We start from the raw sequence: 55,604 nt of genomic DNA, 5'->3' as shown, positions 1-55,604 counted from the left end.
TGGAGACACACACTTGAAATTACATACAGAGGGTACAATCAGGTTGGTACATAACGGTCAGGTTATAATGAGTCTTGACTGTAGAGTGGGCGCATGGTCTCAATAAATTCTTTTATTGATTTTTGGTAAGGAGGGTTGGGGGGGAGGACTCAGGGAGGGGTAGATAGATGGGAACGACAAGAGATGGGGGAAGTGGGGGGGGGAGGGGGGGAGGGGAAGGGGGAGGGAAATCCCTCTCTTTCTCTCCATCTCACAAGCGTTTTTATTTATTTTTTTTGCTTGATCAATCGACGAGGCTTAACTGAGTCCTGGTCGGGCGGTTGGGTTCAGGAACCTGTCCAGGGTTCCCAGGTATTATAGAATTGTGGCATTTTCTGTTTTAACATGGCCCGTCAATTTTTCTATGGTCATAACTGTGTTCACTCTGTTGACCACGGTCCTTCTTGAGGGCGCTTTTAGTTGCTTCCAGGCCGCTGCCACCGAGCATCTCGCCGCCGTAAGTATGGCGGAGGTCAGCCTGGCCTCAGGGCTGGGAGATCATCTATTGGTTTACCCAGCACGTACGTCAGAGGGTCCAGGGGAACCTCCAGGCCCAGTGTGTCATCCAGCAGTTTTTGAACTCTGATCCAGAACCGCTGTATCTCCGGCATGTCCACCAAATATGGGGCATGTCACCCTTTTGTCCACATCCTCTCCAGCACTCGTCAGTTGCGCCGGGGAAGATCTGGCTCAGTCTACTCGGGGTCAGGTACCAGTGGAATAATATTTTGTATATGTTTTCTTTTGTAATCGAGCAGATTGAGGTTTTAGGGGCTGCGTCCCAGATGTCCTCCCAATCTTCGAGGTCTAGCGGTATACCGAGATCTGTGCACCATTTACGCATACTGCACCGACACACTTTATTCGAGCAAATACCCGGTATGTACCTGGCAGATACCTGGAATGCGCCACTCCTAACCTCTGACAAGCCCCGTTGCATTTGCCTTCCCAGCCTGGGTTCATGCCTGGCTGATGGGCGGCTGATCTGTTAAATGATAATGATTAGGATTTAATAGGCTGCAATGCTTCGCGTGTCTACCAGATGGCATAAATTCATGAATTGTAATGCAGTTTATATATATATACTGTGCAGTATTGCAGCCAGCGGGAATAAAATGCTTCAATCCCTGCTTGGAAAATAACTCAATGTACTCGGGCAGAAAACAGTCACAACCTCAATACACCCGGGTATACCCGAATTCGTGGGGACTAGCCAAGCTCGAATAAAGTGTGTCGCCAGTGTATAAGCATGAGTGGGTGGAGGGAGGGAGTTTTCTAGTATGCTATAGATTGCCATAATGAGGCCTTTCTGGTACTCTCCTCTTCGGCAGAGGGACTCAAATTTGGTCAAGGGGGCAAATTTTGGGGCCGGGGTTAGAGCTCCAAGGAAATGCCTTGTTTATAAGAATGTAAATATGGGGAGGTGGGGGGCTGATAATTTGTTTTTGAGCTCCTGGAAGGACAGAGCTTCGTCATCTCTAGCAGATCCGCAACCATGCTAATATTTAGGTCCTTAAATTGACCGATTTGAGCTTGGGAGCATCCAGGAGGGAATGCTGGGTTCCCAAGTATGGGGATAAGTTGGAGGGGGGCGAAGTTAGGCCATATTTCCCTCTATTTTTAGACCAGATGGACCACGTGCATTTCATTGCCCCCAATCCGAGCTTCTGAGGGGGTTTTTCCTTATGGTCTGGGGACCAAAGCAGTACTGGGAGGGGGGCAGGAGCTATATGGTTGGGTCTCTATTTCTAGCCAGCAGGCGGAGTCCGGGGGGTTATTCCACACTACCGTCTGTCTGAGCTGGGCTGCGTGGTAGTATTTAATCACGTCGGGTACCCCTAACCCTCCTCTCGTCTTTGCCGCCATGAGCACTGAGCGCGGGACTCTGGGCCTACGCTGCTGCCATATAAAGTGAATTATTTGTGTCTGTATATTCCTGAGGTCGGTTAGTGGGATGTGGACTGGGAGCGTTTGAAAGTAATACAACAGTCGGGGGAGGATATTCATTTTAGCGGAGACGATTCTGCCAAACCAGGAAATCTGGTATGTATTCCAAGCTTCAAGATCTTTCTTGATCTGGCTAAAAAGGGGGGGATAGTTAGTTTTATATAGCAAGGAGTACATTCTAGTAATTTTGATCCCTAGGTATTTTATGTGGGAGGAATTCCATCTATATTTGTAGTTATTTTGGAAGAAGTTTCCATGTGGGTTCGGGGAGGGATATATTTAGTGCTTCTGAATTGTCCATATTTATTTTGTAATCTGAAGCCAGACTAAACTGATCAAGCAGCTTATGTAGGTTGGGTAGGGAGATATGAGGGGCAGCTAAGGTCAGGATGACATCGTCCGCGAAAAGGGATATTTTATAGACTTTGTCAGCTATAGTTATACCTAATATATCTGGATTCGCTCTGACTTGAGCCGCCAGCGGCTCTATTGAGAGAGCAAATAGTAGTGGGGATAGTGGGCAACCCCTGCCTAGTTCCGTTGCGTATATGGATAGGGCTAGCTTGTCCTCCCTGCAGTTTCAGGTATGCAGTAGGGGTTCTGATATAGTGCCCTAACCCCTTCTAGGAATGGTCCTGAGAAGCCGAAGTTGATCATAGTTTGATCAAGGAAGGACCATTTGATACGGTCAAATGCCTTCTCGGCATCTAGGCTCAGGATCATGGCCTGGAGTTTGTTGAGATGCACGTGGTCTATGATATCAATAATTTTACGGGTGTTGTCAGAGGCCTGTCTTCCTGACACAGATCCCACTTGGTCTATATGAATTAGTCGGGGGAGAATAGGGTTTAGCCTGTTGCGAGGATCTTGCTATAGAGTTTTAGGTCTGTGTTAAGCAGGGAGATTGGTCTGTAGCTACCGCAATGAAGCGGGCCCCTTCCTTCCTTGTGGATGATAGCTAAATTAGCAGCAGAGATTGTGCCTGGGATTGGGGCTCCTTCTAGAAAGGAGTTTGAACATATCTAGGAGATATGGGGAGAGAGACGATTTAAATTTTTATAATATGCGTTTGAAAAGCTGTCAGGACCAGGAGTTTGGGCTATCTTAAGGGTGCTTATGGCTTGTGCCAGTTCTTCCTGGGTGATTGTAGCATTTAGGGCAGGGGTGGGGAACCTCCGGCCCGCGGGCCGTATAAGGCCCCCGAAGTCATTTGGTCCGGCCCCCCGGGAAGCCTGCAAGAATGGTTTAAAAAAAAAAAAAAAAATATATTTTTTTAAAACTCCCCCTCTCCTGATTGGCTGCCCGTGCTGTCACTCTGCCAAGATTTTTTTTGGCCCGCCTCTTCCTACAGCACCGCCCCCCTCCCTTCTCTCCTCCAGTAATGCCGGGCTCCTTAGGCTCCGCCCCCCTGTCCCTCCCTTTAGGCTCCGCGGGCCTGTCACTCTCGGCTGCACTGGCCATGCTGCTCCAGCTGCCCATCCCCGGGCCCCAGGTAACCCACATACCCCCTCCCAGGCACCTTACCCACCCCAAGGGGGGAGAGGCCTTAATATTGTGTCTGTTTGCAGAGGTGGGCTTATTGTGTGTGTGTGTGTGTGTGTCAATGTCACTGTGTGTGTGTGTCAATGTCACTGTGTGTGTGTGTCAATGTCACTGTGTGTGTGTGTGTGTCAATGTCACTGTGTGTGTGTGTGTGTGTTTACAGAGGTGGGCTTATTGTGTGTGTGTGTGTGTGTGTATCTGTCACTGTGTGTGTGTGTCAAATGTCACTGTGTGTGTGTGTGTGTGTGTGTCACTCTCACTGTGTGTGTGTCACTCTCACTGTGTGTGTGTGTGTGTGTGTGTGTGTCACTCTCACTGTGTGTTTGTGTGTCACTCTCACTGTCTGTGTGTGTGTGTGTGTGTGTCACTCTCACTGTGTGTGTGTCACTCTCACTGTGTGTGTGTGTCACTCTCACTGTCTGTGTGTGGCAGCAGCCACCTGAGGTGATGAAGGACCTGAGTATCACCAGGGCGACTCGGGGTAAACAGCGCTCCGGGGGGAGAGGGTATAAGAGGAGTAGGGGATGGGGGGGGGAGGGTATAAGAGGAGTGGGGGGATGGGGGGGAAGGATGTATAAGAGGCTTGGGGGATAGAAGAACGAGTCTGCGGTGGGAGAGACACCTCACTACCGCCTCTCCTCCTCCTCCCCACACCGGGCAGCAGTTGTGGAGGGTACCTGCTCCAATCCCGCCCTGCTCCGCCCCTTCCCCCCCCCCCGTGCACTTACACGGCCCCCCTCCCCACACCGGGTAGCAGTTGCGGAGGGTACCTGCTCCGCCCCCTCCTCCCCACACCGGGTAGCAGTTGCGGAGGAGGGCACCTGCTCCGATCCCCCCTGCTCAGACTCCCCCCCCCCCCTTGCGCACTTACACGGTCCTCCTTCTCCCCACACGAGCAGCAGTTGCGGAGGGCACCTACTCCGATTCCCCCCCCCCCCAATCAGATTTCCCTCCCCCTGTGTGTGTCAGAGAGAGTGTGTGTGTACGTGAGCGAGTGTGTGTGTGCCTGAGCGAGTGTGTGTCTGAGGGGGAGAGTGGGAGAGTGTGTGTCTGAGGGGGGAGAGTGGGAGAGTGTGTGTCTGAGGGGGAGAGTGGGAGAGTGTGTGTCTGAGGGGGAGAGTGGGAGAGTGTGTGTCTGAGGGGGAGAGTGGGAGAGTGTGTGTCTGAGGGGGGAGAGTGGGAGAGTGTGTGTCTGAGGGGGAGAGTGGGAGAGTGTGTGTCTGAGGGGGAGAGTGGGAGAGTGTGTGTCTGAGGGGGAGAGTGGGGAGAGTGTGTGTCTGAGGGGGAGAGTGGGAGAGTGTGTGTCTGAGGGGGAGAGTGGGAGAGTGTGTGTCTGAGGGGGAGAGTGGGAGAGTGTGTGTCTGAGGGGGAGAGTGGGAGAGTGTGTGTCTGAGGGGGAGAGTGGGAGAGTGTGTGTCTGAGGGGGAGAGTGGGTCTGAGGGGGAGAGTGGGTCTGAGAGAGAGAGAGTGGGGCTGAGGGTGGGTCTGAGAGAGAGAGAGTGGGGCTGAGGGTGGGTCTGAGAGAGAGAGAGTGGGGCTGAGGGTGGGTCTGAGAGAGAGAGAGTGGGGCTGAGGGTGGGTCTGAGAGAGAGAGAGTGGGGCTGAGGGTGGGTCTGAGAGAGAGAGAGTGGGGCTGAGGGTGGGTCTGAGAGAGAGAGAGTGGGGCTGAGGGTGGGGCTGAGAGAGAGAGTGGGTCTGAGGGTCTGAGAGAGAGAGAGTGGGGCTGAGGGTCTGAGAGAGAGAGAGTGGGGCTGAGGGTCTGAGAGAGAGAGAGTGGGGCTGAGGGTCTGAGAGAGAGAGGAGAGTGGGGCTGAGGGTCTGAGAGAGAGAGAGAGTGGGGCTGAGGGGTCTGAGAGAGAGAGAGTGGGTCTGAGGGTCTGAGAGAGAGAGTGGGTCTGAGAGAGAGAGTGGGTCTGAGAGAGAGAGTGGGTCTGAGAGTCTGATTTCCCTACCCCCTGCCCGATTTCTGTGTGTGTGTGTGCGTGCGTGTGCATTTGCGTGTGCACAGACACCAACCCACAGTCAGTCATAGTCACCCACCATCCAAGAGTCAGTCAGTCACCCAAAGAGAAGCAGTTCCAGCCATCACATTAGTGGTGAGTTCATTAATGTTTCACCAAATACAGCAGGCTAATTTTTAAGTTGATAATTTTGGATGGCCCTCGAATGATTTTATAAATATCAAAATGGCCCTTGGCAGAAAAAAGGTTCCCCACCCCTGGTTTAGGGCATTGAGTTCCTCGTCGGAGAGGGAGGGGAGTTTGCAATTTGCTAAGAATCGAGTGCCAATTCCGCCTCTGCAGGGGCTTGGTTGGGGGTGGGGGGGGGGTGGAGGTTATAGAGCTCCATGTAATAGTTTGCAAATTCTTGGGCAATTTCGTTGTCGAGGTACGTGGTGCGACCCTCTTTGTTACGGATTCTCGTGATTTGGGCTCTTGCTTTTATGCCTCTTAGTTTTGATGCTAATAATTTGTCGGCCTTATTACCTTTATCGTAAAACATAAGGCCTGGGTCCCGTGTTATTCCCATGACGGGGTAGAGCTAGTTTTTGGTTGGTGAGGGGGCCAGCACGTGTGTTGTTTGGACCAAAGCTCCTGTTACCGTGGAGAGCCAGAGAGGGGTGGGGTGGGAAAGGGATGGAGAGGACCGGGTGGGGGGCTGACACAAAAGGGAAAGAGGAGGAGGGCTAACAGGGAGCCCAGTTGTGTGTTCTCTTGGCACCTGTGTGTCAAGGGGGTCGGGGATTAAGTCCCCTGGAGGTCCGTCCGGAGCACCAATCGCAGGGCACTACCAGGATGGGAGGTCTGACACCCTCCTGAATAGTTGTGGTGGGTAGGGGGGGGGGGGGGGTTATAGCCCGTTTTTATTCTGCCATACGGCCAGCGAATTTTATTGGGCCGTATTTTTATACAAGTATTGGTGAAATCTACATAAACTTCTACAAATTGCGACCGTTAAGTCCCTCTGGGGAGGGGGGGATGGGGGGGAGGGGGGAGATAGCTCTTCTTATTTAGCTATGCGGTTTATAACTGAGTGGCCTTCCTTCCAACATGAGGAAAACTAAGGCAACTATCCAATCCTATATATTGTGGACATGAGGGCGATCCGGGGGGGGAGGTGGGTGCTCACTGGGAGCTTGTACTCGCATCTATGGGGGAGGGAAGGGGGGGAGCATTTGATTCTTGCTTTTTGAACTGCATTTTGACATATGAGACTTTACAGTTAGAACTTGAGTCAGCAACATTGAGTGGGGACCCTGATGTCACTCTGAAGGGGGGCGGGTTTGATTAACAACTTATTGAACAACAACTTGGCATGCGAGATTTTACATTAGAACTTGAATCAATAACCTTGCATGTTGACCTTGGTGTTACTCTGGGGGGGGAGAGGGGGGGAGGAGGGGAAGTGGGGGGGGTTGAGGGGAGGGGGAGAGGGGGGGGTAGGGGGGGTGGAAGAGGGGGGAGGAGGAGAGAGGCGGAAACTTTACAGTTAGAGCTAGAGTCAACAGCATTGAGTGGAGATCCTGATGACACTCTGGAGGGGGGGGAAGAGGGGGGGAGGGAGGGGGGGGAGGAGGGGGGGGTTGGGGTTTCCCTGGGAGCATGTACTCAAGACTCTGGGGGGGGGGGTGTGGGGCTTGATTCACAACTTTCTGAACAACGATGTTGACCCTGGTGACACTCTGGGGGGTGTGTGGAGGGGAGAGGGAGGGGGAGAGGGGATTGGGGGGGGCACGTAGGGGGGGGAGGGAGGGGGAGTGGGGGTGGAGAGGGGGGGGGGGCTGGTGGTGATGTATCATTGTGTTAAGCGACCTTTCTTCAGACAAACTTTCAATAGGCTGCAGTTTTGTACACATATTTCAGGCATGATTGATTTCATTCAGATTCTACCCTTGTAGGGGAAACCTGGGGGAGGAGTGGGGTGGGGGTGGGGGTGGGGGGTGGGGGGGGGGGGTGAGGGGGATGGGGGGGGGTATGTGCAGCTGGTAGGGGGGGGAGGGGGGAGGTTGAGCAGGTAGGGGGGGTGGGGGTGGGAGGGGGGGCTGGGAGGTGCTGCGTGGGTTTGTAGTCTCTCACATCGCTCAACATTTTTATATACATAACATCATTGAATATTTCTGCATATATCGTTTCAGTACAATTGCCATCATCAGTGTCTTACAGTGATCAGTCGAATCGGCAGGTGGGGAGGAAGGGGGGGGGAGTCGTTTGTGTATTTGCATCCCTGTGGGAGGGGGGAGGTCTGGAGGGGCGAGATGATGGGGGGGCTCCAAGGGGCCCCCACATGTTCTCTTATCCTGGCGGGGGTCTGCCGAGGGGGGGAGTGAAACCCCGCTTGGAGAGGTCCGTGGGCATTTGCTACACATTGCCATCAGGTGGGGGGGGGGGGGGTTGTGTAGGGAGAGGGAAGGTGTACTGAGCATACGACCTGATTGTCTGGTTTTGCTGTGGGGGAAGCGTTCATGGTTTGTGCAGAAGAGGCCAGGAATGTTCCAGGAGAAGGGCTTGGGGTGCCTGACGTTCCGCTGTTGGGGAGCCCCGGGCGGGAGGAGGGAGGGGGGGCAGGGCTTCTTCAGTTCGGGGGCGGGCTGTCTCGGCGTGGGGGCTCTTCCTCGGGTATGGGGCTTTAAGGATCTCTTTTTCCGCTTGGGACCGGACTGCGTCTGGGCACGCGGATCGCAGGGGCATCTCCCGTTGTCTGGAGTGGAGCGGCTCTGCGGAGGGATCGCGTAGTTCTCGGCGCCATCTTGTGCCCGGTCCTCAGGAGAGATTCTGCAGCTGCGATGGTTGGAAGTCATTCTGGGTCTCGGTGTTGTCCGGAGCAGAAGAGGAAGTTGGGAAAGGTAAGGAGAGGGGGGGTAGGTGAGAGAGGGGGGGGGGGAGAGAGGGGGGGAGGAAAAAAGGGGGGGGGGAGAGGTGAGAGAGGGGGGGAGGCGAGTGGGAGGGGAGGGGGAGGTGAGAGAGAGGGGGGGGGAGGAGGGGGGTAGATGGGGAAGGGGAAAGGAAGGGGGGAGAGATTGGAGGGGGAAGGGTGGGAGGGGGGGGGAGGAAGGGTGTGATGAGGATATGATACGATGTGAGGGGGGGAAGGGGGGGGGGAATGGCAGGGGGGATAAGAGGGGGGAGGTGGGGGGGGCAGAGGGAGAAGCAGGGTGGTGGATTCTTAGACGTCTGAGTCAGTGAAGTGACAGTTCAGGGGAGTTGAGAATTCAGGCATTGCAGCTGTTCTTGCAGGTCCTTGGAGCCGACTCATTGGATCCGCTGGTTGGCGAGCCTTTCGGATGCCCGGGGAGTCTCGGGAGGGCCAGGCCTTGTTCCGCGGGGGGGCCCTCTCTTCTCCTCGTGGGGGGCAACGCCGATGGCTTTAAGGAAGTCATCTGTGTCCGCAGGTTCCGAAATGGTATAGAACCGTCCATTTCTCGGGACGTTTAGTTTAAAAGGGAATCCCCATCGGTAGGTGATCCCTTGGTCTCGGAGAAGGGTGGTGAGGGGTTTCATATCCATGCGTTTTAGGACCGTGGACCGGGACAGATCACTGTATACTTGGACCGCATGGTCGGCCATTTTAATATTTCCCGCGGGTCCTCGCCGCTGTCGCCAACTTCTCTTTGGTTGAGTATACGTGGTACCGGACGATCACGTCTCGGGGGCGTTTAAGATCGGGGGATTTCGGGCCCAAGGCTCTGTGAGCTCTGTCGAGCTGAAGTTTATGTTCAGTTAGGGTAGGGACCAGGCTCAGAAAGAGGCTCTTGAGATAGGTCTGGAGGGAGTCTGGTGTGACTGACTCTGGGATCCCTCTGAAGCGCAGGTTCTGCCACCTATCTCTATTTTCCTGGTCTTCGATTGAGCTTTTGAGAGCAGCGATCTCGTGTCCCATACGAGCCATATCGTCTTCCATGTTGGAGTGGACATCTGACATGGTGGTGATTTGGGCCTCCACTGCGTCCGTCCTCACGGCTAAGGTGCTCACGTCCATGCCCCGTATATCTCTCAGGACCTTCTCCAGGTCTTCCATAAACCCTCTCCTCATTCGTAGAAAGGAGGTCCTCGACGAACTCTTTGCTGAATTCTGAGGGTGCTGGGGGGGTTTGGCTCCGGGTTGCGGCCTCCGCGGCATGTTCCTGCTCCTCTGCGCCATCTTGGGAGTCTGAGGACGGCTCCAGCGGGCGCGGGTTAGGCTGGAGGAATTTGGATATGGGGTTCTGAACCTTCTTTGAGGCTTCCCCGCCATGCCTGGGGTGTTGGGGGGGTGGGGGTGGGGGTGGTGGAGGTCTTTTGGGGGGGTCTCTGCAGAGTTTAATGCGCGATTCTAAATCTCTTCGTGGGGAGGGTGTCGGGAGCTCTTCTCCTAACCTGCCATTAGCGGTGACGTCACCGGAAGTCTCTCTTTGTTGCATTATTATATTCATCAGTTTTTATTATACACTGTAGATTTTGCGGAGGTGTTTTATCCTACGAATTAGTTTTATATGCTAGCTCTCCAGATATTCGTTTTAACAATTCATTCAATCTTTGAAATAAATAAATCCCTTTTGGTTAGTTTTAACCAAATTGTTTAGCTTTTCTCCTGTAAGAAATGTTGCCCCTTGGTTTTCAACCGTGCCATATTTTGCCCATCCCAGACTTGATCCCCAACCAGTGAGCTCAAAATGCGTGTTCAGAGTGATTTAATTATTTAATTACCCACAAGAGATCCTTTCACAAGTCGGAAAAATATGCAGAACATGGCAGGACACACAATATCCAGCAGGCATTTTCAGTGCAAAATATTCTGCCTTAAATGGCAGTAACACTTTATCATACATAAGTACAGTGCAGCAATGCAGCAACCTATGCATCAAGGCATCAATTCGCAGTGCATTGCTACAGTATAAGCATCATGCCATACTGACATGACAAACATAAACAAACTCGAATAGGTATTTACACTTACGGATGCAGCCACCAGTATTAGAACACTTACCTAGGAAATTCGGGGAGATTCTGGGGCAGTCTCACAGTAAATGCCTCAACATTTCTGGCAGATTCTTAATGGCCCGTTGGATTAACTGAACTGAATGTGACTGCAGGGACCCCCGCTGAGTTAATCCGATGGGCCATTAAGAATCTCACAGAAATGTTGCTCCAATGTTGCGGCACTTACTGTGAGACTGCCCCAGAATCTACCAGGCAAGAGTTCTAATACTGGTGGCTGCATCTGTATGTACTTAGGAATGCCATTGATTATATATCCCAAATCGAAAGCAATATAACCACTGGTGATGCTTAGAAATCACACACGTCCCCGTTTAAACAGATCTGTAGAACCAGTATTAAGATGACTTCTTTAGCAAGTGCGCGATTTTGGAGAATTTTAGTCTCCGTGCAATATCTGCTGAGCTCTCTCCATCCTGTAAAAGAAGAAGAGAAGGGAATTGGACTTGATGCGCACGGTACATTGATGCACACGGTACATTGATGCACACGGTACATTGATGCACACGTACATGATGCACACGGTACATTGATGCACACCGGTACATTGATGCACACGGTACAGTACATTGATGCACACGGTACATTGATGCACACGGTACATTGATGCACACGGTACAGTACATTGATGCACACGGTACATTGATGCACACGGTACAGTACATTGATGCACACGGTACATTGATGCTTCTTATATGTATGCTGTTTGCTATTCGTGAATCCGTTACGACAGACAATGAAAGTCACAGGATGTAAAGTCGTTTGTTCATATTTGGAATAGGAGAGGTGGAAATGTGTACGTGCTTAAGAAATCCGGACCTATATGTACTGTATATAATGTATGAGAGGGCGTGTTCATATAAAAATAATTCATATTTGTATATCTCCTAGAATCGCTAAATTCAATAGTGCATTAACCATTTCACGTGGTACGTCAAAGGCCTTGGCACACCAGAGCCTGGTGCTAACGGATCAGGTAGTGGACGTATCACGTGGTTGGCCCGATCAAAACAGAAGTTGAGTCCTCTGCAGTTCCATTTAAGTCAGCCAAAAGGAGGGGGGGAGGGGGGGAGGGGGGGAGGGGGGGAGGGGGGGAAGGAGGGAGGGGGGGAGGGGCGTTTACGGCCATAGGATCAATTCACATGGCTGCAAATGCAGGAGTCTGGAGGCGTAAACGTTCTGTAGTTTGTCCGTCCAGTAAATACAAATGATAAATTCTCTCTCTGTCTTATAGTCTAATTTATGCTACTGGTCTTTGGTTTGCTTCAGAGGCCTCTATTCAATAAGCCGATACCCAGTTCGAATGATGAGATGAAGATATTTTCCAGGGGAAGCAGCTACACAGAATATTGAATAAGTGTCCGAGTTTACTGCCATTTCAGAGGTATTCTCAGCGGCTCGCAAGAGGATTGGTCAGAGCCAAGTATACCTTTTTATCTACTGCGTACACCAGGGTTATTTATTGTACAAATAATCTGCATTTCATGCTCACCTTATTCTTTATATGGGGATCAGCATGAGCTTCAAGAAGAATAGGTACTATGGCTTGATTTTTCATCCTACAGGCATAATGAAGAGCAGTGTTTCCTTTCTAGAAAAAAAAGAAATCAGTAAATGGCTATACTTTAAACCATCTGTTTCTATTAACATTTGTTATAAGTAAAACATTTTTTGAACTTTTTTCTTCACTGATAACATTTAAAAACAGGAACAAATGGCTGAAGCAGCATGTGAGCCCAAGTCACGGCTAGATTGGCTCAGAGTATATTATTTGTGTGGCAGATCGTTACCACCAAATGTTGGCACTTGTGCAACCCACGATGGGCTCTGTTCACAATGTTTGCATTGGAAGCTAAATGTGTGACGAATGTATCAACAAAAAGTTTTGTACTGAAGTAACGTCGGCGTAGCCGCAAACTGAAATAAAAGCTTTGACAATCACTACAATCCACCCAGTTCTATTATTTCTGATTCATTGGTGAGGTGTGTCAAAGTGACACACAGTACTAAGCACTTCTAAGTGCGCAGTATTTTAAACTGACTTAGTAGGGTTTATGCCAATGGCAAGCTTAGATATTTGATGCAATTTCTACAGATTTATTGAAGCATCAATCAAAACTACTTTAGTAAATATTTCAATATGTGCATCCTCACCATCACTAATGCTCTTTGTGCCAATATATAGGACTAAAAACATTACTGAGGTGCACCGCGAACGACAAAGTCCTCGCCACTTTGGGGCTTATTCTGTAAGCTGCGATAGCATCAATCCGCTGCTATCTTACAGGGAGCCCCATTGATGCCAATGAGGCTTTCCGTGTGTAGAGCAGCTTACTGAACAAGTCCCTTAGACTCTTCCACCTGCAGGGACAAACTAAATAAGAAAATACAATGAGCATATTCAACACCACAATGCAGAGCTGTACATGGTACTTCCATGTAACAAGACCAGATACATACTGTAGTTCTTGTTGCAAGAAAACAGGGATACTTTATGACTGACCCACTAAAATAAATCAAATAATAAAGGTTATAAAGAGCAGGGTTGCATAAGATAAGATACCGAGAGGTGAATGGTGCAAAAGCACTTTCCAGATTTAATGGTTTCCTAGTTATGAGGGTAGAAAGAAACCTCTTACAAGTTCCCCCAAGGAATGGATTGTGTTGCTTCAGGGACATTCTGTTCAATTACTAGATCAACATCCCATTTGATGCACTTAATGCACAATGAAATTGAAATATACACGGTTGCTAAATGTGCTCCTGTCGGCATATGAGATCACCAGTCAATCACTATTAGCCAGATGATCTTGTTATGAGCGGGGAGGAAAATGCTTGAGGTTAAGACCTTTCCATGGATTATACAGTAACTGAAGCAATAAAAAATATGTTGATAGGATCAATGGGTGGACTCAACGAAAGAGGAAATAAAGACAGCATCTTGGATGAGAAATTAAGTCTAATGCTGGACATTAGGCAGAAAGAAGACAATTAACTCTTTCAGTGCCAAAAAAGGCCCATGACACATTGTAGGGGTTAAAAATGCAATCCTAACTTTTTTCTCTCTGTAAAAATATGAGAATATGCAACTGCAAGCAAATACCTTGGGGGCAATACAGCATTAACATGGCTGGTAATTGTTTCATATATTTGTGAATGATTAAGTTATGTTGTTACATTGTTTCAATCCCCAGCTGGGACTTTCATCAATAACATCTACAGTATTTGGCCTTGTGCCTACATTTTTTGGAAACTATTTGGTAAAATACTGTAGAGGTTACGTGTGCTATCAGCAACAAGACTCGGATGAATGAAAACCTTACTGTACAAATTTACTGATCTGATTTTATTCCAGATTTAAGAATTGTCTCTATACAGATGCGCCGACGAGTATTCTAAAACTTGCCTTGGAAAATCTGGGGCAACCACCAACAAGACCCAGGTACATGCTGAGTACATGCTGGGTACATGCTGCAAACATTTCAGTGACATTTCTGCAGACGGACTAATGGCCCATCGGATTATCACAGCACGGGTCCCTGGCAGTCCCATTCAGTTTGAATGGGACTGCCAGGGACCCCCGCTGTTAATCCGATGGGCCATTAGTCCGTCTTCAGAAATGTCACTGAAATGTTGCAGCATGTACCCAGCATGTACCCAGCATGTACCTGGGTCTTGTTGGTGATTGCCCCAGATTTGTTTTAGAATACTCGTCGGCACTGCAGTATGGTGCAGTTAACCCCAAAAATGACCCCTTAAAAACTGCGGTCGATTGGATGCCCCTCAAAGCAGATTACCAACCTTACCTGTACAGAACCAATAATATGACAATTATTTTAATTACTGATGGCCTGCAATGACAAATATATCATTGTCCTCTTGTTGACCTTTTAGAATCCATTCCTAATTAATTTTTATAACTTCATTTGAAGTTACAGAACAGGCAGATAGCATCATCCACAATAAACCGCTCGGATATCTGACCTAATGTCATCAAACATAAATTGTCATAGACAATTGGTTTACAAAACTGTTCGGTGTTATCTAAGAGTTTTTTTAATGAGGTTGCTATACTGCACATACACGTTAATATTTTGACAACTTTAACCACAAGCTACATCTTATGTGTATAGATATGTGGGTGGGGAGCCGTTTGTCAATTGGGTAATGAACATCCTATTACAGTGGTGGCCGTCTTTAACCTCCTGCGGCCGTTTCCCCGCGATTTTTAAAATCGCGGGCAGACGCGGCATGTTTTCGGCCATTTTGGGCACCGCGGGCGCTTTCATTATTTAGCGCCATTAGTGCTGTCTGGTGAGTGCGGCTGACGCGCGGCGGCGGCAAAGTCCGTGACAAACGGAGAACATCCCCGAATTTTTTCGGGTACTGTATGTAGGAGGATAAAAGGGGCTGCGGCTGTATCTAAAGTTTTAGACTAGCCATTTTACTGGCTATGCATTTTTTTTAACCCAGGATGTACTAAAAAAAAGCTGTGCAATACGGCAGGCATAATCTTATAGGGGCCCATGTTGGAATGGGCAAGGAGCAAAAAGTGACACACTGAGTGCTCACTTGCATGTCATTACCCAGAATCCCTGGCTGCAGTGGAAGCACTGTATGCTAGGAGATAATGGGGAAAAGCAGGGTTGCAGACCTGTCTGAGACATGTGAATGCGCTCACTGGAGGTGTTCCTATTTGCTGTAGACTACCTAGTGAATTTCTAAAGTAAAAATTGGTAAACAATATAATATAAATCAAATAAAACTTACATAATCTGGAGCGTTGACATCGGTGCCTGCGTGTAGTAACACTTTTATCAATCTTTCATTTTGCTTGCTCTTGGAAATCTGTGTATAAAAAGTAAATTTTAATTACCCACAAGCTCTACTATAGTAGAACATGTTCCAGAGGTTTCAACAAAACATTAGTAGCAAAACAGAACGTCACCAATGCCTTTCACAAAGTAGGTGCTACCAAGTACAATACTGTAAGGCTGCGATTATACAGATGCACTGCAATGTGCGCATGTGTGACGTCGCAGAGCAACATGTGCACACACACATTCTTCTGCGCGCGCGACTGCAGGGGAGGCAACGCTGAAATCTGTTCTTTGATTGGACGGCTGCGTCAGGTGACGCGGCCGTCGCAACCAGAAAACAAATTTGGAAAATGCTTCAACTGTCTCCCGCATTGCAGCAGCAAGCGGCGCGACAGTCGCGGTAGGTATAGGCGTTTTTGCGGGGATGCATACTATTTTTTTGGCGCTCCGGGCGACGCCGCGCGCGCCTTTTAGTATAATCATGGCCTAATGGCGGAAAGCCCCAGGTGATAGATGAAGGTCGATATGTACAATATAAATTAGGTTGTTTTTTTTTGTGCGCGGATATACTGAAGATTTAGGGCCCTAGTCTTAGGAAACGTACATGCAAAGTATGTATGTGTATCTTTATTTTATAAATAAATATTTTACTCTGAAAGTCTTAAACATTTTTTTTTATTTCACCTTTCACTAGGTTAACAAACATGGTATCCTACAATTTCTCGGCAGCAAAGCCAATTATTAATGGACACATTAGTGCTTTAAAAGCATATGGGATTCCCTGGTAACATATACTGTATCTGCAAATAGTAGCCAAAGTGACTAATGTGCACTACTGCACTAAGGCCCAGATACACTACGATTTGTTAAATCGTGGCAAATAACGTTGACTTACATAAAATGTTAACGTATATCCACAATTCTAATTATATGCAACAATAACGGCAGTTGTTTAACTCATTAGCATAGGCTTAGTTTAGTCACCTAGAAAGGAAATGTGTAGGTGCTTAAATACAACTTTATATGATCAAAGGGGGTCTTGGAAATCAAATGTTGTCATTGTCAATCCTTTCACAAGGAAAGCAAAGTGAGAGCTGAGTATTGTAATTTGTGGGGAGAATACAATGACCTAATCCTCTCACTGCACTTCATATTATACATTTGGGGAAGCGGTATTAACTATTAGCATTTTCACCACACAGTAAATAATATTTTATATATACAGTATATATATCTGAAAGGCTGTGAAATGCAGCAAGCATAAGCTTATAGGGGACCATGTTATATGGGTTTGAAGCAAAAGGTGACACTGTGTGCTCATTTGCATGTCATTTCCCAGAATCCCTTGCTGCAGTGGAAGCACTGTGTGCTGGGTGATAATGGTGAAAGGCGGGGTTGCAGACCTGTCTAAGACATGCAAATGAGCATACAGTAATATTTCCATTATATATATATCAGAATGACCTAGGCGTAGAATAGGAGACAAAAAGAAGACACAAACATAGGATAGTATGTCTGACCAGTTTTCAAAGATTTGGATCTGTGATTGGGAGTACAGGCACAGACTGTCTTTCATCACCGTTTATTCAGACTATTATGACTTGAGAGTATCATGGCAATTTATGATGATACAATCTTAGTCCCTGTTATTTTGTATTGTTTTTTATTGCAGCTGAATAACATACATAGTTTTCTCCAATGATCTGTTCTCTCTAAGATAGACATTTGCCTTTCCTCCACTATACCAATGTATGGGTTTCCTCACTTTCCCGGTTACATGTGTTGTCCGCAGGTGTTGTTTCCTTTTTTCCCTTCACAGATTGGGTTGCCCGTGGTGTATATCAGTTTTACAGGGTGCGCACGAGCGGATGGATTGCTATGAAAACCGCGGACGCATTTCTCAGTCCGCTGTAATACAACAGCTGAGGCGTTTCCCGAGTGTTTACCTACCTAACGGCCGATCCAAGATGGCCGTTGGCCGCTGATTGGAGACAACAGGAGGGACACCATGCGGACATTATTGATTTTTTTAAATTGGATTTGGTGATTTGTGCACTAGGGTATTTGTTATAAAGTCACTCATGGCGTAGGCTTCACTGCACAGCCCCCTGAAGAAGATTCCCCCACGGAATCGAAACGTCGGTCTTTTGTATCTAATCAATACACTTTTTGATAACTACTTCATGCCCTTCTGCTGGACGGTAATGTACTGTGTGTGATATATATATATATATATATATATATATACTGTATATATATATATATATATATATATATATATATATATATATATATATATATATATATACACATATACTTCTTAGTTAAGTTATGGTGAGTAAAAAAAAGTGACAAAACCCCTCCACAGTAAAGCATATAGCAAATGGAAATATAACTGTATGCTCATTTGCATGTCTTAGGCAGGTCTGCAGCCCCGCCTTTCACCATTATCACACAGCACTTCCACTGCAGCAAGGGATTCTGGGAAATGACATGCAAATGAGCACACAGTGGCACTGTGTGCTCATTTGCATGTCATTTCCCAGAATCCCTTGCTGCAGTGGAAGTGCTGTGTGCTGGGTGATAATGGTGAAAGGCGGGGTTGCAGACCTACCTAAGACATGCAAATGAGCATACAGTTATATTTCCATTTGAGAGAGAGATATATATATATATATATATATATATATTACACCGTTGTGTGAAAAAGAAAGTACACCCTCTTTGAATTCTATGGTTTTACATATCAGGACATAATAACAATCATCTTTTCCTTAGCAGGTCTTAAAATTAGGTAAATACAACCTCAGGTGAACAACAACACAAGACATATTACACCGTGTCATGATTTATTTAACAAAAATAAAGCCCAAATGGAGAAGCTATGTGTGAAAAACTAAGTACACCCTTACTGCTTCCATAGGAATTAAGATGCTAAGTAGCAGACAGGTGCTGCTAATCAAATGCCCTTGATTAATTGATCATCAGCAAGTGTGACCACCTCTATAAAATCCGAAGCTTTAGCAGTTTGCTGGTCTGGAGCATTCAGGTGTGTGTTACCACAATGCCAAGGAGGAAAGACATCAGCAATGATCTTAGAGAAGCAATTGTTGCTGCCCATCAATCTGGGAAGGGTTATAAGGCCATTTCTAAACAATTTAAAGTCCATCATTCTACAGTGAGAAAGATTATTCAAAAGTGGAAAACATTCAAGACCGTTGCCAATCTTCCCAGGAGTGGACGTCCCAGAAAATTCACCCCAAGGTCAGACCGTGCAATGCTCAGAGAAATTGCAAAAAAAACCCAAAAGTTACATCTCAGACTCTACAGGCCTCATTCAGCATGTTAAATGTTAAAGTTCATGACAGTGCAATTAGAAAAAGACTGAACAAGTATGGTTTGTTTGGAAGGGTTGCTGATTTGGGCTGATTTGGGCTTGTTTTGCAGCCACAGGACCTGGGAACCTTGCAGTCATTGAGTCGACCATGAACTCCTCTGTATACCAAAGTATTCTAGAGTCAAATGTGAGGCCATCTGTCCGACCGCTAAAGTTTGGCCGAAATTGGGTCATGCAACAGGACAATGATCCCAAGCACACCAGCAAATCTACAACAGAATGGCTGAAAAAGAAAAGAATCAAGGTGTTGCAATGGCTCAGTCAAAGTCCCGACTTCACCCCGATTGAAATGCTGTGGCGGAACCTTAAAGCTGCAGTTCAAGCAATATCCTGCATGAGTGTTTTTTTTAATAAATCAGTTCTGTAGTAAGAAAAAATACTTAGCATTTTCTGTTTAAAAAACAACAACTTTGAAAGACCAATTTTCTTGTATTCTATTTTAACAAGCATGCTTGTTCCTATAGCAACCATTTACAGTACATTCCCCATATTTAAAGATGTCGCCAAACTTCGCCGATCAATAGACGGAGAATGAATTGACCGGCAGCTATGCAGTTCTTTAGGTAATTAGAGATTGCCCACATGAAACTATTGAAGTAAAAAAAAAAAAAAAACGGGAGCTTGAACTGCAGCCTTAAGAGAGCTGTGCATAAACAAATGCCCACAAACCTCACTGAACTGAAGCAACGTTGTAAAAGAGTGGGCCAAAATTCCTCCACAAGAATGTGAGAGACTGATAGTCATACAGAAAACGATGACTTCAAGTTATTGCTGCAAAAAGGTGGTTCTACAAGCTATTGAATCATAAGGTATACTTAGCTTTTCACACATGGCTTCTCCATTTTGGCTCTATTGTTGTTAAATAAATCATGACACGGTGTAATATGTCATGTGTTGTTGTTCACCTGAGGTTGTATTTACCTAATTTTAAGATCTGCTAAGGAACAGATGATTGTTATTATGTCCAGATATGTAAAACCATAGAATTCAAAGAGGGTGTACTTTCTTGTACACACAACTGTACATATACACACAAATTTATACACACACATCATCGTGTGCGGACATGGTGAGAGGAGTTCTTTGTTCTTCAGCAGTTCAGCCAGATGATTTTCTCACTGCCGGTATCCGATTTCAAATGGAGGAAAACAAGTGAGGCATTGTGAGACGCTGCGGGGCGACGCTGTATGAAGCCATTATCTGATGATCAGGTGCACACTATTCATCTCGGACTCCTCCACCTCTGTTGATGACTCCCCTTAGAGATTTCTCTCCCATGTGTGTGTTTATATAGAATCTTGCAAGTGCATTTCATTGGGACTGCTTGCTTTATTAAATGTACCCTATTTTTATAGTTACATGCTATGGAGCCTGCGCTTCTTTTTGTTTTTTTGTTTCTTGGTCTATTAGTGGGTGGCTACACCACGTTTTAGAAGCTGCAAAGTGCTCGCAGGATCTGTTTGTTGGAACTTTCACCTCTCTGGAGAATTTATCAAGTGGAATCATTTGGATTTTATCCTTTTGGATCTATGACACTTTTTTCACAGTATCAATTTTTGGGTTATATTTAATCATTTTATAATAGAACTATCTTTAGTATAACATATTAATTGATTAAGTATCTATCACTTTTTCGCATAGTTATATCACTGTATCTCTAACTTTAGCGCTACTTTTTGTGTGTGATATATATATATGTCAGATTACACCATTTGTATTACTTCAAAATATCTTAAACAATGTCTATTTAAAAAATAAAAAAGCAGACCAAAATGTAATCTAAGAATAATTAATGCAGCTTGTAATGATAATAATTGCAACACTTATAGAATCCATTTAATGTTCTGAATACAATAATCTGCTTTATTTAACCATTTTCATGCCTGAGGAGCAGAACACTATCTCCCCTAGAAAATCGAGCATTGTCTTCAGGACGTAGCTGCCATGTGATGGGACATCTGGAGTGCCAGACCACATGCTGCATTAGCTACATTTATAGGGTACCCAAATACCCAAAGGGTTAAGGGAAATAACCCTGTTCAGTAGTTGTAACCTATAAACATATTTTTCAAGATGTTATTTCAAAATAGGAAGGTGATTATATATAGCAAATGGAAATATTACTGTGTGCTCATTTACATGTCTTAGACAGGTCTGCAACCCCGCCTTTCACCATTATCACCAAGCACACAGTGCTTCCACTGCAGCAAGGGATTCTGGGAAATGACATGCAAATGAGCACACAGTGCCACCTTTTGCTTCCAAACCATATAACATGGTCCCCTATAAGCTTATGCTTGCTGCATTTCACAGCTTTTGAGCACAGCCTGGGTTAAAATGCATAGCCAGTAAACCCACCCACAGACAGCTGTTTCGACCTTAATGGGTCTCATCAGTGTGAGGTTGGTTATACTGCCTTTGCAAAATGAAGCATGGTATAGGTTTCACCATACTTAGTTAAGTTGTGGTGCGTGAAAAAAGTGACAAAAACCCTCCACAGTAAAGTATGTATATATATATATATATATATATATATATATATATATATATATAATCAAAAAATAAATAGATGATACCGTTCTGTGGCTAACGAAATGCTTTTATTTGTGCGAGCTTTCGAGATACACTGATCTCTTCTTCCGGCGATGTTACAATGAATGAAGCAAGGATAACTTAAAAACAGTGTCTCTTGGAATGTTATCTGTGCTTGTCCTTCCCCCGTGTGGATGTGTTTTATGGCTAGAGGTGTCAAAGGGTAACTGAAAGCAAGTGAAGAAAGAGTGTGTATGTGTATCAGTGTGAATAAAAATGAATGGAGAGCCCACAGTATAAACAGTGCTCTACACAAGGTGTGTGTGGAGTGAGAGGGATATAAATGGTGTGGGTGGGTGTGGAAATGTGAGAGTTTGTAGCACAACTAAAAGTGTGTGTGGATACTATGTGCTCCCTATTGGTGTATATGGATGGAAAAATAAGGAGTATTAGTATGTGTGAGAGACAGCTGTGTGTGCATACATATAGCACGGTATGTACAGACATGGCCTTTAGCGCTCATGGGAAGAGAGTTCGCTAGTGTCAGTAATGACTCATAAAATTTCGATCTCTGTTTAGGCCACTGCTTAGTGTCCCGAACAGTTGCATAAATTTGTATTCATGCAACCGTCTCTCTTTCGGGGTTTTAAGATTACCTTTGAGTATGGCAACCCTCAGATCGTTCATCTTATGGCCAGAGTCAGAGAAATGTTCGCCAACAGGACTGTCTCTTGTTCCGCGTGTGATGCTGTGGCGATGCAGGTTCATTCTCTTGTTTAGCCCCTGTCCTGTCTCACCTATGTAGTAGCAGCCCCCTGGGCATTTCATGCACATGATGAGGTACACGACATTGCTGGAGGAACAGGTGAACCCTCCTCTACTACATAGGTGAGACAGGACAGGGGCTAAACAAGAGAATGAACCTGCATCGCCACAGCATCACACGCGGAACAAGAGACAGTCCTGTTGGCGAACATTTCTCTGACTCTGGCCATAAGATGAACGATCTGAGGGTTGCCATACTCAAAGGTAATCTTAAAACCCCGAAAGAGAGACGGTTGCATGAATACAAATTTATGCAACTGTTCGGGACACTAAGCAGTGGCCTAAACAGAGATCGAAATTTTATGAGTCATTACTGACACTAGCGAACTCTCTTCCCATGAGCGCTAAAGGCCATGTCTGTACATACCGTGCTATATGTATGCACACACAGCTGTCTCTCACACATACTAATACTCCTTATTTTTCCATCCATATACACCAATAGGGAGCACATAGTATCCACACACACTTTTAGTTGTGCTTCAAACTCTCACATTTCCACACCCACCCACACCATTTATATCCCTCTCACTCCACACACACCTTGTGTAGAGCACTGTTTATACTGTGGGCTCTCCATTCATTTTTATTCACACTGATACACATACACACTCTTTCTTCACTTGCTTTCAGTTACCCTTTGACACCTCTAGCCATAAAACACATCCACACGGGGGAAGGACAAGCACAGATAACATTCCAAGAGACACTGTTTTTAAGTTATCCTTGCTTCATTCATTGTAACATCGCCGGAAGAAGAGATCAGTGTATCTCGAAAGCTCGCACAAATAAAAGCATTTCGTTAGCCACAGAACGGTATCATCTATTTATTTTTTGATTATTGAAGCTCGGCTAACACGGTACTGATACCTCTACATATATATATATATATATACATACATACTTTACTGTGGAGGGTTATACATATATATATACTATTACTCTGTCCTACACCTTGAAGGGGAATGTGGTGTACTTTAATAGTAATAACGCACATTGCATGTACCAACATTGTCCTCTATCAGTTTGTTGTTCTGCACGTACCATGATAAGGTACCCGATCAGCATAACCGGCATCAAGATTATAATTAGCAGGTAGTCGAGAAATGTAAACCTTCTCCTCACAGCATAGTGCAAACACGTCCTTTCTTTCTGCAAACGAAGGAAGGAGAAAAGGCTTTCAATGCACACACTCAATATCACGTCACCTTCATTTATCATTTAATGTACTCTGTGCCGTTTACGAGTTTTTTTTATATGCTATCACAGCCAGAAGGGATTAAAGTCAGACCTCTGTGTAAGGCTGCGTCCAGGGTTGCAGCAGCCGTACGGAGGCGCGCTGAGGCTGAGGGAAAGTGGGTGCTTTCCCTGGCCTTGGTTAGCGCGCCGTCCGTGGGCGTGTCGGGGGCTGGGCCAGTGAAGTCACGGAGCTGGTTCACCCTCATTGGGCGAACCGCTCACGTGACTGGCCCTGCGCTCCCATGAGCGCGAAATCTAAAATTTGGATAAGACCTACGCTTCCACTCTCATTGCGGCTGCAGGGGCTCACTGGTAAGCACCAGCGAGCCTCAGCGCCTAAGCGCTGACCATGCCCGAAGCCTAATGCTGTGCATTCTGCATGGATAACTGGTGATACTGGCTTACCACCAAAGTTTCACACAAAGATACATTTTACTTCATCTATCATTGAAAAGGTCGGGGAACACGTGCAATAGACTTACATGGTTAAGGGTAGAAAGGTCGGAGTTACTTCACAATTGATTGGCAACATTGTTCAAGTTCTTTTCTTCGATATAACGTTTTCACTGTATTTTCGTTGAAGTTGAGAATTTTGCCAACACGTCAGTATAAAGGTAGTATAAATATAAATAGGTATATAAAGGTAGTATATAAAGTGCCCCGTGACCTTGCACATTGATTTTTGATGCTTGCCAAATTTCTCTATATGTTCAGTGAAAAAAAGGCACATTTTGGCTGGTTCAGGGAAAATTGTGCACATCTCTGGTAAGGAGTCAAATAGATGACCTGTTATGTAAAGATGATTATTGACAATCAGGGCTGCCAACAGAAATCGTGGGGCCCAGGACAAATGAAAGGAGCAGGCGACCCCCCATCCCATAGCGCACCTAACACGGCGCGCAACTTTTACTTAACTGTTTTCTTGTTATTGTTAATATGGAAATAACCATTACAATGCAATCTGTTAATTTTAATATTTTCAACAAAAGACAAAGATACCCAATGCTACATCCAATGTGACAAAAGGCCTGGGGAGGGGTGTGTGGGGGTGTAAAATATTGGCCTGGGGAATGGGTTAAATATGGGCATGGCGGCTTCATATACACACATATATGCAGTGCTTGACAAATCAGCCAAAAATCTACTCGCCACCTAGTCCTGCCCCAATTTTAAAAAATGGAATAAATTACTAATAAGAATTGTGTGTGTGTGACTGACTGGGTGACTGGGTGAGTGTGTGACTGTGTGGGTGGGTGTGTGACTTGTGTGACTGGGAGGGTGGGTGTGTGACTATGGTTTCCCCAATACATTTAAAAAAAACACAACTCAATACTATACAAAATACACCCACCCCCCCAATACATATAAAATTCAGACTTACCTTGGGGATGGTGTCAGGAGGGGGGCCAGTGGATGTGCAAAGAGGCTAGTGAATGCAGAGGGGGGCTCGTGGATTTGGAGGGGGGCTAGTGGATGCGGAGAGAACCGCACCTGCTGCATGCTGCATTGGACCCACCCCCCTGATCGAGGAGGGAAGTGCCCGAGGAGAACGGGAAGCCAGAGGGGGATGCGCTGGATCCAGCTTCCACCTGGCAACTTTGCCTGCCCCCCCCACGTGATTACCTCCGCCCCCCCACGTGATTACCTCCGCCCCCCCATGCGTCTACCTCCCGCCCCCCGCATGTCTACCTCCCGCCCCCTGCACGTGCCTACCTCCCGCCCCCTGCACGTGCCTACCTCCCGCCCCCCCTGCGCTCCTACCTCCAGCCCCCCCTGCGCTCCTACCTCCCGCCCTGGGAAGCAGCCACGGGGACCGGCAGAGGCCAGTTTTGCCCCCCAAGACTACCTCCCGCCCTGGGCAGCAGCGATGTGGATTGGGGGCACCAAGACGCCTGACTGAACCCCACTGGGGGCCCGGCCAGAGGTCTGGGGAAATTTGTAGCGCCGGCCGGGCCCCAACCAGCCAGCGGGCCCAGGACACCAGCCCCGGCAGACCCCTCCTGTTGGTGGCCCTGTTGTCATTAGACAGAATCTAGAACAGTTTTGACATCAGTACAGTGTTTTTCCAGAGGGTTAAACTTCATAGTAGGAATCTTGTGTTCCAGGGGTATCTCCAGCGGCGGAATTCAATATCTGCCGCCCCTAGACACTTGCCTGTGTCGGCCGCCTCCTTTCTGCCATCCTCCAGCTCCTTTGGAATCCCAGCGACAAATGACGCCGTGGACGTCACAGGGCGGCCCGCTGCCATGGAAACGCGATGCCATGATGACAAATGGTTGCCATGGCAATAAGACGCCATGTGATGCCACGTTCGTGACGTCCACTGTGTCATTTGAAGCTGGGATTCCAAAGGAGCAGGAGGGCGGCAGAAAGGAGGCGACAGACACAGGCAAGTGCATTCCAATAAAGTCCCAAAGGCCCGAAAGTGCGGCAAAAGCATATTTGCAAAAGCAAATTTTGTCACGCTAAGCCCGGGCCTAATGGGAAATCTGACACTGGGCAAATACAGAAGAATGTACAATGCATCTGATCCCAGGCGCACTATTAGAGGGGGTTAGGGCCATTCCTTACAATGCATCTGATCTTAGACGCGCTATTAGAGGGGGTTGGGGTTCCTTACAATGCATCTGATCTCAGACGCACTATTAGAGAGGGTTGGGGTTCCTTACAATGCATCTGATCTCAGACGTGCTAATAGAGAGGGTTGGGGTTCCTTACAATGCATCTGATCTCAAACGCACTATTATAGAGGGTTGGGGTTCCTTACAATGCATCTGATCTCAGACGTGCTAATAGAGAGTGTTGGGGTTCCTTACAATGCATCTGATCTCAGACGTGCTAATAGAGAGGGTTGGGGTTCCTTAAAATGCATCGTATCTCAGACGCGTATTAAAAAGGGGGTTGGGGTTCCTTACAATGCATCGTATCTCAGACACGCTATTAGAGAGGGTTGGGGTTCCTTACAATGCATCTGATCTCAGACGCGCTATTAGAGAGGGTTATGGTTCTGCAGAATTTCACAATATTACCATAGGGTTCCTGAACCAAAAAAAGGATACAAAGCACTGCATCAGTACCATGAAGAAATGTGTGCTATTTCTTAATTAACTGTACAAGTATGCATTTATTTACAAAGAGAAAAAAAATGTTTTTTCTTACAGTATTTTTGAGGTTTACATCAGTTTTCATGGCCAGTAGATAATTGATGATTCGAATGTGGCCTCTTCTGCAGGCACAGATCAGAGGAGTGTCCCTACCACAGCTGTCCTGTATATTCAAGTTGCTGTTATCTTGTTTCACAAGGAGCTGGACTTCCTCAAGGTCATTTTCGTATGCAGCCTGGCAAATTGGCTAATGAAAAGAAAAACATATCAACTTAGCTTATAACAACTTCCTACTATAAGACATCAACATATATTTAATAATAACGCTTAATGTACTGTATAGCGTTTGTATCCAGATACGGAGTTACAGATTCTCTATTGACAACTACAATTAGTCCTTATTTTATTATACCCTGGATGCAGATGTGCAAGTCATTTGCTGTGAAGCTGGAATCAGGCCTATTTTCATGTTTTCTCTGCATAATTTAGTGTGTATGTATATATATATATATATATATATATATATATATATATATATATATATATATATATATATATTTATATATATATATACACACATATATATATATATATATATATATATATATATATATATATATATATATACACACATATATATATATATATATATATATATATATATATATATATATATATATATATATATAGCAACTGTAAATATTACTGTATGTTCATTTACATGTCTTAGACAGGTCTGCAACCCTGTCTTTCCCCATTGTCACCCAGCATACAGCGCTTCCACTGCAGCAAGGGATTCTGGGAAATGACATGCAAATGAGCACTCAGTGCCACCTTTTGTCTCAAGCTCGTATTACACAAGCCAATCCTCAAGCCAATGCATGCTGTTTTAAACACAGCTTTTAGACAGAGGCTGGGATGATATATATATATATATATATGTGTGTGTGCGTGAGTATATATCATTTTTTTTAAATAGGCAGAAAAACCTCTAACTTCAAATTTTGACAGAAATTGCCAAAGATCAAGAGGTGTGTGCGCGTTTCACTAAACATCAATAAACATCAATAAGTGGAGGGGAAAAAAATGACATTTCTAATAGTTTTTATTGTATAGTGCTGACAGTGTATGCAACGCTGTACATAGAATCTTTTTGTAGGCATGCGATAAAGTGATTTGGTCGCAAGGAGCTGACACTATGTTGCACATGTGTTTGTCTCTCGCGGTAGTATAATTATTTGTCACGCCTTGCTGCCTTCCTCCTTCTCCTCCGGAACCGCAGCAACGTCACCGATGTGACATCACACAGCGTCTCGTTGCCATGGCAACATGACGTCGCAGCTTCAAATGAAGTCACGACGTTGCGTTACCATGGCAATGCGCCGCCGTGCGATGACACGTTGGTGACGTCCGTGACCGTCATTTGACGCAGCGGTTCAGAAGGAGAAGAAGGGCGGTAAGGATTTACAGGCCTGTAGGGCCCCATTGACCGTCCTCCTGGTATTGGTGAGTGTTCCTAATAGTTCACCATTAGGTTTATGAACTGGACAGCAGATCCACCTCTCTATCCCTCTCATGATGCCTCCCAAATTATCTCCAATATGTTTCTGGGGATAGCTTGGAGCAGCTATAAAATGATGGGCCCTAAGAAACATTAGATTTCAACTTCACCAACCCTCAAACACCTCATATCCAGTGAAGGGTTATTTTGTGTTCATTGAAGGAAGCTTATTTGTTTTAAAAATGCTAAGCTTATTTAAACCAGTAATCCGGCCCAAGATTGAAATTCATTTTTATTTTACAGTATTCCAACCAAGGGTCATCATGAGCAAAACCCCAATATTTTCAACCTCTGGGGACCCTATGGTTCCACGGACACGTACAGTTGTAGATGCTGGTGCTTTTCCCTGGTATTCAAACATAGGGGCCACAGTTGTCCAGTAGGAAGCTACAATGTCATCCGATGCGACTTCCTATTGACATGCAGTTGGCAGCCATTTTGTTTCCCAAGGGACATAGAGGAGAACACCTGCACCTAAATCTGTGAGTATCTCCAGAACCCTGAGGGGTGGGTGGGGTGGGGGTGGGTGGGGCTTGGGGGTGGAACGACGACAAATAGCTGAAAACAGAGTGTTTCAGCTCCAGAGGACTCCCTCTGGTTCAAATAGTATAAAAAATGTACTTCTGGGATTGCTGCCTTAAATATACAACAAACAGGGGTAGAATACAAACTGTATTTGTACCATAAAAAATAACTGGAGATTTTGCAAGCAATAATAACCACTTTGTATATACTGGATTGGGTTTTTTTTTCTAGTTCAAAACTACTGTAGTTAAACTACAGAAAAAGGGGTAGAAAGGGAAACCGAATCCATTTACATTCTCCCACCATCAGATATACTGTACATGTATTGCAGGAGTTAATTAAGGTTAATTAAAACTAATCCTTAATCTACTTGTAATGCCATCACAATCGATATGTCCTTGTGTAAAGATATTTAGGGTGTGCAGTGCTGATAATGAGCGACTCCTGTGTGAGTCACTGTAAACCTTTACATTGTCCTAAAGGTGCAATCGCACCCAAAGTCAACTTTGAGCTAGGTCATTTGTCAATATCTCCCTGCAGCAATACTGGTGCAATAGTATGTATCCAGGAAGTATATTGCCAATGAAATCAGTGGGATTTTTTCTTGATAAATACAGTATGGTGCAGTATTTTGGCCCAGATGCAGAGTTGCGTGTTTAGTACACTGTCACGCTGTGCAGCCCGCTGACCAGGCCAGTCCCCTGTACTGAGGTGGGATGTTGAGTATACACACCGACAGCAGAGGGAGCGGGTCCGGGATGTGGTTGTAGCGTGGCCAGGCCTGGATTAAGATTAGAATAGTCGTTGTACTTGCCGAGTTCAGGAGTATAGAGAGTTCCGTAGTCAAATCCGTTTCCGTGTCCAAGGGTCTGAGAGGTAAGAATCGTGATGGGTAAGCCGAAGTCGGGAGCCAGAGAGGTAAATCAGACAAACCGGTTCAAATCTGTAGGGGTAAAAACAAAAAGGAGCACGACACAGTTTCCAGGCTACACTGGAAGCAAGGAGATATGCAGAGCAAGGTAGTGAAGGCAAAGCAGGATATTTAAAGCGACAGTGACCAATCCGGACGAGGGGCATGGCGGAGGCGTGTCGAGGAGCTGCTCGTGAGTGGGTGCGAGACCAGGAAGTAGTAGAGCACAGCTGAGAGTCTGTAACACCAGTGCCAGAATCCAAGATGGTGGCGGCAGAGTTCAAGGTATGCACTGGGCGGCGGCTTGGGTAGTGATGGGGGGCAGGGGCAGCAGCCGCTGCAGTACTGGTAGTGGGTAAGGAGCGGTCACGCCGCAAGGGACGTGGTCCCCGATCCCTTACAGTACCCCCCCCTTCAGGATCGACCTCAGGACGATCCATCCAAGGCTTCGGTGGAAATTTCTTGTGGAAGCGGTCCAAGAGAACTGGAGCATGGATGTCCTCCTTGGGTACCCAAGAGCGTTCCTCTGGCCATAACCCTTCCAGTGAACAAGGAATTGTATCTTTCCTCTGGATACACGAGAATCCATGATTGTCTGGATTTCAAATTCAGGGTGTCCTTGGACCGTGACTGGTTTGGTTTTATGGGTCTTAGCAAGGAACCGTTTGCTCTAGACGAATGGCTTGAGCAAGGAAACGTGGAATATGTTTGGAATCCTCATGGAAGACGGAAGTTGCAGACGAAATGCCACAGGATTGATTTGTCCTGGATCAGAAAAGGCCCTAATTATCGGGGTGCCAATTTCGGAGACTTCAACTTGATGTTCTTGGATGACAGCCAAACTCGGTCCCCTGGCTTGTAATTAGGGGCCTGTTGAAATCAGTCTGTTGATCTGTTGATCTGCCTGAGACTTGAATTTCTGAGTGGCGCTAAGAAGCGCGGACTGGATCTTGATCCATGACTCCTGAAGAGTAGTTACCCGTTCATCAGCCACCGGCACTCCTATCGGAATGTTTGAGATTGGCAGTCAACTTGGGTGGAAACCATAATTCACGAAGAACGGGGTTTCGTGCGTGTATTCATTACGAAGTGAATTGGTTGCAAATTCTGCCCAAGGTAGCAGGTCAACCCAATTATCCTGGGAATCGGAAATAAAACACCGTAGGTATTGTTCCAGCGTTTGATTTAGTCTCTCAGTTTGCCCATTAGTCTGGGGGTGATAGCCTGACGAGAAGGATAGTGCCATGCGAAGCCTCTTGGAGAAAGCACGCCAAAATTTCAATATAAATTGCATGCCTCGGTCCGAGACTATGGATGTAGGTATCCCATGGATGCGAAACACCTCCTTGGTGAAGATATCAGCTAGGATGGGCGAGGAGGGAAGTCCTTTGAGTGGAACAAAGTGGGCCTGTTTTGAAAAACGGTCAACGATGACCAAATTGGTATTCATCCCTCTGGAAGGGGGTAGATCCACAATGAAATCCATTGAAATATGTGACCATAGACATTCAGGTACTGGCAAGGGCATGAGCAAGCCAGAGGGTCTTTGATGAAGAGTCTTGTTTTGTGCGCTTACTGGACAAGCACTAGTAAATTCATGAACCATGTTTGCCATATTAGGCCACCAAAAAGTTCGTTTGAAGCCGGGATGGCCGGCTGAACCGACAGAGTGGCCCCATTCTAGTATCTTTTGATGAAACCTGGGTGCGGCATAAAGAGTTACTTCCGGTACCTCTAGACCACTCGGAATTTGTGTTTGAGCTTCAACGATCTTTTCGAGAATGTCAAATGAGTTGGCGGAAATTATAAACTTAGAGGGTACGATAGTTTCAGGGGTTTCTTCGGATCTTTCCTCAGGAGAAAATTGTCGGGACAAGGCATCAGCTTTTGTGTTCTTAGAACCGGGAATATAAGACAGAATATAATTAAATCTTGAGAAAAATAGTGCCCAACGGGCTTGACGAGACCCCAGACGACGTGCATTTTTGATATAAAGAAGATTTTTATGATCGGTCAATATAGAAATAGGTTCGCTGGAGCCTTCCAGGAGATGTCACCATTCCTGTAAGGCCATCTTGATAGCAAAGAGCTCTCTATTGCCAACATCATAGTTCTTTTCAGCTTATCTTGAGGGAAGAATCTCTGGGACAGGATGGCGCCTGCACCACAATCAGACGCATCAACTTCTAAAGTAAAAGGAAGACTAACATCGGGATGTCGCAGAATGGGTGCTGAGATGAAAGCTTGTTTCAGGGTTTCGAAGGACGAGACGGCCTGCGGAGGCCATACCACCGGATCCTGAATCAAGAAAAGTGGCGGTGGTTACGAGAAAATTGGGACCTTCAAGTGAGACTGGAAGCATAATTCTCTTAGGCAGTTCCTCTTCAGAGATAGGGTGAGAAGATGTTGACCCCAATATGAGTCCCACTTGCCGTACCGTATGCTCAGGAGATCCACAGTAGTAGCAAAGGCCCTCATTCCGGCGACGAGTCCTTTCGGCAGTCCGGTCAGGGGCTCTATCGGCAGTCCTGTCGGTATTACGGAACTCTTGACTGGCAATCTGCATGGGTTCCACAGTGTCTAGAACAGGGCGAATAGCTGGGAAGGACCTGGGAAGAATAGGGTCAGAAGAGAAAATTCTGGGACGCTGGCGTTCATGACGGCGCTGTTGAAGGCGCTGATCCACTCGTATACATTGTGCGATCAATTCCTCCAATCCCTGGGGCCTGGGCTGGACTGCAAGTTCATCCTTGACAGAATCGGCCAAACGTTGCCAAAACACAGCAATAAGAGCTTCTTGGTTCCAATGCGTCTCTGCCGCGACAGTCCGGCATTCCAATGCGTATTTGGCTATGGACCTACGACCTTGAGACAATTGAACAAGAGAAGCAGCGGCAGTATCTCTGCGGGCGGGAATATCGAATACCTGCTGGAATTCTAGGCGGAAGAGCTGGTAATCCTGGGTGATTTCCGCACGCAACTCCCAGATGGGAGAGGCCCATGCCAAGGCGTCCCCTGTTAAAAGAGAGTAAACATAGGCTACCTTGGTGCGTCCGGTGAGAAACAGGCTGGGAGAAATCTCAAACTGTATTTCACATTGGTTCAAAAACCCACGACAGGCTAGAGGGTCACCCGCATATGCTTTAGGCGTAGGAATCCTGAGTTCTGATGGCCGTGGCCACCCTGCGTGGCTGGGGCCGGTGGCGGAATAGGCTGTAGTGAAAGCTGGGAAAGCTGTTGTACCAGGCTTGTGATCTGAGTTCCCAAAGTATCAATGCAAAGCGCAAGTCCCCTGATTATTTGGCCCACCTCAGTCAGGTCTGTTTCTGTTGGGCTCTGCATAATGTCACGCTGTGCAGCCTGCAGACCAGGCCAGTCCCCTGTTCTGAGGTGGGATGTTGAGTATACACACCGACAGCAGAGGGAGCGGGTCCGGGATGTGGTTGTAGCGTGGCCAGGCCTGGATTAAGATTAGAATAGTCGTTGTACTTGCCGAGTTCAGGAGTATAGAAAGTTCCGTAGTCAAATCCGTTTCCGTGTCCAAGGGTCTGAGAGGTAAGAATCGTGATGGGTAAGCCGAAGTCGGGAGCCAGAGAGGTAAGTCAGACAAGCCGGTTCAAATCTGTAGGGGTAAAGACAAACAGGAGCACGACACAGTTTCCAGGCTACACAGGAAGCAAGGAGCTATGCAGAGCAAGGTAGTGAAGGCAAAGCAGATATTTAAAGCGACAGTGACCAATCCGAACGAGGGGCATGGCGGAGGCGTGTCGAGGAGCTGCTCGTGAGTGGCTGCGAGACCAGGAAGTAGTAGAGCACAGCTGAGAGTCTGTAACACCAGTGCCAGAATCCAAGATGGCGGCAGCAGAGTTCAAGGTATGCACTGAGCGGCGGCATGGGTAGCGACGGGGGGCAGGGGCAGCAGCCGCTGCAGTACTGGTAGTGGGTAAGGAGGGGTCACGCCGCAAGGGATTTGGCCCCCGATTCCTTACATACACGAGTGGATAGTAATTTATTTACCAGTGGAGTTAGAGTGAATGGGTTCAGCAGTTTTTACAACATCTCGTTAACATAAAAGTTTTTAACGTTTCCTACAAAACATCATTTTCTTTTTCAGTAAAAATGGTCTTGACCGGGGTGGCCAACTCTGGGCCGCAAGTGCCACCAGCAGACCCTCTCCAGTCCCTGACTGATATCACCCAATTTCTTGGCTCCATTTGGTCTCTGAACGAGAAGAGTGAGCTGCTATTTCTTGGGGATTTCAACATCAATTGACTCGACCCTAAAAACCATAAAATCCACATACAACTCAAGTCACTTAACCTAACGCAACTAATTTCCCAACCCACACGGACACCTGACATTTTCAGTGACCATGCAATAGTGTACTGTGTAAGGAAAATTAAACCACCCCAATCAAGCCCTAAAGTTCTCCTCACTAGAACATTTAGAAACTTTAACCCACAGAAGTTTCTGGCAGACCTTAACAACTGCCCTTGGTACAGAATTGACTTAATTCCCGACCCTGATTCTGCGCTCGACTATTTCCAATCCGAATTCTTAAAACTCTGTGATACCCATGCTCCACTACGCAGAATAAGGGTACGGGGGGCCCACCTTCTGTGGGTTACAACTGACCTTATAGCGCTCTAACATTTCAGGGATGCCTTGTGGAAAAGCTACAAAGTAACTGTCACTATCAAGGATCTCAATCACTACAGATGCCTGCGGAACATGTGCACAAGGCAAACAAGGCATGCAAAAGCACAATATTACTACGATAATTTCCTCCAGTATACATCAAACCCAGCTAACTTTTGGAAGGTTATCAACAACATATTCCAGCCTTCTAACCATCAACAACCAAGTAACATCACTAAGGGGGATATTACTCTGACAAACCCCACTGACATTGCAAATGCATTCAATGATTACTTTGTGGGGTGTGCCACTAACTTATTATCAAAACGCAACCCAAACCACAAACATTAACCTCATTCTGAGAGTACCCCTATAGCCCCACCCCTTCCCAACACTGCTCACAATTTTCAATTTGTCCCAGCTCCTCAAATTTAAAATAAACAACCAGTGTGGACCTGATTTACTGCAATCTATGTTTCTAAGACTTGGTGCCCCAGCCATTGGTGAACTTTGCGCCTAGACTCTAGTGTTGACCAATCTAGTTCTTTGTGCATTTCGCAGTGATGTGTGTTGTAGTTGCATTGGAGAACAAAACGACAAATTGAATTGTAGAGGGTGTCAAGTTTGCTAAGGTGGGTTTGAGGAGCCGAGCCATATACTATGTCTCCATAGTCAATAATTGGCATTAGCATCTGCTGTGCGATACGCTTTCTGACCAGGAGACTTAGGGAGGATTTGTTCCTGTAAAGTACCCCTAGTTTGGCATGGGTCTTGGTTGTCATGGTATCAATGTGCATCCCGAATGTTTAGTGGGAGTCAAACCATAAGCCCAGGTATTTAAAACTAGTAACAGGAGTTAGGGTGGTATTAGTGTTGGTTCTGATCTGGAGCTCAGTCACTGGAAGCTTTAGAAATTTAGACTTGGTCCCAAATACCATTGTTACAGTCTTGTCAGTGTTTAAAAACAGTTTGTTTTGGGAAATCCAGTTTTCGAGTCTCAAAAAGTCAGACTGAAGTATGTGTTGAAGGTCAGAGAGGCTATGACTGTGTGCATATAGGATTGTGTCATCTGCATACATGTGTATTGAGGCTTCCTTTCAAGCTGTGGGAAGATCATTAATGAACACTGAGAAGAGTAGGGGCCCCAGAACAGAGCCTTGCGGGACACCATAGGTGATATCCAAGGGGTTGGAGCGAACGCCAGATTGGAATTGGCTAGGGAAATTTGTCTTGGTGTAGTAATCTCTTAATTGAGAGTAAACATATTTTTCCCTGCCTTTGGATAGTATTGGGAGAAAAGAGATTGGCCTGTAGTTTGAGACAGTGATTTTGTCCCTACTTTTGAAGATTGGGACAACTCTGGCAATTTTCCAGGTCTTAGGAATATGGCCTGCAGACAGAATAGAGTTGACTATGGACGCAATTGGTTTGGCAATGGCTGGGGCACCAAGTCGTAGGAACCTAGATTGTAGTAAGTCGGGTCCACATTGGCTGCTTAGTTTTAGTTTGAGGAGCGCTTGTATAATCTCCTCTTCAGATACTGGGCCAAATTGAAAATTGTGGGCAGTGTTGGGAGGGGGTGGGACTGTAGGGATACTCCCAGGATGAGATTCATGTTTGGGGTTTGTGCTGCGTTTCGCTAATAAGTTAGTGGCACACCCCACAAAGTAATCATTGAATGCATTTGCGATGTCAGTGGGGTTTGTCAGAGTAATATCCCCCTTAGTGATATTACTTGGTTGTTGATGGTTAGGAGGCTGGAATATATGATTGATAACCTTCCAGAAGTTAGCTGGGTTTGATGTATTCTGGTGGAGATTGTCAGAGTAATATTGTGCTTTTGCATGCCTTGTTTGCCTTGTGCACATGTTCTGCATGCATCTGTAGTGATTGAGATCCTTGGTAGTGCCAGTTACTTTGTAGCTTTTCCACAAGGCATCCCTGAACTGGTAGAGTGCTATAAGGTCAGGTGTAACCCATGGAAGGAGGGCCCCCCGTACCCTTATTTTGCGTAGTGGAGCATGGGTATCGCAGAGTTTTAAGAACTCGGATTGGAAATAGTCGAGCGCAGAATCAGGGTCGGGAATTAAATCGATTCTGTGCCATGGGCAGTTGGTAAGGTCATCCAGAAACTGTTGTGGGTTAAAGTTTTTAAATGTTCTAGTGAGGAGAACTTTAGGGCTTGAATGGGGCGGTTTAATTTTCCTTACACAGTACACTATTGCATGGTCACTGAAAATATCAGGAAGGATGCCAGAGGATTGGATTCTGCTGGGGTTTGAGGAGAAAATCCAGTCTAGCAAGGAATGGTTATGCGATTTCAGGTTTATCCGTGTGGGTTGGGAAATGAGTTGCGATAGGTTAAGTGACTTGAGTTGTATCTGGATTTTGTGGTTTTTAGGGTCAAGCCAATTGAAGTTGAAATCCCCAAGAACTAGCAGCTCACTCTTCTCATTCAGAGATCAAATGGAGCCAAGAAATTGGGTGATATCAGTCAGGGATTGTAGAGGGGCTTTAAGGGGGCGGTAGATGCCAGCAAGCAAGATGGGCTTAGAAAAGGGGAGGCAGGTTTTGCCAACTAGAATTTCAAAAGAGGATGGGCTTGGTGGGCAATTTAACAGTGTAAATTGTAATGTGTCTGCAATATAAAATAACACCCCTCCTCCCCTCTTTGACCTATCTCTCCTAAAAATGGAGTATCCCTGAATGGCAATATTTGCATTAGGGGTTTTAGGGGATAGCCATGTTTCTGTAAGAACGATGGCTTTGGGTTTATGCATAAGGCACCATGCCCTTAGTTCGTCCAGTTTGGGCAGCAGGCTCCGGATGTTTATATGGGCGACAGATAGCCCTTTTTGGAATTTAAAGGTGGAATTCTCAGGGGCATGGGACAGAGCTGAAATGGGAGGACCTGGGTTAGGTTCAATATCACCTGCTAAAGAGAGTAATAGTATGAGTAGAAATTTGGTTAGTTGTTTGCAAGTTGTAGATTTGTGGTGTTTGCCATTTGAGTGAGCAGTGGTTGGTGTGCTGGTTTTTAGAGTTCTCCACCAACATTCAGTAGATAGTGCAAGGCTTCTGAGTAGTCCAGGGTGTATGGTGATGTTGGGTGTGGGCCAGGATGGAGGAGTTTGTAGTGGGTAGAGGGAGTAACATCTCCATGAGGCCAGGAGAAAGAAAAAAGTTAAAATACATATTATTGGTCATCTTAACTCTATGCCCAGGACATATTTGAAAACGAGAGGTAACGCTCAACGTATTACTTCCTGGTAAAATATTTTATAAATAAATAATAAATAAACAGGTCAGGTTTTCAGGATATCCCTGCTTCAGCACAGGTGGATTAATCAATGGCTCAGTCTTCGACTGCACCACCTATGCTGAAGCAGGGATATCCGGAAAACCTGACCTGCTGGTTGCCCTTGAGGACTGGACCTGCCCACTCCCTGTTTTAACTAATCAGAGACTATCGGCAAGCAACAAAGAATCGATTGCCAAGGTAAATGCAGCTTGTTTTAAACATCTTAATGGGAATTGGCCAGACTAGGTACAACACGTGGATTCATAAGAAATATATAACAAAGTACATTTTTTTTTTTTTAGAAGTAAGTGAATATTAACCAGATAATACGTTAATTGTAACAGCATTTACATAGAAAACTCTGCCTACAAAAAGGTTTTCCATGTCATTTGTGGTGGGTGGGGCACAGGGGAAGAAAAAGATATGCCTGAGACACTGGGTTCTCCCACATCAAAGACAGTCCTTACCACAAGACCACACCTTTTAATTCAGCTCTATATTTTGTAAGAGACTGCAAGAGTTCTGTATCAGCAATATTTACTATATTTTAGTCACCAGAAATACAAAGTCAAAGCATTAGTTGTAACTATTAAGACCCACCTTAAGGCACACTTGCTCAAAGAAGCATATGAATAGCACTGTGGATAATACTGGACACTTACCAATATGCAGACGCACTTACCAATATGCCCTCCTACTGTCTCTGTATGTTCTCCCTACCTACCAATTAGATTGTAAGCTCCTCAGAGCAGGGACTCCTCTTCCTTAATGTTACTTCTATGCCTGAAGCACTTATTCCCATGACCTGTTATTGATATCATTTGTTATTTATATGAATACCACGTGTATTACTACTGTGAAGCGCTATGTACATTAGTGGCGCTATATAAATAAAGACATACAATACTATATTACTTAGAAAAGAGAGACAAAAAGCACTTCCCTAATGGATATTACTGTACCCTGGAATGTGGGGGACAGGGGAAGTACAGTAGTACCATAAATCAATAAGGTACAAGTTGTTTTTTTCAAGTATTTATGTAGGATCTTTTTTTTAGAGATATAAAGATATTGAGAACTGAAAGTGTGTAAACATGCTCAAGGTAATCATCCATTGCACCATGTTCAATTGTAGAAAACATGAGATACTGCTATAAATAAATAAGCCTTAAATACGTCCTAATTGTACTTTAACTATGAGGTTCCAATGATAAATCCAGTGTATTTCTACTTCAGAGGGTGCTGAAATCAGGTGCCAGGCTTGGACAAATAGAGTCATTATGCATGATGGCAATGGCTAGTTTGGACAACGGCCTGTACTTAATAGGCTGTGAAGCCTCCTTGCTGGAGAAGATTTTAGTCTCATGACATTCATTTGAATGGAGCTGACCTCTTCTCCAGCGCAGCATATAGAATAAGGGTTAGAACGCCCAGGCTTTAGCTGCTCACCTCTGCCTAAACATTCTACTAAAGCAATACTGGCACTGGAGGTCCTGCTGTCCTGAACAGAACCTCCCATATCTATACAGAACTCCAACTCCAAATACCTCACTCTGCTAAGTAAGGAGGCAGACGCACAACCCTTAATGGGGCAATCGTTCCTGGGACCAAAATAGGACTAATGCCAGTGACACATTTAAGAGGTTACATATTGATTACTTTTTACCCAAATCTGACACCTATTATAAATAATTGTGTTAAAAGAGCAATCCAAACTTGGATTGAAGTAGGGGTTTCTGGACATGAACCCCATTCATTCAGCTCGGAAACCCCGCTTCCCAAGATACTCAGATAAGCGCAAAAAACAGTCAGGGCACTCACATGCTGTCCACGTTGAAATAAAGATGGGGTAACCAGGTATTTTCAGGAACAAAAAAAAAGGGCTTTATTGGAACATACAAAAGGTGTTCAATAGGGAACTATTGAGCACCTTCTGTATGTTCCAATAAAGCCCTGAGTACCCTGACAGTTTTGTGCCTATCTTCGTTTGCTGCTTTTTGTCGGAGGCACCCGGAAGGGGGAGAGGGAAGGAGGATCTACCGAGTACACGGACGAGCGACTCGGACCGAGGCAGCCAGCAGCGGGGCCTGGAGGTGTATGCGAGGTCAAATACATGAAGTAAGAAGAGTTCTACAAACCTCTATTACCTCATACCTTGCCCCATATACGCTGTATTAATTGGTGCGGTTCCTGCTCTAGTCCACACGGAGGATAGTCACAGTACCACGGTCCCCAGGCCACGTAGCTCCTTGATGGATTATACGCCCTCCCCACTCCTGATCCACACACGCTAGTCAGCTGTTGATCACTCATTCCAGAGCGCAAGATGGCATCTTTCTACATCCCAAGATACTTACCCTTTCCCAGGGGGTGGCGGCAACTCTCCTCTGTTTAAAGGTCCTGGTCAAGCGGGCCAATAGGAAGCCCCCCCACTTAATGTTACCTACTGACCCACAGAACGCGGGAGGTTTGAGCGCCATTACATGAACCACAGCCATAGTTGCTAATGGCACCCCCTACGGAGGTAAGAAGCAGGGGGACCCCATAGCTATAATTAATGGTGTTTGGCTCCGGAGACCCCATGCTTCAATCCAATGTTAAAAAAAACAACAAAACACCTGTGGTTGGATTGCCACTTTAATTTAGTTTGTAGCCCTGGTGAGCTGAGACTTGGGAGGGATTGGAGTTCCTCTGGCTACTCCCGTTTGTGTGATGTCACAGGGGAGGAAGGGACTATAAGCAGTGTTTGCATAGCCAGAGCCCCCTTCTTTCCCCTTCCCTTATCTTTATTGGCTCTCTGATAATAATAAAAGAAGGTGGAATAAGAGTAAAGAAAACACGTGGTCGTCAAATACTCCCCAATATAAAGGCCACATATAGGGGCGCCTAATTTACCTTTTAATTAATTTCCAAACCTTTTGGTTAGATTTGTTTCGGCATGTCAACTAGATAGTTCTTTAGAAAATATTTTCTTTCTGGCCGGCTGCCTAGGATTGCACCTCAAAGTGCATCACAACACCTAAATCTCTCATTCTGCTTTTCAATGTTCCTGTTTATGTTGATGAGCCTTTAGTGAATATTTCCCTCAGTGGCCAGAGGGTTTACTGTAGGAATGGCCAACTCCAGTCCTCACAGGCTACCAACAGATCAGGTTTTAAGGATATCCTTGCTTCAGCACAGGTGGCAAAATCAGTGGCTCGGTCGTTGACTGAGCCACCTGTGCTGAAGCAGGGATGTCCTTAAAACCTGACCTGTTGGTGGCCCTTGAGAACTGGAGTTCTCCACCCCTGGTGTACTGTATGTGTGGTTCCTGTAAAGTATATACAGTGGTACTAGGAAACTAGGTGGGTTTCAATCAAGGATTCAATAGATACATCATTTTAGCCTTTATCATTAACTTCCCTGATCACAGTATTGTATTATGCACCTTGTGCTATGAGACAATGTCATTCTAATGGCATCATTTTACAATGAGCCATGGTACTTCATGATAGGAGAATAGGCCCATAAAAGGTGTGGGTACTAGTTGAGAAACAAAATAAAAGCAGCAATCCCAGATAATTGTCGATTTATTTATTTACTGGATTGCTGCATCATTTTAGTCTCTCAACTAGTAGCTACACCTTTTATAGGCTCATTCTCCAATCATCATGCATCATGGTCCATTGCAAATATACACCATTGGAAGGCTGGGAAGTGTCCCAAAGCACAGGGTTCCAATTATGTTACAAAATCCATTCGAAAACAACAAATCCCACATGGGAATTTTGCTTTAAACTCCAAGATACTTACTGCAAACAGTATGTGCAATTGGTCATTTCCACATAATCAAGTGTACAGCATAATAATTAATCTGCTTTACACATTAAGTTCTTCAGACAATGCATTTTTGCTTATTATTATTATTATTATTATTATGTCTGCTAATCTTCTGCACCCTGTATTGAGAATCGTCTGCATACATGTGTTGTAAAGTGTCTGTTGTGAGTGTGTCTGTAGTTTTCTGTCTCTTGTGTGATTATTGCACTCTACAACACTCTAAAAGCCCAACATACCTCGGAGTAAAGAATCCCCATGTCCTCTGCAGGGTTTCCCAAGTCCTTTGAATATGAGCTGAACTTTTGGATATTTGGGGATGTTTCCTGGATTCACTTTATACAGCTTGAAAGAAAAACGTGGAGCAGAAAACGTACAAAAAGGAAGCAAGATCCGTATATAGTAAAGTCGATGCGAAGGTGGAAGTGTGAAACATCCTGATGTGAAAGAAATTGCTGCTTACTGTAGGACGCCCAACCCATAAGTGTCAGCTTGCACAATATCAGTCAGTACAAGTTACAACACCGTCCTTCCCATTCATTCCTCACATATTACCAGGCGTGTTACAGACAGTCGTGTCAAATATCAAGGAGAAGGCAAAATGTAAAGACACTGTACATTGTACAGTATTAATCCCATCCTGGAAGTGGTGAGACATGGTACCAGGTGAATCGTTGCATACAGTAGGTACAGTTGCTCCCTTGCCATGTAAAACTGAATAAATATTTCCCTATGACCATAAAAATGGTACAAACACAATATTGTCTTATGTCAAACACTATAACTATTAAATCCCACCTCTCCCCCTGTTCCCCACCAAACATCAACTGTTAATGAAATGAACGGGGCTACTTCTCTGGGAAGAAAACAACAGCATAGATTCCAAACTACTGAAAATAAACATTAATGCTGTTTTTTCTATGTTGAAATACCTGTATGAAGGTGACAGTACACATATATTATTTCAAAGGGAGGGTGTGGTTATTTTTTAGTCACGGACAGGAAGTAGGTACGTTTTTAAGGGAAGTTTACCTCATTTTATTATCCCCCTCACTCCCCAAACATTTTTTTTAAATTAAAGAAACAAGTATGGAGCCTTTAAAGGTCTGACCCTGCAATGAAGCCCGGGGGGAGTTACTGTCTTATCGCCCCCAACCTCCCGCTTTTCCATGATGCCTCTGTGTTGAGTTGAACGGGGTTCCTCAGGCAGCATGCCCTCCCCTACTCCTTATAAATGATTATGAAGTCATTATGAGGGGGAGGTCAGGTGGACCAAGCGTGAATAAAGCGGTTGATTGACAGCTTTTCAGTCTCCAACGCGAAGCAAATGTGCTCAGTTTTCAATTTAAAAAAAGTGCATTTTTAAGTTTCACTTGAATATTTTTCATTTGTTATTTTACTTCTTTTGAAGTGAAACTTCTTTAGCGGCGTTCATGTGTTGATTTGAGGCGGAAGTCAGTGGTGACGGAAGTGACATCACTCCTGGCAGAAGAGGCTGTCGGTGTTGCCAGCTGCCAGTAGGAGTCACCAGGGAGGACAAGGACACACACTCACTTACCTGTGCCCCGGCCCCCCGGGATCTCCTCCTCGGCAGCTGGGAGGTGCGACGGGAGCTGCGACATCCGTCGGCCACGTCCCCGCAGGTCAGCCGTTCCCTCGCTTAGGCTGCGGTCCCAGTCACTGCCACAGCGCACGGCTCGGCGTGCGCTGTGCATGTAAGCACCGCCCCTCAATGGGGAAGGGCCCAGTACGCACCTTCACGCTGAAGGTGCAGCCGCGCCGTGCTGCAAGGTTTTTTTAAACTCAATGAAATTGAGTTTAAAACTTGCGACGGAGGCGTGGCCACGCCCCACCGGCGGTTCACCCAATGAGGGCGAACCTGACCCGTGACGTGATGGCCACGCCCCCGCAAATCCCTGACCACGTCCCCTCCCGTCGCAAGCTCCCTCTCTCCCTGTCAGACCGCAGATCGCGGTTAGCGCTGTGCACGCGCCGCCCCCCCCGCCGGGCGCGCGTGTCACAGTTATGACTGGGACCGCAGCCTTACATTCAAATTGTCCGCCTTTTTTCCTGCCCAGATGAAGTATTGGCATCCTGCCCTCACCCAATATGATTGCTCCTGACCTTTCCAGCCTCGCCCCCCCAGGTCACGTGGTGACAGGAAGGCCCTCACGTAGATACGGGATGCTGACTCTGACCCCTCAGGAGTAGTGGTCGCAGAGGCACTACGAGCTGTACCTGTGGGTGGAGCTCAGTGATGTGCAGGTACCGGGGAGGGGGGCACTCAGTGCCCACTCACACTCACTCAGTGCACGACTGCGCACTCACACTCAGTGCGTGCTCATCCTCACACTGGATTAATACCTTCTGCTTGCATGTCCCTGTGTAGGAGGTTATAACAATATATATGATAAGAAACTGTTAAATTGCCTGTCGCCACAAAGTAAATCTCTTTGAACATTGAATTTGCTTTGGAAGAATGAATTAGTACAAGAAATAAATAAAGACGAACAAACAAAATCTTTCTAGCTTTAATTCATTACTTTACACTGGTAACTGAAAGAGGTTAAAGGGATCATTTATTAATATAACAGTTAAAGCCCACCCATTTTTAAACAGTTTTTCAAATTAGCCCTGATTTTGATAATATATGCTTTGTTTTGGATTAAGAAGACTACTATTGGCAACTATAGACTCACTTGATTATACAAATCTAGACGCACAAAATGTATGCTGAAAACTTACAGAAAAACCATTAGTGAATAGAATTGGGCCAACAATTTTGAGCATTTTGTATGATTTTTTTTGGTGTCCTAGGAGCCATAATCTATCAGGAGTTATCTTTAATTTAAGATGGCACATTCCCAGATACAATGTATTGTATGTCTTTAGTTATATAGCGCCACTAATGTACATAGCACTACACAGCACTGATACTTGTGACAGTCATATAAATAACAAATAATACAAATAACAGATCATGGGTGTAGACGGACGTTCACAGAGGTACACAATTGGAGGCTTTTATAAGGTGAAATTATAATAAGGCTTTATTGTGCCTTTTCCTTTTTATCAGGAAATCATCCAAACACAGGGGGGGGGAACAAAGCTTCTATTGACTTGGGAGTATTTCTAGTGAAATCCTATGCAATTAATTCACATCTCCGTTAGTTAAGCATTTCTCCCAGCCCCAAACATATAGCATGAAATAAGCAGATATAAGCAGTCTCTTAATTATGAAAGTCTTATCTGTTTCTTGCTGTAGAGTAAGCTTCTCTGCTCTCCTGGAACCGCACCCGTGCGTGCACAAAAAATATCAGCATCCAGGATTGCAATCAGCTATGCTGGGCAGAGCTCAAGACCGGTCAGCTCCAGAGATGTGTGTTCTCTTGGTCAGTCTCTCCTGGGAGTCTCAAGAACACTCCTCTGTATCTCCAAAGGTCAGCTCTCATTCAGAGCTAAGGAGTCACTTCCTGTCTCAACAGACAGGATTTTGTAAGCAATCAGGCAGGTGGTGTTTATTAATTGACTACCAGCAGTTAACCACCACACTGCCAGATTAAAGGCACATTACTTGAACAGGGATTACGCCCCTGTTACAATGGGAATAAGAGCTTCAGACATAAAAGTAACATTTAGGAAGAGGAGTCCCTGCTCCGAGGAGCTTACAGTCTAATTGGTAGGTAGGGAGAATGTACAGAGACAGTAGGAGGGTGTTCTGGTAAGTGCGTCTGCAGGGGGCCAAAGTTAAGGTATGAACTGTTAGGCTGCGTCCCGCTAGCGCTGAGCGGGCGGCGCTTGTCGAGTTTACTATGTGGAATGTGAATTCATACGTCCCCGCTCACGCGGAGCACACTCATGGGAAGTTAAAAAAAAGTGTGTTTGAAGCGCGCTCAATAGGCCCCCCCATGCAGTCCCCCCCCCCTTCGTGTGCTCGCAAAATTCGCGGTCAGTGCCAGAAGGGCCGCAGCCTAAAGTATCAGTCATGGAGCTACCCATATGCTTCCTTAAGCAGGTGTGTTTTAAGGTGGGTCTTAAATGTGGATAGAGATATATCAATATATACCCTTCTGTGAGCTTGGATAGAGACAGTGATGTTGGCATACAAATGACACCAAGTACCTGATTCAATGGAGTTAAAGCTGCAGTTCAAGCTGCCGTTTTAAAAAAATATATATTTTTTTCCCATTCAATATGTGCATCAATACAATCTGCACACTGACAAGTGATTAGCTAAGCTGCTGATCGATCTGTTCTCCTGTAATTGATCGCTTGCTCGAGTTATTTCATTCCGTTCTTGCACAGCATTCTGGGCAATGTAGTCCTGGAATATGACTGGGCAGTTACTAGATACGATTGGTGCACTGTTAGAGTGAGGGCGGGGCTCAAGAGCAGAGCCAATCAGAAGGGGGAGGGGCTGTCACTCTGGAAATGCTTCCTACATTAGAAACATTAAAAATGTCTTTAAAACATTCTTTTTTTTTAAATTCTACAAGTAATTTCTCATATTACAGAACTGATTTATTTAATAAAAAAAACCCCATGTACAGTAGGATATTGCTTGAACTGCAGCTTTAAAGCATCAAAGTCTCTGGGCTACAAAAGGGGGGTAAATCTGGTGAAGGAAAACTTCACAACATTTATCATAGAAATAAATACCGTGGGAAAGAATGGGATTTTCTGTGATACATTTGGTGCAGTTTGCTGCCCCCTTTTTGCAGCCAGGAGACTTTGATATACAGTATCAGTCCCAATATGTTCTGAAGCAGAACATGCCGTTTTCGTCTGATTGGCCTCCTTGGACCATACTCATTTAGGTATTTTCATCAGGGGTCTCTTATCAGTACATCAGGGTTATCTGTGTTCAGAAACGCGTTGGATTATTTTAATACATGGTACCTTTTAAACCTGCCATTACTGAATGACCCGTCAGCTGTTTTATGCCTCTGCGGCATCCATTACTGGCCCAGTGCGTTCCGTGTATTCTTTGCACGCTACCCGTGACGTCATTGAGGTGCGCGAGCGCTGGGACTGAATGCCATTGCTGTGTACCGGTCGACCTGAACACAGAGAGAGCGCCTCGACACGGACGTGCGCTGCTGGCTATACAGACTTCCGCATTTGCCCCATTCCACACAGATGTTCTGGACAGTGCGGTGAATCCATTAGCTCAAGGACTGTAGCTGCTGATCGCGAGACGTCCAGGCTGTGGGAGACGCTGATGACATCGTGCGAGAGACAGCAGTTAATCTATTGGGCCTTACCTTCCATCCAGATGACCGCAATGTGGTAATTTCGTGCAATGTTGCACGTGAATGCTTATATTGTTCAACATTAATGTACGCAGAATACTTACCTCCTTATCACTAAACAATTTTATATGACATACTTCACCATTTGCGTTTTGCGCTTTTCTTGTGTTTTTCTCGTAGTTTGTGTGAGTGCCGAGCCACTCTCTGATTTAGCAGCACACGCCCAAACCAACGGACTGTATGGTTTGCATTATACTTTCAAAGTAGAGTAGTACCTTTGTATAGTGGTAATATTGCTTTATTTAGCTTTAATATACAAGGGTGATTTGTATGGTACACTAATATATAGTTTTTCACTATATTAAGGTGTTTTTTGGGTTGCGCACTTAATTTTTTATTTTCTATTCACTTGCTCTTTGTTTGTGCTGCACGTTAATTCAATTTAATTAAGAGGTTTTAGTACATTCATTTTATTATCTCCTACAAAATGGTTTGGAGTTTGGCTAATTGCAGAGCCAAAAGAGAGGAACATTTCAGTCTCCTTTTCTCTGTGGAGGTTGTAAATGTTTCTTCAGAGTCAATTGTGTCATCATCTGTGAAGGATTATTTTAAAACCTTAGAAAAATTGTTATTAGAGGAAAACAAGTTATGGTTAGAGAAAAGGACCATACAAAGCTATATGGACTGCAAAAGAATCCCGAGAGGATTAAGAGTTCTTAAAAAAAGAACATTTGGTAAAGAGAATGTGCATTTCATGCAGGAATGGAATCGCATTCTTGATGCTTGTTCAATGGACTTGATGAGACTAATTATATTTGAAAGGGGCCGAACCATTAAGAACCTGGAAAAGGATATTCTTGAGGTCATAGTCACACTTGAACCTTTGGTCATTGAAAATGACTGTTCAGAGCTGGAACATGACCTCAAGGGTAAACTTGAAAGTGAGGAGGAAGAGCTCCTGAAGGTTAAACATGAGAAGTTTCTACGTGACAAAGGAGACTATGTTAACAATAGACAAAGAGATTGGGCTAAAAAAGAGGAGAGAGGAAGGGTTGTTAGTCAAACCTATGTTCCCAATAATAGGGACAAGTCCAACTCCTCTCACTCTAGACAAAGAGATCCCCATGATCAGTCACATAGACCGAATGATCAGTCACGTGGAAACTACCATGCAAATAGTGGTGGTAATGGTGGTAGAGGTGATTATCCTTACCACCAATTTGATAATCATGTCCGGAATCCCAACTATAGAGGTAAGAACTAGATTAGAGATTACAAACCAAATTTTAAGTCACACCCCTACCAGTATCAACAAAAGAGTTATAAGGAATATATTCCAGTTAGAACAGAATCCTACACCCATTCACCCAAAGTCATCCCTAAATGAAATATATATTCACGTTCTCCCAGTCATTCATCTCCATCTTTTTTAGAGATGGTAAAAACAAGATTGGCACCCCCATTAGAGAAAGAAATGAAGGGAAAAGAAATTACTTTAGATCTCCCCCCAAACAGACAGAGAAAAAGATCCCTGTCAGACGAGGGACCAGAGGTGGTGCCAACGTCCAAAAGAAAAGAGAATCATCAAGAAGGGTCCCCCAAGTAGAAAAAGGTATTTTCAATCTTTCTACTACTATTTTATCGCAAGACCGAGTCAAAGTCCTGAGTAGGGGGTTGACTTTCTCACGAACTTGTGGACCAAACTCATTCCAACTGTTTAAGGATCTCCACAAGTTCACACGGAATCTGACCATCAAAGGGCACTTTCTGAAGAAAGAAATGGAGTCTGCTCCACTAGTTACACAACCATCTCTTGAAGCACAGGGTATTCCCGTAATGCAGGATCCGATTCCTGCCATAAGACATACGTCCTTTAAGAACCAGTCTAAATTTTATCCAGCTCAATCGAAAGGACATCACATAGATGCATTTTTTTTTAATGTAGTTAATAATGAAATGAGTACCCTAATACACAATTTTGATATGGGGAAGACCAGACAGAATTTGAGTATAAAAGAGAATCTAGCATTAAAAATGTTAAGAGATAATAAGGATTTAATCATCAGACAGGCAGACAAGGGAGGGGGGGTGGTACTGCAGAGCCGTATGGACTACGAAAAAGAGGCCCATAGGCTGTTGCAGGATACCACTTTTTACAAAAGATTGAAAAAAGGCCCTACCCTAGAATTTCAAAGTTTGTTGAAAACACTCTTAGAGGAAGCTGTGTCCCAGTCTGTCATCTCTGAGGTGGAATTCTCTTTCCTTTATCCAAGTCACCCTAGGTTACCAATATTTTACCACCTTCCTAAAATTCATAAGTGCATTGTCAATCCCCCCGGAAGACCTATCGTTTCAGGGATTCAATCTTTGACTGCAAACATGTCACAATATGTCGACTTCTTTTTACAATCATATGTAGTCCAACTGCCATCTTACATTAAATATTCGACTGCGGTACTTAAACTATTCCAATCTTTTGAATGGAAGAGCAGCTATGGATGGCTGACTTGTGACATCAAAGCCCTATATACCAATATACCACACACCAGAGGCCAAGGTACCATTGAGTCATGCATGAAACAGGATCATTTGTTACATCTCTCTAATAGAGAGTTCATATTAAAGTTTTTTAACTTTATATTAAAGCACAACTATTTCATGTTTCTCACTGAGTTCTACATACAGGTTTGCGGTACAGCTATGGGCACACGGTTTGCCCCTAGTTTCGCAAACCTGTATGTGGGACACTGGGAGAATCAATGCATATGGGCCAATAATCCTTTTGCCAGTAACATCATTGTATGGCGGCGTTATATAGATGATGTCCTGGTTGTCTGGGATGGGGATAATGCATCAGTAGATAATTTTGTGTCATTTATAAACAATAATGATTTTAATTTGGAATTCACATACTAAACAGATATGAATACCATTAATTATTTGGACATAAAACTAACATCTACTAAAGAAGGAAGGGTACAAACTGAGACCTTTTTCAAGGAGGTTGACACGAATAATCTGCTGATGGCATCCAGTAATCATAAAGACACTTGGATCAAAAACATACCAGGGGGCCAGTTCATGAGGTTAAAAAGAAACTGTAGCGACAATGACACCTTTTTGAAGCAAGCAGATTTAATGTACAGTCAATTTATTGAAAGAGGATATAACTCTGAGTATTTAACAAAAGAACTAAAAAGAGTACAGTGTATGGACCTGTTCAAACAATACCAATATAAAGGATATATAACCAAGCCTGTTGGACGATCAGATACATATTTTCTTCCATATTCTTGCTCTGACCAGGGGGTCAGTTTGTTGTATCACCAGGCAGCCCCTAAGTGTGTACCTCGGTCCACACCTTAGGTGTTTTAAACATTATATATATATTTTTGCTATTAGTTAGCGCTACCTGTTTTGCTGTTTTTTCACAGTGTATGGACCGTGACAATCTGTTGATTCAAAAGGAAAAGAAATCTGGCATTAAAGACACATTGACATCACAAACAGTAGACGTGGCATTTGTGACTAATTATAATTCTGCATATAAACAAATTGAGAAGGTGGTTTCTAAACACTGGTCTATTTTGAGTAATGACCCAGTGTTGGGTGACCATCTGGCTGGAAAACCTAGATTTATCTACAGAAAAGCTTCAAATTTGAAGAATGTCTTAGCTCCTAGCGACATTGGACAAATCACATGTCCAGTCTCTATAAAAAACTGGCTGGGTAACAAGCCTATGGGTAACTTTAATTGTGCAAAGTGTTCTGTGTGTAAATATATGCATATGAATCGGAAGACTTTCTCCTCTAAAAAAACAAAGGAAGTCTTCATTATAGAAGATTGTATAACCTGTGACTCAATGTTTATAGTTTATTTACTAGAATGTTCCTGTGCACTACACTATGTAGGGAGAACAAAACGTAGTCTAAAGATACGAATACAGGAGCATATTCGGAATATCAGGAACGGATTTGAAAAACACAGTGTCTCTAGACATTTTCTGACTCACCATCAGAAAGACCCTTCATGTCTGACATTTTTAGGCATCAAACATGTCCCAACGAATAGGAGAGGGGGTGACAGATTGAAGGCCCTCTCTGTTCAGTAATCTTTCTGGCTCCATAAATTGGACTGTATGGTACCTAAGGGGTTGAATGAAGAGTTAGATGTGTGGGCATTCTATTAGGGTGTGTAGAATATTATATTATTATTTTGTGTCTCTGGGATAAACATTAAGCTCATCAACTCCATTGAACGGGAAATCATCTCTCTGTGTGGAATTTCCTCTATTTTATATTAATTAATGATATGTATTAATGATTTGCTTTTTATTATGAAACTGTAAACTGATTTTGTTTTTTATCTCTCCTTTTTTCCGATTTCTTTGCAGAGTTACAAATATTGAATTAAATAAAGTGTTTTATTTGTATATGTATGTTCTCGATTCGATCCATTATCACGCCCCCAGCTTTGAGCACATACATGTGATTGGCTCTTAGCCACAATTGGCTGACCAATGTTGGCAGCGATGTGTGTATTTAATGCTGGGGTTAGGTGATAGTGAATTTTATCCCTGAAGAAGAAGCATTTCCAGCTTTGAAACGCGTTGGATTATTTTAATACATGGTACCTTTTAAACCTGCCATTACTGATTGACACGTCAGCTGTTTTATGCCTCTGCGGCATCCATTACTGGCCTAGTGCGTTCCGTGTATTCTTTGCACGCTACCCGTGACGTCATTGAGGTGCGCGAGCGCTGGGACTGAATGCCATTGCTGTGTACCGGTCGACCTGAACACAGAGAGAGCGCCTCGACACGAACGTGCGCTGCTGGCTATACAGACTTCCGCATTTGCGGTATGCACATAGTGCCCCATTCCACACAGATGTTCCGGACAGTGCGGTGAATCCATTAGCTCAAGGACTGTAGCTGCTGATCGCGAGACGTCCAGGCTGTGAGAGACGCTGATGACATCGTGCGAGCGACAGCTGTTAATCTATTGGGCCTTACCTTCCATCCAGATGACCGCAATGTGGTAATTTCGTGCAATGTTGCACGTGAATGCTTATATTGTTCAACATTAATGTACGCAGAATACTTACCTCCTTATCACTAAACAATTTTATATGACATACTTCACCATTTGCGTTTTGCGCTTTTCTTGTGTTTTTCTCGTTATCTGTGTTCAATTTGCCCAGTGTGTGTCTATTGGTGATTTTGGGAGTGTCGCATATTACAACAGAATGCATCAAATTCTGCGTCTATCTCCATATGTTCCCCCCTTTTATTTGCATCACAAATCCCTGGCGGCTCCAAGATAGCGTAACTTTCTGCGAGTAATGGCCTGCGTTAAATATAAGAAACCACAAGATACGTCCCTTAGGCCTCGTCCATGGTTCCGGCGGGCGTGCTGAGGCGCGCTGAGGCTCAGGGAAAGCGGGTGCTTTCATTGGGCGAACCGCTCACGTGACCGGCCCTGCGCTCCGGCGAGCGCTGAAATGTAAAATTCTGGTAAGACCTACGCTTCCGCGCGCTTGCGGAACCGTAGGCGAGCCCCTACTAAAGCCGCTCTCATTGCGGCTGTAGGGGCTCAGTGCTGAGCGGAAGTGCGCCTCCGTCAACAAGCACTGTCCATGGACGAGGCCTTACATGTCACACAGCCAGAGCAGAAATTACAAGACAAACAAATGTATCAATAAGAACCTTGCTGTGCATTGATAGACCCGCCACGTATCAGATTACTGTGTACATGGAAACCTTGTAGCCCTTGTTTAACATACCTGAGCTGTCAAACAGAAATATTTAACCAAGAGGAAAATGCCCCACCCAGGGAAACGGAAGAGGCGACTACTTTGAGGAGGCTGGATTTTCCAGTTCGCCTAGTTTGCTGTCAAAGAACAATACACGTGTACCATTTGCTCAATACGTCAACAGGAATAGTGCACATTCTGAAAAATGAACACTCATTCCGCGTTAGGGCTGTTATATAATGTGTGCGGCCGTGCGCATGCCTGTGCGAAGGCGCGTGCACGTGCCGCACACATTTTGTGTGTATACTGTGCGCGAGTGAGGTACTGTATGTGTGTGTGTATGTACAGGTATGTGTCATTTATTATTTATTTAAAAAAAAACCACATTCGTAAAAATAAAATATTTATTAACATTGTGCAGACACACACATACAGACAGACAGACAGACAGACAGACAGACACACACACACACACACACACACACACACACACACACACACACACACAAACACACATACACACACACACACACACACGTTTCAGCGCCGGTAGCGGTGCAAAATCATTGTATTCCCCGCTGTCGGCCAGAGGCACGCTCACTGCTATGCGCACACGGCCCTTGTATAGAAGGGCTGACTAACCTCAGCCAATTATAAGTGCCGCGCGTGCGCCCGGCGTAGCGCACGCGGCCGCTATATAACAAGCCAAAGTATCCACCATTTAGTGAATAGTTTTGTAGTAAATCCTGACCAATTTTCCTTGCCCACCACAGCCAAATGTTGAGCCTGCTGTGAGCGCTATGTACATTAATGGCGCTATATAAATAAAGACATACATACATGTAACGGGTATTCCCCCACCCAATCGCAGATAGAGTGTAAGTGCGGAGAACTTGGCGTTACCAGGTGTGGTGCGTTACCTGTTAGGCTCACAGGAGGGCTGAGCTTCCGCCGCGGGGAACCTGGGGCACGTATAATACTATGAGTAACCGTGTACTCGGTGCAGCGCCTCCACCTGCGATGGCTCCCACCAGAGGGGGAGTGGTTCCTCGCAGGACAATATATATATCACTACACACACAGCATGTAAACCAACCAATGACTTTACTATTGCAAACGTACTGTACTTGTGCATATGATAAACAGGTGTCCCTCCCTAGAGGAGACACTAACTACTGCGTCTCGCAGGACGCAACCTCCTTCCACCGGGTGATCCCACCCTGTGTCCAGTAACCCCCCACAATATGTCCCTTCAAGTGATATAGATGTGTGTGACTGCGCAGCCACTAGTCCCGTGTGAGTACTCTGTTGGTGCACTTTACAATGATACCTGCCCTGGCTCCAGCCACGGGTGCCGCTATGCTACTGGGGTTGAATCCGCCGTGATGTCCTCCTATGTGTGGGGTGAATTCCGGCGTGGATAATATCACCGGAGCTCCTCACCGTCTGTATCTTGGCGGGGGTCCGTCTGCCGCCGGCAGGCCGCAGTCACTGTTTGGCGTGGCCTCCGGGAAGATAGTCTTACATATAATATATATGGGTCTGAGCCCAGATCTCTGGGGTTGTGCAGCGTCTACTGTGTCCCTAACTAACTGCTAAATAATAATAAGGGGGCAGGATCCCTAACCTGGGGCCTGTCCCTTAAACAACACAGCACTACTGGTGGCTCAGGGCTATCTGGGGCCTAGGGGGCTGCTGGCCTAGTACAGGGAGTCACTGACTCCTGCACTCTACCTCCTTCCCCTAGCTGCTCCGGTCGCCGACTGACTAACGTGCTCATAGCCTGCGAAATGTATCAATCCCTCTGTGCAGGGAGATACTCTAGCCCTATTGGCTCCCTGGCGTCACGTGGGGCGCTTCTGAGGCTCATGGGACTTGTAGTCCCTTCCAAGAGCCTGTCCCTGGTAGGCTAGGGTTCGCGCGCTTGCTGCTCGCGCATGCGCAACTGTCCCGGCCAAGATGGCGACGCCCTGCACGGGGAGCCGCCGAGAGCCCTAGCGACGCGCCCGCGGCCCTGACAACCAACCGCTCGGATCCCCAGCAACCTCCGCTCCGGTTCCCGTCTGCTCCTCACCCCTGCAATCGTCGACGGGTCCGCCATTGGGCTCGGCGGCACCCGCGATCGCCAGCCAGGTGAGGGAGGGCGACGGGCAGAGGGGGACCTGGCTACTCACAAAAGTGAGGCCTATTTCCTAAAAGGTTTCCGGCTGCAGCCCAAGTGAAAACACATTTGTCCACAAAATAAATAAATAATACAATTAAATACAACTGGATGTATTTTGAGAGATCTGGTGCAGTTTTTAAAACCAGTATTCTTTAGCCAAAGACTGTGCTAAAGGATCCCATCAATTGTATCCTAAAACCCTGCCTATCAGTTGTAGGCCAGGGAGACGGGAAGTGAGGAGGACACATTGCAGTTCTCTCCGGCAATGCAGGGGTTAATAAGCTTGCAAAAAATAAATAAACAGTAATGGTAAAGCATGAAAATAAGTCACAGCCATATTACCTGTGATAGGAGTTGTATAAGCAACATATAATCCAGTGTTTCCCAATTCCCATTGGAGTCCTCAAGTCCAGTCCAACAGGTCAGGTTTTTAGGATATCTCTGCTTCAGGACAGGTGGCTCATTCAGTAGCTCAGTCATAGCCACCTGTGTTGAAGCAGGGATATTCTTAAAACCTGACCTGTTGGGGGGTACTTGGGGACTGGAGTTGGGAGACACTGATATACAGCAGTCCATAAACACCAAACATGTAACTTTGCTGTATAAATCAGCACGCTTTATGGATCCACTAAGCTCCGTATCGTGGCCAGATCCGGCATTAATTGCTATTGACTTGTATGGCAATTAACGCTCCCATCCCCTAATCTGACCCTACGGAATCCCCCAATCATGACCGATGCACATTGCACTGGTTCTATTCCTGACAGTTCCCAAATACAAACTTTACATACTGTATTTTCATCCGCACAAAGAATGTTATTTATTCCCCTGACAAAACCGCATTGTCTCATGAATCACAGTGTGCTTTTGTTTCTCTGGTTTTTAATGTATTAGCTGTCAGTCTTTTTTTTAAATTGAAGAGCGCAGAAGGTGCATATAATAAACTGTGAGTTAATTACATCTAACATCAAATATTATGTTTTGCTGGTACAATACAGTACCAAACAGAGGGCACAGTCTAGGGCAGCGGTTTAAACCTTTTTTTTGGTTAAGGAATGCTATAATTATATTGTAAAACTTTGCAGAACCCCAACCCTCTCTAATAGCGTGTCTGAGATCAGATGCATTGTAAGGTACCCCAACCCTCTCTAATAGTGTGTCTGAGATCGGATACTTTGTACGGAACCCCAACCCTCTCTAATAGCGCGTCTGAGATAAGATGCATTGTAAGGAACCCCAACCCCCTCTAATAGCGCGTCTGAG

General features: G+C 45.4%; 1 protein-coding gene across 1 annotated transcript; it reads right to left on the bottom strand.

The window, feature by feature from the left end:
- Positions 1 to 10,178: 10,178 nt before the first annotated feature.
- On the bottom strand, positions 10,179 to 41,665 carry ANKRD22 (ankyrin repeat domain 22). Its single transcript, XM_075612891.1, has 6 exons — positions 41,410 to 41,665; positions 26,475 to 26,666; positions 23,121 to 23,228; positions 15,273 to 15,350; positions 11,995 to 12,093; positions 10,179 to 10,918 (listed from the first exon to the last, which is right to left on the bottom strand). Exons 1-6 carry the CDS (start codon positions 41,428 to 41,430, stop codon positions 10,841 to 10,843), a joined length of 576 nt encoding a protein of 191 aa, XP_075469006.1. The 5' UTR covers positions 41,431 to 41,665; the 3' UTR covers positions 10,179 to 10,840.
- Positions 41,666 to 55,604: the final 13,939 nt, after the last annotated feature.

This window comes from Ascaphus truei, chromosome 8 (genome assembly GCF_040206685.1).
Source record: "Ascaphus truei isolate aAscTru1 chromosome 8, aAscTru1.hap1, whole genome shotgun sequence".
NCBI classification, from domain to species: domain Eukaryota; kingdom Metazoa; phylum Chordata; class Amphibia; order Anura; family Ascaphidae; genus Ascaphus; species Ascaphus truei.
Note: the sequence above shows the minus strand (reverse complement) of the source record. Positions and strands in the feature narration are given on the sequence as shown.

Excerpts from the sequence above, each read along its gene's own strand:
- ANKRD22 (XM_075612891.1), bottom strand. The coding sequence starts at position 41,430 with ATGGGGATTCTTTACTCCGAG. Across the intron at positions 15,351-23,120 it reads TGATCGGGTACCTTATCATG|ATTTCCAAGAGCAAGCAAAA; the intron begins GTACGTGCAGAA and ends TTTTATACACAG. Across the intron at positions 12,094-15,272 it reads ATGTCAACGCTCCAGATTAT|AAAGGAAACACTGCTCTTCA; the intron begins GTAAGTTTTATT and ends TTTTTTTTCTAG.